Source organism: Drosophila teissieri, chromosome 4 (genome assembly GCF_016746235.2).
Source record: "Drosophila teissieri strain GT53w chromosome 4, Prin_Dtei_1.1, whole genome shotgun sequence".
NCBI classification, from domain to species: Eukaryota; Metazoa; Arthropoda; class Insecta; order Diptera; family Drosophilidae; genus Drosophila; species Drosophila teissieri.
Window position 1 is genome coordinate 2,738 of NC_053033.1, and position 72,089 is coordinate 74,826.

At 44.3% G+C, this 72,089-nt stretch overlaps 4 protein-coding genes and 2 pseudogenes across 4 annotated transcripts in view; 5 read left to right on the forward strand and 1 right to left on the reverse strand.

The window, feature by feature from the left end:
* The first annotated feature begins 6,692 nt into the window (after positions 1–6,692).
* Positions 6,693–7,944, forward strand: LOC122622935 (annotated as a pseudogene).
* A 1,697-nt stretch (positions 7,945–9,641) lies between these two features.
* Positions 9,642–10,530, forward strand: LOC122622882 (annotated as a pseudogene).
* Positions 10,531–17,674: 7,144 nt separating this feature from the next.
* Positions 17,675–19,847, forward strand: LOC122622883. Its single transcript, XM_043801525.1, has 2 exons — positions 17,675–17,776; positions 17,877–19,847. Exons 1-2 carry the CDS (start codon positions 17,675–17,677, stop codon positions 19,845–19,847), a joined length of 2,073 nt encoding a protein of 690 aa, XP_043657460.1.
* An 11-nt stretch (positions 19,848–19,858) lies between these two features.
* On the forward strand, positions 19,859–21,807 carry LOC122622884. Its single transcript, XM_043801526.1, has 3 exons — positions 19,859–19,988; positions 20,199–21,209; positions 21,302–21,807. The coding sequence occupies exons 1-3, from the start codon at positions 19,859–19,861 to the stop codon at positions 21,805–21,807; spliced, it is 1,647 nt and encodes a 548-aa protein (XP_043657461.1).
* A 36-nt stretch (positions 21,808–21,843) lies between these two features.
* Positions 21,844–22,485, forward strand: LOC122622885. The gene has a single exon (XM_043801527.1). It carries the CDS (start codon positions 21,844–21,846, stop codon positions 22,483–22,485), a length of 642 nt encoding a protein of 213 aa, XP_043657462.1.
* Positions 22,486–71,977: 49,492 nt separating this feature from the next.
* The window catches only part of LOC122622858 (40S ribosomal protein S3a-like), an 849-nt gene continuing 737 nt past the window's right edge, over positions 71,978–72,089 (reverse strand). Inside the window, exon 1 of the mRNA XM_043801459.1 lies at positions 71,978–72,089. This exon is cut by the window's right edge and continues 737 nt beyond it. Coding sequence (XP_043657394.1) covers positions 71,999–72,089 — 91 coding nt within the window. The 3' untranslated portion in view covers positions 71,978–71,998.

A 72,089-nucleotide genomic window follows, 5' to 3' on the forward strand; every position in this document is an offset into this window, starting at 1 on the left:
GGTCACGTCCTTATGAATAGTCCTTCGTGCGCACGGATACGGTTTGTTCGGAACGGCCTCTCCAATAGAATCGGGATTGCTCTCCTAACGAAATTTTCCCGGAGTTCTTTATTTCAGGACACATTTTTGGCAGAAATTCATAAATTTCAGTTACCTTACTTGCAACTTTCAAGCTCATCAATATAGCTACGATTTGCCTATCATGCCATTGGCTTATCATGCTCTACATTGAACAATAATCCCTGAGCGAACCGGGATTAACTCAAAACACCCAGCAGGTTTCCCAAAATAGGCGCCACCAAAACCATCGTGCTACCTATCGATAAAGCCCCTTCATCATCAAATCCAACTGCAACAGGGGTGCATATTTTTAAATTTATTTAATTAATATGTATTTTTTGATAATAATAATTGCGTATATAAATTGGCAAGGTTCTTTTTAGATAGATACCTATAACTATTGCTTTTAGCGGTATCAGCGCACTAACAACGAAAATGGACTTAGTTTCCAGAAGGCAAATGCGTGTAAAATATTGAAAAAACTAGGAAGCCGTCGATCGAAAATGATGCATGTCGTCTAAATAGACAAATGGAATAATAGGTATCTTGGGTATACAGGCTGTCGGCTTGGTTTGGTGTCCAGGTTATTTGCGTATACGTCACATACACACTTTATTGTTTATGTTTTTACTTTTAGAGGGAAATGCATAAAATTTTAAGATTTTTACGCTCTCAACTTCACGCGAGCAGAGAAAAATTAGTTTTTGTCGACACCAAAAATGAGCATATCTTATGTACAACCACTACGCATTATGCTATCGACTAATCGTAACTGCCTCGAAATATTTTTTTTTTTAATTCTTTTTCTATTCCTCTCATAACTTAGGGCTTCTACGAGAGCCTTCCATCTAACTCTGTTTTGTGCTGTCTGTTTAGCATTTTCCCATGTGATTTTTATTTGGGTAAGTTCTTGTTGAGCGGTTCTTCTCCATGTTGCTCTTGGCCTTCCTACCCTCCAGCTTCCTTAGGGGTTCCAGTCCAGTGCCATCCTCACTATGCTACTAGGGTGTCTCCTGAGAGCGTGTCCTATCCACATCCATTTCTTCTTTCTTATTTGGGTGTGTCGAGCCCCAGATGGGTTCCCATTTATGTTGATGTTTCCTTGGTTGGAGTGGTTGAAGCGCATAGAGTTTGTTTTTGCTACGTTTATCTCGAGTCCTACGCTGCTGGCTATCCTGACGAGGTTGTCACTTTTCCTCTGTATGTAGTCCTCAAGGTGTCTCCACGTAATTCCGAGCTTGGACGAGCATACTTCGCTCATTAACTCGTCGACCACGATGTTGAAGAGTAGAGGTGATAGCGGGCATCCTTGCCTAATTCCGGTGTTCGTCTGGAAAGGTGAACTTGTTTTCCCGTTGTTCAAAGGTTGGCATCGTCATACATAGATTTGATGATAGCGATGAGGTTAGCAGGTACTCCTTTCCTTGCAAGTGATCGCCATATAGCTGCCCTTTCAACTGAGTCGAATTCCTTCTTGAAGTCGATGAACAGGAGGTAAACCGGGGCTCTCCATTCCACAGCTTGCTCGGTAATTATGCGTAGTGTTTTTGCCTGGTCTACGCAGCTCCTTTGTGGTCCGAAGCCTGCCTCGTCGTCTCGTTCGTCTCGGATTGTTGGCTCAGTTTCCTCAGTCAGGCTGACTCTCGGCACGGGTCGAATGACACCTTAGTCCGGCCCGGGACACCATTTGCCAGCATCCTCTGGCAGGAACATAGCCTTGCCAGGGGACCTGTTTCCAGCCGCCCTCGCGTGGAGAGTATACTCGCACTTCCGGGTGTATGGACAATTACGGCGCGTTCTTCTAGCAAGCTTGAAACTACGCGTTAGTCCCCTTGTCCATCACCCGGCTTACGGCCAACACGATTAATTAATTCACGTCAATTCTAAAAAACTTCCTAATATCAAAACTTCTGCTTGGCTTAAATCTGATACGAACGAAATTCTGATAATATCCCACATCCCAAGAGAAATAATCATAACACCAGTTTTAGAAATAATACCATACCAAAAAGTAATACCGAAACAATACATGCCATTTTTTTTTACACATTTATCAAACTTACACGGCAAGTTCTTAAAGCTAGGTTATAAGTATATTTATAACTGGTATACTATAGACTATACTAAACCAGAATTGTATCAATAGAGAAACTATAATAGAAGGCGATTACATGATAAAAGCATTTAATTGCATTTAATTAATATTAATGTTATACTCAAACTATCTATGTAAAAAATAATGTAACAAATACATTCAGACAAAAGTAATAATAGAACAACACATCAGACGAATAATGTCTTTCAAATAAACACTTACAACATTAATCATAATAGTTATAATCTTAGTAGTATACATTATTGTATTTATAAATATAATATTATACCCCAAAAGTTAATTGTTAAATTAAAAAATCAAACCCTAAATAACGAAAATATTATAAAAACCTGAAACAGACAATACAGTACCCTCAGTAAATACCCCTGTACTGTACCCTAACCCACAACTCCCCAACCACACACACTGTTGAAAAAACTCACACAGACACTTTAATGTTTAAGTACAAAATGTAATCAAAGATCGATAGCCCTTAGATTAACCTTGGTTGTTATTTACGAACAGCGTCATGTTCCAAAGTCTAGACTCTGTGTCGAGCCAACGTCCCCTAAACATTCGATCACTTGGCGAGCCAACTAAAATAACCAAAACTTCCGCCCACGCAATCGTCTCAGGATTCTCCAATCGGGAGTTCCGCTCTCCATGGGATTAGACGATTATAACTTTATTTTCTTAAACTTCGTTCTAAGCTATCCCAATCTGCCTATATACATAAACGCAAACATGAGTATGTTCAGTACTGAGTACGCTATCAATTGCGATAGCCCTGCTAAGCCAACTGCAACTTCGAAGTCCATTATCCAACTACGTGATAATCCAAGGACTCTAGTTCTTCCTTTATTGGAATAAATTAAAACGTTTAATATTACGTACAAAACCAGGTGTGTTCTTTTTTTGTTAAACTTTCGGTCTGAATTCGTAAATATATATATCACTTTTCACTGAATTTAGGAATCGGAAGGAAAGAATAAACGCCGTCGGAAAAAGGAATAGGATAGATCCGGCTCGAGGGACCATAAAATGGAGTGGGCGGATGAGGTCGACAATGTGGATCCGCTGGTCGCTGCTGGCGGAGTTGTTCGAATTCCAAAAAGAATAAGACGTCAAGTCGTTGATGCACTAAACTTCACTTTATTTCGTCGCGGCTTGGATTGATACTAACTTAAACCTAATACAAAGAGTGCCGCGGAGTGTTGAATTTGGCGACTGGAAGAAGAGTAGAAGAGAGGTAGAAAAGTGCGGAGCGAAATCTCGTGAGCTCACACTGCCGGTCGGAAGTTCGCACCCTTCTTGCGTGAACAGTGCGTATGCGTTGAACTTTTTCCGTCCGACCAACTAAAGTTTCGCGACTCAATTTAGTGGTAGCGGCACAATGAGGTCAATTTGGACTCGTATCAAAGAAAAGTAAAGCTAATAGATCTATAAATTTAAGTGCCAGGACTTGAGGTATATGGTGACGGTTGTTGGTAGCAACTGCGGTGGTCACGTCCTTATGAATAGCCCTTCGTGCGCACGGATACGGTTTGTTCGGAACGGCCTCACCAATAGAATCGGAATACCTTACTTGCAACTTTCAAGCTCATCAATATAGCTAGGATTTGCCTATCATGCCATTGGCTTATTATGCTCTTCAATGAATAATAATCTCTGAGCGAACCGGGATTAACTCAAAACGCCCAGCAGGTTTCCCAAAGGAGGCGCCACCAAAACCATCGTGCTACCTATCGATAAAGCCCCTTCATCATCAAATCCAACTGCAACAAGGGTACATATTTTAAAATTTATTTAATTAATATGTATTTTTTGATAATAATAATAGCGAATATAAATTGGCTATAATAAAATTGGTTCTTTTTAGATAGATACCTATAACTATTGTTTTTAGCGGTATCAGCGACGCGAACAACGAAAATGGACTTAGTTTCCAGACGGCAAATGCGTGTAAAATATTTAAAACTAGGGTGCCGTCGATTGAAAGACAGATAATGATGCATGTCGTCTAAAGAGTTTAAAAGGTTGCTTTAATGGCTATCGACTTATGATATTGACAAATGGAATAGTAGGTATCTTGGGTATACAGGCTGTCGGCTTGGCTTGGTGTCCAGGTTATTTGCGTATACGTCACATACACACTTTATTGTTTATGTTTTTAATTTTAGAGGGAAATGCATAAAATTTGAAGATTTTTACGCTCTCAACTTAACGCGAGCAGAGAAAAAATTGTTTTTGTCGACACAAAAAATGAGCATATCTTATGTATAGCCATTACGCATTTTGCTATCGATTAATCGTAACTGCCTCGAAATATACACTTGAAGAATCTCCCCAAAGAGCGTGTAGTCGGATATAAAACTCTTTGCCGGAATCACCCTGGGGCCGATTCTGCTGGATTCTCGAATATACCCAAAAATGTCAGTTATTTAAATGTTGTGGGCATAGCCAACGACTTACCTTTTAGCAAGACAGCTTGAAACCAGATTAAACATTTTTAAATTCCTACCATGTACATTGCACTCTTTCATACACATTAAGAATCTCATTGAAATTTCTTTAATAATATTCAAAATCGACTATCCCCTACAAGACTACGGTTGTGTGATGAATTGCATATAAAGAAACAACAAACCCCTTACACATTTCCCATATTCCTTGTAGCATGTACATACATTGGCAGAATCCGGTCTATCGAGTATTTAATCACGGATAGAAGAATCTGCAAGTTACATACCAAGTCTAACCGCCTTCTTGTCTAAGACTTGGAAGACATTTTTAAACAAAAACGGAATTATAAATGCATATTCTCGCTTAGATATTGCACCAGCTACGTTCAACAGCTTGGCCTCGTAGAAAGAGACCAAATGACAGATGAAGACAGACTCTCAACTTTTTCCGCCCTACGCAACTGGTATCACAGCAAATACAGGAAGTTAGGCAAATTCTTATCTCATTCATCCTCTCCACACAGTTTAATGCCAAAAGTATACAAAACCGAGTCCGCATATACCTTGATGATACCACAGACAGGCTCTCCGCTATTTTCATTATACGCAACTGACTTCAGCAAAATCTCAGGAAATTAGGAAAATTCTGAGCCATCCCTCATCTTTGCCAAAAAAATACCAAACCGAATCCAGATATACCTTGATGCTACCACAGATACCAAACATTAAACCCTAATTGCAAAAATTGACCCACAGGCAAAAGAGACATTTCTCCGCCTTCGCATCGCGCACACACAATCCTCAAATCATTAAATACTGCAAGCTATGCTGGAACAATATGACAGTGGATCATCTGCTGGACACCTGCAGCTTATTACAGAGTATTAGATTATTTATACCATATACACATCACACAACAGATTGTTTAGGAACCCCATAAACAAAAATATTTACAAAATCGGTAAATTGATTATAAAAAGTAAAAACCCAAAAGTATCGAATCGAAGGGCCAGTAAGCAATCATTAAATTCACGAGGTTTTGTATTGTATACTACATTTAATTTGTTAAATAAATAAATATATAACTAAAATGTTTATTAACACAAAATGTTAAAAAAAAGGGAGAACCCTGTAAATAAAAATATATTATTACTTAGATTAAGAGATTATAATTAAGTACAGCCAATACAGTCTAAGGCCTAAGAACCAGCGCAATTCCAATTTGTTACTTTGATTACAAAATGTTTTTCCTTCTTCGATAGGAATTCGATAGGATCCATAGGAATTTAAAATCCAAAATAAAGTTAATAATAATAATAACACAATTTTCTAACAATTCGTGCGCGGACCTTTATATTTATATGTAATAAACCAACCCTCTTCAACTGAATAAATCGAAAAAAATTAAATTGTCTACTGCAATACTCCATTCGCTGTAAGTGCAATCTTGTAAGGTACAAAAGTAAATTCTTAAGCAATATGGCAGTATTTATTTCCTTTACGTACTTACCACAGTTCCACAATTCATTGCTACTCAAAAACATCGAAAAATTAACGACTGATTCGACTAAACAACCGACCACCTCGAGCCCAAATTTTCTTAAAATAAAATGGGTGGTGCCTTTCTGTCTTTTATTAGTTATATGAAATTTTAGAAAATTTGTTTTCTTCTTTCAAGTTCCTTTTTTTTTGTAAATAAAGGTAAAATGATAAAATACCCATGCAATTTACTTAGGTATCAACCAAAAATGAATGTTTTTGTTTTAAAAAAATATATTTAAGTTTATCAGTTTCAGTTTTAACAGTATCAGTTTTTTTTGTGTTTTTCTATGGTAGATTTTGTGTTCTTACCGGAAAAGACAAACTCTTTTTCTTGTTGTGATATGGCTCTGTGAGGGGTTCGGATATTAGGTGGAACTATTGATAGTCATAAAAGTTATCGGGCTTGAACATAAATTAATAAACGTTGATGATGCTCGTAAACATCGATTTATAGAGCTAGCCTTGTTGATATTTTAGTAAATGGATCTGTATGATGTCATTGATACGAGGGCGCGATCAAGCCAGATTGATGGATGATCTTCGGGCATAAAAATGTTGCAAACCCAGCTGGCAGTAAAAATGGCTGTCAAAAAACCAGTGAGTAATAGCATTTTTTGATACAAATCTTATTTTTATAAATACACTCTATACAACTCATGACTCCAGTGGTGAATCTAAGGGCCAAACGCCCCGCAGAGCCAGAAGTTACATCTTCAGCTCCAATGACTACGGTTGACAGAGGGGCAGATGGCCAGATCGACTCGGCTATTGATCCTGATCAAGAATATATATACTTTATATGGTCGGAGACGCTTCCTTCTCCCTGTTACATACTTTTCAACGAATCTAGTATACCCTTTTACTTTACGAGTAACGGGTATAACTAGACTTAAATAACTGGCAAAGCCATTCCGCCCATACCGAAAAGCGTTAACAAGGGCGATTGGGACGCTACTGATAAATACGACCCGCAATGGCCAAATGAATATGAAAAACTCAAGGAGAAAACTAATGGCAGTGACAAAAACCGAGGTTTCGTTTGTGGAAGAGCGGCCGGAACTGATCGCGAAGAGAAAGAATTAGATCGGAAACGTGGACACGTCGGTCGTCGAGAAGTTCACAGAGACGAAGTCTCAGCCCCTATTCTGAAGTTTACCGGGTTTGGCCAGCGATGATGACGTATACTTGCCATCTGCGAGCTTTGTATCTAAACAGGGAGGTGCAACAATTGCTCCCCCTCCGTCCCTCCAAGAAATTCAATACTGTATTCTGCCAGTTCGGTAGCCGCCAAAATTATGGCTAAATATGGGTTTAAGGATGGTCAGGGCCTCGGAAAATCGGAGCAGGGTCATAGCTATTCAAGTGGAGAAAACCTCCAAGCGCGGTGGACGGATCACACACGAAAAACACGTTTTTCTGCCACCTATGGCATTGTCGCCACCTGCGGTTGGCTCCCAAATAGGGCCAAGTCCCGGTCACAAGGCCATGCCTCCAACCCAGGTGGCATTCACGGCGGATGAGAGTGGCGAGACCGGGTCCAGCATCACGGAGATTATGAAATCACCAAGCAAGGTGGTTCTTCTACGTAACATGGTAGGACCCGGGGACGTAGACGAAGAATTGGAGCCTGAGGTAAAAGACGAATGCAACCCAAATGAATGAATGAACAGCGTCATTATTCACGAATCGTTTGGAACTGTGCCAGAAGATGCGGTTAAAATGCAATGCCTGGGAATACGTAGAAACGCTGGGGGGACCCTGAAGTCAGCGACTACGGGGGGGTAGGAGAGTTAGGTAACGGACCCTTAAGTCAGCAATGGGGAAGGTACGGTTGTTGTTTTTATCGGACCCTTAAGTCAGCAGAGAGAATTGTTGTTGGACCCTTAAGTCAGCAGAGAGAATTGTTGTTGGACCCTTAGGTCAGCAGAGAGAATTGTTGTTGGACCCTTAAGTCAGTAGAGAGAATTGTTGTTGGACCCTTAGGTCAGCAGAGAGAATTGTTGTTGGACCCTTTAGTCAGCAGAGAGAATTGTTTTTGGACCCTTAAGTCAGCAGAAAGAATTGTTGTTGGACCCTTAAGTCAGCAGAAAGAGATGTTGTTGGACGCTTAAGTCAGCAGAGAGAATTGTTGTTGGACCCTTAAGTCAGTAGAGAGAATTGTTGTTGGACCCTTAAGTCAGCAGGGAGAATTGTTTTTGGACCCTTAAATCAGCAGAGAGAATTGTTGTTGGACCCTTAAGTCAGCAGAGAGAATTGTTGTTGGACCCTTAGGTCAGCAGAGAGAATTGTTGTTGGACCCAGAGATAATGGTTTTTGGACCCTTAAGTCAGCAGAGAGAATTGTTGTTGGACCCTTAAGTCAGCAGAAAGAATTGTTGTCGGACCCTTAAGTCAGCAGAGAGAATCGTTGTTGGACCCTTAAGTCAGCAGAGGCAATAAGAATGAACACTTACTATCCTGGTTTATTATATTTACCACTGGGAGATTCTGCTGTAGAGTTGGCTGTTTGCTGTTGGTTGATGACTTCCATCCGATCGCTGCCGAACGCTGACTGAGTTCCCAGAAGCCAGCCGCCCGCTTTATATAGGGATTGGCTGGGTCTATCGATTTTTCTTGTGCTATCGATTTACCCGATTTAGTGTGGCCCGTGGCTCGTTTGGGCGCGCGCGCGCGCCTTGTTTGAATTCGAACTAGGGCTGGTTATTATGTATGATGTATTATGTTTTATTATTTATTCCTTTTATTATTTTATTGTTTATTATTTATTCCTTGTGCGCGGTCCGCGTCACAAGCTGCACTCTGCCTTGGCCTCTGTGTCCTGCGTTCTTCGCAGCATTTTTGGTTCTGTTGGCACCGATTCTAGCAGTGGCTGCCTTGATAACGCATTTGCTAAAACGTTCAGTTGGCCTTTCCTGTGTGCAACCTCGAAGTCATATTACTGTAGCTCTAACGCCCATCTGGCAATCCTTCCCGACGGGCTTTCTATGTTGTTCAACCTCTTCAGTGCCATATGATCCGTCACTACCTAAAAGTAATAGCGCTCCAGGTACGGGTTTAGCTTCCGAATTGCCCACACAATTGCCAAGCACTCCTTCTCTGTTGTTAAGTGGTTCTTCTCGGCTCCGTTCAGGGTCAAGCTGGAGTATGAAATAACCTTCGCGCCAATCCCGTAGTCGTCCGTTTGCAGGATGAACATTTTTCCAAATTCGGGACACGCCAAGATGCGTGCGAAGTCAGGCGCGAAACGTCGATACCAAGAAGCGGCTCCAAGGTATTGTCTCAGGTCGCGGACCGATGACGGTGGCTCCAATGACTACGGTTGACAGAGGGGCAGATGGCCAGATCGACTCGGCTATTGATCCTGATCAAGAATATATATACTTTATATGGTCGGAGACGCTTCCTTCTCCCTGTTACATACTTTTCAACGAATCTAGTATACCCTTTTACTTTACGAGTAACGGGTATAACTAGACTTAAATAACTGGCAAAGCCATTCCGCCCATACCGAAAAGCGTTAACAAGGGCGATTGGGACGCTACTGATAAATACGACCCGCAATGGTCAAATGAATATGAAAAACTCAAGGAGAAAACTAATGGCAGTGACAAAAACCGAGGTTTCGTTTGTGGAAGAGCGGCCGGAACTGATCGCGAAGAGAAAGAATTAGATCGGAAACGTGGACACGTCGGTCGTCGAGAAGTTCACAGAGACGAAGTCTCAGCCCCTATTCTGAAGTTTACCGGGTTTGGCCAGCGATGATGACGTATACTTGCCATCTGCGAGCTTTGTATCTAAACAGGGAGGTGCAACAATTGCTCCCCCTCCGTCCCTCCAAGAAATTCAATACTGTATTCTGCCAGTTCGGTAGCCGCCAAAATTATGGCTAAATATGGGTTTAAGGATGGTCAGGGCCTCGGAAAATCGGAGCAGGGTCATAGCTATTCAAGTGGAGAAAACCTCCAAGCGCGGTGGACGGATCACACACGAAAAACACGTTTTTCTGCCACCTATGGCATTGTCGCCACCTGCGGTTGGCTCCCAAATAGGGCCAAGTCCCGGTCACAAGGCCATGCCTCCAACCCAGGTGGCATTCACGGCGGATGAGAGTGGCGAGACCGGGTCCAGCATCACGGAGATTATGAAATCACCAAGCAAGGTGGTTCTTCTACGTAACATGGTAGGACCCGGGGACGTAGACGAAGAATTGGAGCCTGAGGTAAAAGACGAATGCAACCCAAATGAATGAATGAACAGCGTCATTATTCACGAATCGTTTGGAACTGTGCCAGAAGATGCGGTTAAAATGCAATGCCTGGGAATACGTAGAAACGCTGGGGGGACCCTGAAGTCAGCGACTACGGGGGGGTAGGAGAGTTAGGTAACGGACCCTTAAGTCAGCAATGGGGAAGGTACGGTTGTTGTTTTTATCGGACCCTTAAGTCAGCAGAGAGAATTGTTGTTGGACCCTTAAGTCAGCAGAGAGAATTGTTGTTGGACCCTTAGGTCAGCAGAGAGAATTGTTGTTGGACCCTTTAGTCAGCAGAGAGAATTGTTTTTGGACCCTTAAGTCAGCAGAAAGAATTGTTGGTGGACCCTTAAGTCAGCAGAAAGAGATGTTGTTGGACGCTTAAGTCAGCAGAGAGAATTGTTGTTGGACCCTTAAGTCAGTAGAGAGAATTGTTGTTGGACCCTTAAGTCAGCAGAGAGAATTGTTGTTGGACCCTTAAGTCGGCAGAAAGAATTGTTGTTGGACCCTTAAGTCAGCAGGAAGAGATGTTGTTGGACGCTTAAGTCAGCAGAGAGAATTGTTGTTGGACCCTTAAGTCAGTAGAGAGAATTGTTGTTGGACCCTTAAGTCAGCAGGGAGAATTGTTTTTGGACCCTTAAATCAGCAGAGAGAATTGTTGTTGGACCCTTAAGTCAGCAGAGAGAATTGTTGTTGGACCCTTAGGTCAGCAGAGAGAATTGTTGTTGGACCCAGAGATAATGGTTTTTGGACCCTTAAGTCAGCAGAGAGAATTGTTGTTGGACCCTTAAGTCAGCAGAAAGAATTGTTGTCGGACCCTTAAGTCAGCAGAGAGAATCGTTGTTGGACCCTTAAGTCAGCAGAGGCAATAAGAATGAACACTTACTATCCTGGTTTATTATATTTACCACTGGGAGATTCTGCTGTAGAGCTGGCTGTTTGCTGTTGGTTGATGACTTCCATCCGATCGCTGCCGAACGCTGACTGAGTTCCCAGAAGCCAGCCGCCCGCTTTATATAGGGATTGGCTGGGTCTATCGATTTTTCTTGTGCTATCGATTTACCCGATTTAGTGTGGCCCGTGGCTCGTTTGGGCGCGCGCGCGCGCCTTGTTTGAATTCGAACTAGGGCTGGTTATTATGTATGATGTATTATGTTTTATTATTTATTCCTTTTATTATTTTATTGTTTATTATTTATTCCTTGTGCGCGGTCCGCGTCACAAGCTGCACTCTGCCTTGGCCTCTGTGTCCTGCGTTCTTCGCAGCATTTTTGGTTCTGTTGGCACCGATTCTAGCAGTGGCTGCCTTGATAACGCATTTGCTAAAACGTTCAGTTGGCCTTTCCTGTGTGCAACCTCGAAGTCATATTACTGTAGCTCTAACGCCCATCTGGCAATCCTTCCCGACGGGCTTTCTATGTTGTTCAACCTCTTCAGTGCCATATGATCCGTCACTACCTAAAAGTAATAGCGCTCCAGGTACGGGTTTAGCTTCCGAATTGCCCACACAATTGCCAAGCACTCCTTCTCTGTTGTTAAGTAGTTCTTCTCGGCTCCGTTCAGGGTCAAGCTGGAGTATGAAATAACCTTTTCCCATCTTTCGTATCCTGTGTGAGGATCGCGCCAATCCCGTAGTCGTCCGTTTGCAGGATGAACATTTTTCCAAATTCGGGACACGCCAAGATGCGTGCGAAGTCAGGCGCGAAACGTCGATACCAAGAAGCGGCTCCAAGGTATTGTCTCAGGTCGCGGACCGATGACGGTGGCTCCAGCTGGGCTATGGATGCTACTCTGGGCCCGTGCCTAGTTCCTGCTTAAAGAATTGGCTTTTTCTGGGTTTATTCTTAAATTCGCGTATTTCCTGTGGCGGTACACTTTCTTTTGTGTTCCTCTAGGGTGCGGCCAATCACGATGATGTCATATTGATACTTAAAGGCATGTGGCGACATTTCCGGTCCAATCACCTGATCCAGTGCCCGTTGAAATGGGGCCGACGCGGAGAGTAATCCAAATGGCATCACTCTCCATTGGAACAGCCCCTTTCCCGTGAAGCCCCGGCTTGATTCTGCCAACGGTATTTGCCAATTCCCATCCTTGAGGTCCAGACTGCTTATGAAGCGCCCCTCCCTTAGTTGGTCGAGGATGTAATTTATCCGTAGCATCGGGTAGGCATCCTTTATGGATTTCGCGTTTATCTGCCTGAAGTCCACGCATAGTATCTATTTTCCCGTTTTCTTCTTTACCATGACTATGGGCGAGCTGTACAGGCTCCTTGAATTTTCTATCAGTCAAATTTCCAGAAGTTCGTACACCTTTGCATTTATCTCCCCTTGAATCTTTGGATTCTTTTGGTAGTATCTCTGCTTAATCGGTTTATCATCCTTCATGGTTATCGTGTGCTCGGCTATACTGATGTTTCGGTCATAGAGTAAAATGGAATTTATCCATGTCATCCTTTTCGCCGTCCTTTTGGACTACTGCGACCGACAACATCTCCTCGAGCTACCCATTGTGTCTGCCTCTGGCCGGTATCCGGATTTCATGACCGGCGCACCTCTCGGCCCCAACTTGAGTGAGAAAATTCAACCCCTGCACCAACGCATCCACTATTCCTGGTAGAATCAGTGGGCGTATGTAGAGTCGCCTGTTGCCGAACTCAACTCCTATCTTGAGCTTTGCGTTGATTTCGCCGCACCTTCATCTGCCAACCTAACCTGCCGTTGTATCATTGTAATTGTTCCACGGGCAGCCAGCTTGTCCGCCAGCTCTTCGCTTATAAAGCTTGCTGTCGCCCCGTTGTCGACCGTGGCCTTGTACGTGGCCCCACCGATCGCTACCGCTGCGGACAACTGCTGCTCCTCCTCGATTAACTTGCCAGATAGTTTGGAGAGGTGGCACCTTGCGACCCCGGCTCGCCTCTCTGCGGTTGGGATCGCTGGCCATTTCCCGTTCTCTGGCAGCATTCCGTACTTCGGATTCCTACTCTTCCGCACATCCAGCAGAACTGCAGCCTCTGGTTTCGGCAGCCTCTGGTTTCGGCAGCCTCTTGCCCAATGGTCATGTCCACCGCACCTGCGACAACATGGGTTGGGTTCTGACCCGAGTTGCCCCCAGATATCGTTCCATTGTGTTTCTGGGTGGAGACTGGCGGCCTTCATAGGGTTGTGTTTTGTCGCCTGCACTGGACCGGATAGATTGCGCTCACTGTTCCTGGGGCTGTGTACCTAGATCGCCTGCGTCCTCACACCTTCTACACGTGACGTGTGTTGCGGCCGCGGCTTTGTTGCGGCTGAATGTATGCTCTTCCTCGAAGGCTTCCTATTCCGTGTGCAGCTCCTCGTACTTGTCTGCCAGGATCATGAGGGCCTCTAGCGTGCAGTTCTCTTTGATGATCTCTAGCGTTTTCTTTTTCCCGTACCCCAGGGGTCTTATTAGGGTCTGCATCTCGACCATGTAGTCCTTAAATGCTTCCCTAAATGGACTTGGCCTTCTCTCCCTGCTCGTGTCTCACCATTGACCTTCTCGCTGCATCTCCTCCATGCTCAAAGCCCCGAGGGCTTGTCAGCATTATGCTTTGACCTAGTCTGTCTGGATATGCTGCCTCCGATTCTGTCCAGATTGCTGCGAGCTTTGGGTCGTTTTCCGTCTCTGCGTAGTACTCCGCCAGGGCCTTTCGCATGACCTTTGTTTTTCCGGACAGCGATATGCTGGGATAATTACGTTTTTGGGCGCCAGATGTAACGAACGTCTCCGCTCTCCCGTCGTAGAACTGGACCCTCGCCTGGTACTGCCGTGGCCGCACGTGGTTGGTGGCGAGAAGAAAGGCTGTGGGCTTAGGGAAACGTCACCATTCTCAGAGTAGGTTGAACAAGTGCTGGGCTCTCAAGGCGTACGCCTCGCTAGCCGCAACCCCCTGTCCCTTGCTCTGTCCCACCAGACGCTTGTTCAGTTCCTTCCCTTGCTGACTTCGTTTCTTCACGTTGTTCACTTGTATACTCGTTCTCCTTGACTGTCCTGCTTCCAGCGTTCGGCCTGCTTATATAGGCCTCCTTTAACAAGAGGGATACTCTTGTCTCCGGATCCAAATTCCAGCTGATACCGTTATTCTCCTTACCCTAGCACGTCGACGCATTCTGTTGTCTTGGTGTCCTGCTCGTGCCGTGTCCTTCTCTCCTTCCAACCGTTCTCCAAACTCTCTTTCTACCGTTTCTGTTACTCCAAACTCTTTATACAGGTTCAGTTTCTCCAAACTCTCTTTCTCCTCGACTTCGTAACTTCGTTGCGTAACTGGCAACGGCAGGCAGCCCTCAAGCAATCTTTATTAGCAATTGTGCGGAGTTTTATCTCCTCACACCCCTTTTTCCAAATACAGCACTACATCGGGAGATATTCCCAATCCATAATCAAGACAAGTGCCTTCACCACCATATAGCGTAAAGTCGTAAACTAACCCAGAGTTTCCAGAACGCGTAAACGGAATAAATTAGGCTAAAGAGTACATTTTTAATGATATGAGAGAAGATATACCTTTCAACGTAATTTGTCAACGCTTTGATGTTCTGCCTGGGGTAGTTTATCAAATTATTCTTTGACAATCTGTAGTAGAGGACGTATCTTGTACAGCTTATCATAAAGTTTCCAGAACGCGTAAACGGAATAAATTAGGCTAAAGTGTACATTTTTAATGATATAAGAGAAGATATACCTTTCAACGTAATTTGTTAGTCAACGCTTTGATGTTCTTGCCTGGGGTAGTTTATCAAATTATTCTTTGTCAATCTGTAGTACAGGACGTATCTCGTACAGCTTATCATAGTTTGAACCTTTTTGGGGTGTTTGAGCACAGTTAAAAATAAATTTAGCTTTATAATATTTAATGAACAACTTCTTATTTAACTTATATTTTATAAAATTATTCTACAAATTTGAATACCTCTTTCGAGTTACACCACACAATTTTTCGTTACGCACATCCATTCGGTTTGAAATAACTTTGCTAAACGATTAGCAAAAGTGCAAATTCTTGGTTCCATTCCAAGAATACACACAAAAGTACCGTAATAGCTAGGTATGAGCCGACCAAAACAAAGACAACGCCCTCAGTTAATTGTTAAACAGCTGAAATTGAAAAGAAGCAACGCTGGGGTAGAAAGGGCTAAGGAAGTTGACTAGTGCAGTGACCACTCGTTATTCAAAGGATGACAACATCTTTATTGAAGGCCAGCACTAAAAACCGGTCTACAGACCTCCAAGATTTGTTGTTATACCCGTTACTCGTAGATTAAAAGGGTACACTAGATTCGTTGAAAAGTATGTAACAGGCAGAAGGAAGTGTTTCCGACCATATAAAGTATATATATTCTTGATCAGGATCAGTAGCCGAGTCGATGTGGCCATGTCCGTCTGTCCGTCCGTCCGATGAGATTAAACATACGGACTCCAGAGACATAGACGCAGCGCAAGTTTTTTGATTCATGTTGTCACGCCCACTGTAACGCCCACAAACCGCATAAAACTTCCACGCCCACACTTTTGAAAAATGTTTTGATATTTTTCATTTTTGTATTAGTCTTGTAAATTTCTATCGATTTGCCAATGTTTACTCCAGCTCCCGTGTGCCAGTTCCACGCGTCCTTAAATGGAGAAGGGAATCCACGCACTCTCTTTTGAAAAAGGGAGTATTCTTCCATTAGGGACCGCTGGCCACACCTTTTCTTTTTTTTACTTACCTTTTTCTTTCTACAAGAACACGAAGACACGATTTTGGAGCAACCTTTTTTATACACATATATAACCATTGAATAAAGACTATCTTTTGGAGAAACCACAACCCTCGCCTCTGCGTTTTCAATTCAAGTCAGAACAATCCAGTTCTCAGCCGCAACAACCCCCAGCAGAGCCGCTACTACATTTTGTGGTCCTTCGTCAGCCGGATCTTCGAGGGATAGTCCACAGCTAAGTACTGCACGCCATTTTGTCCAATTGTAAGCCTTTTGCCGACCGCCATATCGCTTTTTCAATTTTCCCTTTGGCCGGCAGAAGTTTTTACATCGTTCCCTGCATGTATGTACATATGTGTGATAGTTCTAATTCTACATTTGGTTCCAAAATTCCAAGTGTCATCAATTTCCTACATTCTTTTATTCTTGGCAAGTGATCGTTTTTTTTTGCATAAACCTACATAAACCTACATACATACATTACACATTTGGTTCCAAAATTCCAAGTGTCAACGATTTTCTACATTCTTCTATTCTTTGCAAGTGATCGGTTTTTTTTTTGCATAACCCTACAAACATACATACATTAGACATTTGGTTCCGAAATTTCAAGTGTCATCGATTGTCTACATTAATTTATTTTTTTTTGCAACTGATCGATTTGCAATTAATAGTTCCCAATTGTCCATATTAACATATAAACATACATAAACATACATACATACATTAGACATTTGGTTTCTAAAATTCCAAGTGTCATCGATTGTCTACATTAATTTATTTTTTTTTGCAACTGATCGATTTGCAATTAATAGTTCCCAATTGTCCATATAAACATAAACATACATAAACATACAACTCATACACATTTACATATTCCTACATTTACTTCGGCCACAGTAACAGTGTCTTTACACTGCGTTACATTTCTACATTTCGCATTTCTGGTGGACGGTACTGCTACATTCTAAATTTTTTCGGACGGTACTCAAATCACCGTATTGTTTCGGTTTTCCGTCAGTGCACATCAGTACCATCCCGCATTTCCTACATTCCGCATTTCTGGTGGACGGTACTACTACATTCTGAATTTTTACGGACGGTACTCAAATCACCGTATTGTTTCGGTTTTCCGTCAGTTCACATCAGTACCATTCCGCTTTTCTCCATTCCGCATTTCTGGTGGACGGTACTTCTACATTCTGGATTTTTTTCGGACGGTACTCAGGTCTGCATATTTGTTTTACGGTTTCCGCAAAGTAAACTTTGCGTCAGATCAAACGACCGTTTCGGATACTTGCATCTCGACGTTAGTTAACTGTATTTGGATCGTTTTAGTGGCTTGAGTACAGAGATTAGCACGTGTCTACTATTCCATTCTCACAGCAAATCCTTGAACCTTGTATATAAACAATAAATAATAAAATAATTACAAGCATCATTTTCCAGCCAATTTATTCGGAAGAATCAAGTCACCAGTTTACACGGTTGTCCTCTATTCCTTTTTCTGGTATTAATTTTGCGCTTATTCTCAAACAACTATAATGATGTCTGAAGCAGGCCAGAAGCGGGATCCTAGCCCAAGGGACGCAGGGGCCGGACCCGCTGGGAATTTGAGATCAAAAACTAGAACCTCCTTAGACGCTGCGGTGCTTGATTTTATAGCCACCAGCGACCGGCTTAGCAAATTTGAAAGCCAGATGTGCGGCATCCTCGTCCTCAGCCGAGCCTAATGCTTTTACACTAAAGATCCGCCTAGACGAAATCCAGTCCCTCTGGGACAAGGTTGAGCGGGAATACGAAGCAGTCTCCCGTCTAGCCCTTCACGAAGGAAGTGGCGAAAGCGTTCGGCAGCTTCAGAGCAAATATGAGAATTGCTACTTGGTTTATGAGAGGTGTGCTTCCCAATTAAACGAACATATTGCCCGTCTGTCCGCCCCCAGTTCTCAGGGGAGTTCAAATCCGTCCGTTGAGATGTTCTCGAAGGGTTGCAGGCTTCCGCCATGTGACACGGAAATCTTCACTGGAGATTATCTGCGGTGGCCCACCTTCCGGGACCTATTCACAGCGATCTACATCGATAATTCCAGGCTGACTCCAGTGGAAAAATTATTCCACTTAAACGCCAAAACTAGCGGCGAAGTTCACGCTATTGTTAGCAAGTCCCCCCTTACAAATTCTGGGTTCCAATCCGCATGGTCTGCACTTCAAGAGCGTTTTGAAAACAAGCGACTCTTAGTAAATAGCCAGTTGAAGGTTCTGTTCAATCTCCCGAAGATAAGCACCGAATCAGGAACGGCCTTGAAGGATCTTCAGAGCACGATTCAAGGGTGTTTGTTTGCCATGGAACACTCCAATGTCTCCACAGAATATTGGGATTGCATTCTGATTTTCTTCTGCTCTTCCAAGTTGCCAACAGTCACTCTCTTATTATGGGAGCAGTCGTTGAACAACAAGTCCGAAATTCCTACCTGGGACGAGATGAATTCGTTCCTCGAAGAGAGATATCGCACGCTAGAAGCGATTGAAGAGGTTCGACTTCATACTTCCAACTCACAACATACTAAGGAGCCCAGGAACCCACAGCCAAAAAGGGTAAACTCCTTTGAAACGCAAGTCGGCCCACGTGTACGCTCCTGTGATCTCTGCTCCAGAGAGTCACATCCAGTTCGGCAGTGTCCTCGTTTCCTCCAGATGACTCAACCACAAAGAGTATCATACATCAAGCAGAAGCGATTATGCCTTAATTGCTTCGCCAAAGGACACAATCTTCGAGAGTGCACAAGTAGACACAATTGTTTTACGTGCAAGGGCCGCCACAACACGCTGCTTCATAAGGAAAGTCCTGCTACTTCCACCAGCGCAGCGCAGGCTCATAATCCAGATCAGCCCATTGCGAACACTTCTGTTCATTTCGCCTCCAATCGGCAGGGCATCCTTTTAGGAACGGCCATTGTCCAAGTCTGTCACCAGGGAGAAAACTTTCCCGCACGGGCTTTGATAGACTCAGGCTCAGAAGGCACCTTCATCTCCGAGAAGCTTGCAACACGAATCAAGCTTCCTTGTCAGGCCGTGAGAACTAGAATCACGGGGCTGAACCAAACCAGCACAGGTGTCTCACAAAGGATGTGTCATTTCCAGATGGGCACGGCGGCGAAGCCGATGCTCAAGCTAGACACGACTGCGTTGGTGTTGCCCAATCTGGCCGGGAATCTGCCGACGAGTTCGATCGATCGCAGCATTCTCGGAAGACTTCCCAATATTCCGTTGGCTGATCCACTTTTTTTCCAGCCCTCCCAGATCGACCTTCTAATAGGGGCGGATATTCTTCCGTCTGTCCTCCTCTCAGGCTTGAAGCCAAACTTATGTGGGTCACTGCTAGGGCAAGAGACCATTTTCGGGTGGATTTTAACCGGCCCAGTTTCTACAGCCACTAGTAGGGTTTCGTCCTTCACAACAAAGATATCCATAGAATCGGAACCTACCATGGAGACACTTCTCACAAAATTTTGGGAGGTGGAGGATCTTCCATGTAAAGTGGTAAAGGAGTCGAACAACCTGTGCGAAGAAAACTTCGCTCGAACGACTATCAGGTCTCTCTCCCTACCCTTCAAGGATGCTGAGCACATCAACTTGGGGCATTCCAGATCATTCGCTCTCGCACAATTCCTAAGGAATGAGACTCGCCTGAAAAGGGATCCTATTCTCAAGAGTACATAGATCTTGGCCACATGAAGCCTGTGCCTCCGAATACGGACACGGTGAATTTTTATCTTCCCCACCACGCGGTTTTCAAGCCCGAAAGTACTACCACAAAGGTCCGTGTGGTATTCAACGCATCCAGTCCTGCATCCAGGGCCAGTACTTCAGTCCGATCTCACCCTCCAGATCCTAAAGTGGCGAACATTCCAATTTGTCTTTAATGCCGATATCACCAAGATGTATAGGCAGATTCTCCTAAACCCTGCACACACCGCTTTTCAGAGAATTCTCTTTCGAGATGATCGTGGGGCATCAGAGACTATGAGCTTCAGACTGTCACGTTTGGAGTTAATTGTGCCCCGTTTCTAGCTTTACGAACGTTGCGGCAGCTGTCCGAGGATGTCCACGCCCTATATCCACGGGCGTCTCGAATAATTTCAGATTATATGTATGTGGACGATGTGCTTGCAGGAGCCCACACGAAGGTCGAGGCTACTTTAGCCATTCAGGAGTTGAGGACAACTCTGAGCTCCGCAGGATTTCCTCTCCGCAAGTGTACAGCAAATGAGCGAACTCTCCTAAAGGCACTTCCTTCAGACCACCTGCTCTCAGGTGACTTCCTCGACATCGAAGAGGTGAGCACCACGAAAACGTTGGGAATACGGTGGAACGCCAAGGCGGATGAGTTCTATTTTGTCCCGACTGAGCTTGTTGTCAATGCGAATTATTCCAAGCGCAACGTCCTATCGCAAATCGCAAAACTGTTCGATCCCGCTGGATGGTTGTCCCCATTTGTAGTCCAGGCCAAGATCCTAATGCAGGATATATGGTTAGCCGGCATTGGATGGGACGAGTTTCTCCCTGCAGAGCTACGGCAACGCTGGCATGATTTCCTTCGCAGCCATAGTTCCCTCCACAAGGTTCGCGTCCAGCGTTGGGTACAATTCCGACCGGGAGCACAAGTTCAGATCCACGGCTTCTGTGATGCATCTCAGAAGGCCTATGGGGCAGCGATTTATGTTCGCATCCAATACGACGGAGGCATTTCGTCGAGTCTGCTCACGTCAAAGACTAAAGTCGCACCTGTCAAAACCGTTTCACTCCCGCGCTTAGAATTGTGTGGTGCAGTTCTTCTTTCTGACCTGTGGGCTGCAATTCTTCCTCACATCCCGTTTGGTCGAATAGAGACGTTTTTCTGGACTGATTCCACCATTGTGTTGGCATGGTTGAACAAGCCACCATGTCAATGGACCACCTTCGTAGCGAATCGAGTGACTAAGATTGCTCTAAATACAGATGCCAGCCAATGGTCACATGTGCGTTCCGAGCACAATCCAGCAGATCTAGCCAGTCGTTGTGTCACGGCTGAAGAGCTGGCAAGTAGTGGCTGATTCAGCCGCAAGTCTCCTGGCCCACGTCGCACGAAGCGACGGACCTTGAACTCGAAAGACGATCCGTCCGGTGCCATTTAGCGTGTCCAGCATGGGATCTCCTAGAGCGTTTTTCAAACTTCAATCGCATGCTGCGAGTCATGGCTTTTGTGCAGCGGTTCATCAACCGCTGCAGACGCATTCCTACGCCTTCTTCTACAGACTTAAGCAGTAAAGAACTCGCCCATATACAACTCATGCTTATTAGGCAAACTCAACGGGCCGACTACCCAGAGGAATACAACATCCTGCAATCCAAAGGACAGCTTCCCTCGTCCAGTTGTATCCTCAACCTTAATCCGTTCCTGGATGCTGACGGCATCATGAGGTCATGCGGTCGTTTGACTGCATCTGACTCGTTATCCTACGACGAACGTCATCCTATCCTTTTGGCGTACCATTCCAAACTAGCAGAGCTTCTGGTCACATTTACTCACCGTATCTCCATACACGGGAGAAACCAGCTTATGGTTCGTCTCATCCGGACGAGATACTGGATGCCGAAGCTGTGGAACCTGATCAAACGTGTGACCACGACCTGCAAGTAGTGTGTCATTCACCGGAAAAAGGTGCAGTCCCAGCTAATGGGTAAACTACCTCAGTCCAGAGCGACCTATTCGCGACCCTTTACACACACAGGACTCGACTTCGCGGGACCGTTTGATGTCAAAAGCTATTCAGGTCGTGCCTGTCGAATCACGAAGGACTATGTCTGCGTCTTCGTGTGCTTCAGTACGAAGGCCATCCATTTGGAAGCCACTTCGGACTTGACCACGGAGAAATTCCTCGGAGCCTTCTCAAGGTTCGCGGCCAGAAGAGGGTGCCCTCTCCATCTTTACTCGGACAAAAGTCTTTCTGTGGGCGCGGAGAAGGCCCTCACAGAAGATTTTATCGCTGCGGTTAAGGAAAAGGTTACCTCGTCATTTAGTCACCAGAGCCTATCCTGGCATTTCAACCCTCCAGGCGCCCCCCATATGGGAGGCCTGTGGGAAGCAGGAGTCAAGAGTTTCAAGACTCACTTCTACAAGACGACAGGTAACTTTAAGTATACCCTTGAAGAGTTATCCACTCTACTGTGTCGGATAGAGGCATGCCTCAACTCCAGACCAATTTCTCAGAGTAGGTTGAACAAGGGCTGGGCTCTCAAGGCGTACGCCTCGCTAGCCGCAACCCCCTGTCCCTTGCTCTGTCCCACCAGACGCTTGTTCAGTTCCTTCCCTTGCTGACTTCGTTTCTTCACGTTGTTCACTTGTATACTCGTTCTCCTTGACTGTCCTGCTTCCAGCGTTCGGCCTGCTTATATAGGCCTCCTTTAACAAGAGGGATACTCTTGTCTCCGGATCCAAATTCCAGCTGATACCGTTATTCTCCTTACCCTAGCACGTCGACGCATTCTGTTGTCTTGGTGTCCTGCTCGTGCCGTGTCCTTCTCTCCTTCCAACCGTTCTCCAAACTCTCTTTCTACCGTTTCTGTTACTCCAAACTCTTTATACAGGTTCAGTTTCTCCAAACTCTCTTTCTCCTCGACTTCGTAACTTCGTTGCGTAACTGGCAACGGCAGGCAGCCCTCAAGCAATCTTTATTAGCAATTGTGCGGAGTTTTATCTCCTCACACCCCTTTTTCCAAATACAGCACTACATCGGGAGATATTCCCAATCCATAATCAAGACAAGTGCCTTCACCACCATATAGCGTAAAGTCGTAAACTAACCCAGAGTTTCCAGAACGCGTAAACGGAATAAATTAGGCTAAAGAGTACATTTTTAATGATATGAGAGAAGATATACCTTTCAACGTAATTTGTCAACGCTTTGATGTTCTGCCTGGGGTAGTTTATCAAATTATTCTTTGACAATCTGTAGTAGAGGACGTATCTTGTACAGCTTATCATAAAGTTTCCAGAACGCGTAAACGGAATAAATTAGGCTAAAGTGTACATTTTTAATGATATAAGAGAAGATATACCTTTCAACGTAATTTGTTAGTCAACGCTTTGATGTTCTTGCCTGGGGTAGTTTATCAAATTATTCTTTGTCAATCTGTAGTACAGGACGTATCTCGTACAGCTTATCATAGTTTGAACCTTTTTGGGGTGTTTGAGCACAGTTAAAAATAAATTTAGCTTTATAATATTTAATGAACAACTTCTTATTTAACTTATATTTTATAAAATTATTCTACAAATTTGAATACCTCTTTCGAGTTACACCACACAATTTTTCGTTACGCACATCCATTCGGTTTGAAATAACTTTGCTAAACGATTAGCAAAAGTGCAAATTCTTGGTTCCATTCCAAGAATACACACAAAAGTACCGTAATAGCTAGGTATGAGCCGACCAAAACAAAGACAACGCCCTCAGTTAATTGTTAAACAGCTGAAATTGAAAAGAAGCAACGCTGGGGTAGAAAGGGCTAAGGAAGTTGACTAGTGCAGTGACCACTCGTTATTCAAAGGATGACAACATCTTTATTGAAGGCCAGCACTAAAAACCGGTCTACAGACCTCCAAGATTTGTTGTTATACCCGTTACTCGTAGATTAAAAGGGTACACTAGATTCGTTGAAAAGTATGTAACAGGCAGAAGGAAGTGTTTCCGACCATATAAAGTATATATATTCTTGATCAGGATCAGTAGCCGAGTCGATGTGGCCATGTCCGTCTGTCCGTCCGTCCGATGAGATTAAACATACGGACTCCAGAGACATAGACGCAGCGCAAGTTTTTTGATTCATGTTGTCACGCCCACTGTAACGCCCACAAACCGCATAAAACTTCCACGCCCACACTTTTGAAAAATGTTTTGATATTTTTCATTTTTGTATTAGTCTTGTAAATTTCTATCGATTTGCCAATGTTTACTCCAGCTCCCGTGTGCCAGTTCCACGCGTCCTTAAATGGAGAAGGGAATCCACGCACTCTCTTTTGAAAAAGGGAGTATTCTTCCATTAGGGACCGCTGGCCACACCTTTTCTTTTTTTTACTTACCTTTTTCTTTCTACAAGAACACGAAGACACGATTTTGGAGCAACCTTTTTTATACACATATATAACCATTGAATAAAGACTATCTTTTGGAGAAACCACAACCCTCGCCTCTGCGTTTTCAATTCAAGTCAGAACAATCCAGTTCTCAGCCGCAACAACCCCCAGCAGAGTCGCTACTACAGCCAAAAAACTTTTTGCCACGCCCACTCTAACGCCCACAAACAGCCCAAAACTGCCACGCCCACACTTTTGAAAAATGTTTTGATATTTTTTCATTTTTGTATTAGACTTGTAAATTTCTATCGATTTGCCACAAAACTTTTTGCCACGCCCACTCTAACGCCCTCAAACCGACAAAAACTGTCAGTGTTGAAGATTCTCCTTCGCACTTCCACTAGCTGAGTAACGAGTATCAGATAGTCGGGGAACTCGACTATAGCGTTCTCTCTTGTTTTTAATATAACTTTGTTTTATATGTGGGATCTTCTCAGAAATTATGAAATTTTTTTTTTGTTGTGACGTTTATTTATTAATTTAAAATCTGTCCAAGTGGACAATTATTAAATGGTTTTATAATTAAATGGTTCGGAATTAGCTTAGTTGCCTATTGGTGGGGGAGGCCAAGCGTGTGATTCTTTTTCAGGCGTCTTAGGGATTGGCTATTGTCTAGGAGGTTGATGACGAGGTGGTTGGGGTGGTTGTCCAGTATTTTTGTGTAGCATTCGCTGAGACAGACCTGGAATTCCAAGTTTTTGAAGTTTTCGTGGTACGGATGTGCGTTGAAAACTGTTCTCAGGAACCGCTGGATCCTGATGCGGATTAGTATGCTTGCCGTGCCCCACAGATGTATCCCATAGGTCCACATTGGCTTCAGGATGGCTTTGTAGATAAGATGTTTGAGTTTTTTCCTCAGTTTGGACCTTCTCCCTATGAACCAGTGGATTTGCTTGAGTCGTAGGTCGGGTGAGAGAGTCATGTGAGCCTGCGGTCCAGGGTCAGCCACAGGTGTGCTAATCGATGGGATGGTTTCCCGTAGAGTGTGACGGTTGTGTGGGAGGATTTCTTAGCGTTGACTACGATGTTCTATCGTTTCAGCCATGGATCGAAAGCAGCCAGTTGTCTTTGGATGATGGCTGATGCTTACTAGGGATCTGTGGCAGAGGAAGACGGTCATTGTCATCTGTGGCTATTGTGAGGTTTCGGAAGAGGTGATGGGAAGTTTTGCTGTATAAAGTGTGTACAGGATGGGTCCAAGAACGCTGCCTTGAAGAGCTTCGGCTCTTATGGGCCTATGCGTGCTGGCTGATTATCCGCATCTCACTTGGAATTCTCTTTCCTTCGTGTACGACTTGAGAAAGGCGAAGTGAGAATTGGGAAGTTGGGACTTGATTTTAAAACGGAATCCAGGGAGCCAACTCTACAAAAAAAAATACAGATTCAAGTATTTTGGAGAGTATTGTCAGCAAACTAATCGCATTTTAGGAGGCTAGATTGGCTTCACGTTTTCCAGCCTTGAGGAGGACAAATACTTCAGCGCCCTTTTACTCTTTAACGAAGTACCCTAACCGAAAGCAGCTGTTGAAGATGTAAGGCAGCCTCTGAGAACACAGTTGGGGGCCACAGTTTTAGTTCTGATGCATCGACCGTCACCGTCAACATGCAACCGTCACCGGACCTGGTGACTTGTCATCTTTTATGGATCGATATTTTGCACAATCAGATGAAAGCATCCAGAACGTAAACTTGGGGGCATCTGTGTGTTTCCCAGTGAGTTATCTAGGCAGGGTTCTTTTGTGGACGCTCTGATGAGCAAGTTTATTGCGCTGTGATAGGATTGGAGTATATCTGATCTCTTATCTTTATCTTATCGTTATCTTTAAGTGTCCTATGCCCTTGGAAGGCAAGGCCCAGCAGATCTGTCCGCTTTGAAGGGTCCGAAGGCCAGTGTGTGGGCTCTAAACGACGCAGGGTGATCAGCTTGGCAATGTAAGCAGCACGCTTTCTCCTCATTCTTCTTGGTGCATCTGGGCTCGTAAGACCACCACATTTCACACAGAGAAATCCAAGGAAGCAATAGCGCTGGGTATGTCCGAACCTCAGTGGCGGCTCTATGGTGACGGTCGGTATTCTGTAGACCTCGGGGTTGTTGCTCGCTGGTTTGAGATTTACAAGAAGATTCAGAAGATTCGCGTTTGTTGTTGTTTCACTCCGTTGCAACCAACTGCAATCAGTTGGTTAGCAGGTTACTTGTCAAAGTATAAGCTTTTCGAATTGATTCTACTGTGCAATTTTTAGTTTTAGGACACTTCGCTCTCACTTGCAACGACCTTCTTTTAACACCAAAAATCTATAGTTTTACGGAGCACACCAAAAACACGTTCGTATACTGTCTTGACAGTTGAACTGTATTCTGGAAAAATTCGAACCTAACGATCATCGTTAGGTCAAAAAAACCCGCGTTAGACTTCTTGCAAGGTTTTTAGAATGTGAAGATCATTTGCTAGTGTACTTAGCTTTTTGTTGAGTTATTCCTTTTCTGACGAATAACATGTTTAGGTCTCTTTGGATATATTCGTTACGGATATACCAAGGTGCTCCCGTGAGTGTTCTCAGTATCTTCTATTGAGCCCTTTGAATGATTTCAATATAACAGCACTTCCTTGCCTTTGGGAGCCATACGTCCAGATTGGTTTTTAGTACGGCATTATAGAGTAAGAGTAAGAGTTGCGACATAGAAATGATCGAGAATTAAAAATAAATGCTACTTGCCTTTAACTTAAGATAAGTTTTTTATGATTTGATGTGCTTGCGCCAGGTGAGCCTTCGGTCGAGGTGCGCTACAAGATAGGAAAGTTAATTTGCTTTCGGGAGTATGTTGTTGTTTAAGGTAATCGAGGGGCGGTCTTGCTAATTGAGTGTGATTGTTACATGGTGACACTCCAGCACTTATAGCGGGGCTGCCGGATATATCAGATATATCATCGCACTGCAAAGACTCTGTTATAGGTATACGATTGCTGAACCTTGTCGGTGTATTGGGGAAGCACTGTTTTAATGTGTGTGCAATAAACCATTTAGCCAGATTTTCTTAAAAGTCTAAAACACCTCTAAGAAAATTGACGTGCAATATTCCCGTTTTTCGAAAGCAGTTCGTATTTCTGATGTTATTCGATTGACTTGCTCAATGGTTCTATGTTTCCTCTTGAAATCCGAACTGATGGTCTGGAATAAGGTAACTTATCTTCAATTTATTCGAACCATTTTGGAAAGAGGCAAGACGAAAGGCTTATAGGTCTGTACGATATAGAAACAGAATCTTTTCTGCCTTTGGTATCATTACTATGATCGACTTCTTCCATCTCTTTGGAAGTGCCCTAGTTTAAAGAGCAGGGAAATAGTGCATATAGCACAGTAAGGGAGGTCAATAATCATCTTAGAAGTTATTAGAACACAGCATGGGGATTTCATCTGATTAAGTTGTGTCGGGTCTCGCAGCCGCCCGCAGCTCCTAATTTTTTGTCTTCACTTATGTTTATGTGCATAAACAATATATAGTGCACATCATACAAAGCTGTTTAATGCTTTAACATTTATTAATTAGATGTTGCTGCTGAGATCGTTGTTGAACAACAATTTGTGTCACCAAAATTCAGACATTGAAAAAGGCATTGAACAAAAAAAAAATCAGGTGGGAAGCAACAGAGCATCTGATTTGCGTCGGTCAGCCCTTTTTGCCAGAAATCTGACCCCAGCTAATTGGTTTCAAGAAGCAAAAAGACTGACTCTTTGTTTAAATTGCCCTAAGAGAGGAACTCAACTGATGCAGTGCATCTACAGCAATTGCCGTGCATGCGGATCTAAGCACCACACTCTCCTTCATCTGGGAAACCTGGCCTCGTCTGCGCTTCTTGAACAGGATTTCAGTAGATATGTTGTGCTTCTAGCCACTGCCGCCGTATTAGTGAAGAACCGTTCAGGCATCTAAGCCTTTCAGTCGCACAGATCTCACGGACTCCATAGCTGCTACTGGAACTTCGTCGAAGAGCTTTTCTTGGAAAATCACACTAAAGGATTAGTACAGCCATCTAGCTCACGTGCCTTGCTTTCACCAATGTGGCCTTCTTCCAGTATATGGTCAGCTGGAGAGGTCTTTGTTTGATTCAGGACCCGAAACCCAATCAGCGTACCGAGGCATTATACAGCAACAGGATAGACGAAGCGGGCATTAAATAAGCTGACTCTGCTCCCCCGTAAGGATGCTGTTGAAAGCCACGCATCTAAGCTCTTCTCTGTCACGTGCTCTCTCCCTCTCTGATACTCTCGCACCTACACCTTTAACATAGGGTTCTGCTGTTCGCTCTGCATTAGTTAAACGCGCGGCGATGCCAAACTTTGCTAATTCATAATCGTTCGAAATAACTGCATAAAAATCGTCTTTTCATTGCTCGAAAATAACTTATAAAAAAGCTTGTTAGCTTAACATTTTGCAAATGTGGTAGATCTGTCTTTGTCGTTTCTAATCCATCCATTTGCTATATTTCCAAAAGGTATGATAGTTTCTACTGATGTGGTTAAACTGGGCTAAGCTTTAAATCGTGACTTTTTACTGCTTGACGATGATAAGTAGTTGCTCTATAGATTCGGTAGAGATTCGACACTAATGATGAAAATAATGAAAATTTTTGGTGATTGCGAAATCGATGAAATCAGACATTTTTATTGGGATGGCCATTTTTATGGCCTCAAGCTATCTGTTTGCATTTATTATAGTGTTATACAACTGTTAAGGGGTGATGAGGCGTGATCCCCAGTGGGTGTGTTTGGAGTTGTAGTGATTTGGAAGTTGCATCTAACAGTAAGATGTGTTTCCGACAGAATATGATTGTCAATATGATTGTCATAAAGGAATTGAGTTATTTCTTGTTATTTCTTATTCTTAAATGTTTTTGCCGTGAAACGCCTTTAGCTTTTCACAATGATAATCGTAGGGCATCCATTAATTACTTGAAAAGTTGTGAAATAAGCATCTCCATGAGGATATTTTGGTTCTGCATAAGGCATGAACGACATGAATTCAATGATATGCTGCTGGAGAGTACGCATTATGGTTTCAATACTGCTTTGTTTTTGCGTCGATTAATTTGGGCAGCATGTAGAGCTGTTGTTGTAGAGCTAGTTTCTGTAAGTCCCGATTCCAGGACATTTGCGAAAGTCAAATTTTGGTAGAATCTGGAATCGCTTTTATTTGTCGAGCAATGAGCAATGCCACAAACTAAAATCTCCCATCGTGACTCCGCTGGTTCCTTTGGTGTTTCCGAACTCTAAATAAAATCTGGTGCTAACTCGAATTCTTTCTAAAAGTCTTCTCACAGTACTAGTTGTTTTAGTAATAATTTAAACGCGCGGTTTTTGATATTTTCTTATTCCGGATGTGCTCTTCCGGCTGCATTGTGAAGTGATTCGATAAACACTTGTTTTTGCGCGCGAGTCCCACGGCCGCATTTGCGAGTATATAGACGCGATGTAGAAAAAGTACAGAAACGAGGAAATGTGTAAATATTAGTAAAATCTAATTATAAGTGAACTACGTATTGTGCTCTCCAAACAGGTGATCCATACTCAAGAATCGGACGGACTCACGAAATATTATATATAAGGTTTTGGTCATTTAATTATCATAAAATTCCTTGGATTACCTTCTTATAATATATGGTCTGAAAATTTTAGCTTAGGGTGCAGAAGAATTTTACAATCATCAACCCGTGTTATTCTGTCCAAAATTCACACACTCAGAGTGTAAGTCGCATGTTTCGGGTTGACACAACAGAAGTTATTTACACATTAAGCCATTTAAGTTTAGTACGTTACCATATTTGGTGACGTGACCATATTTGAAAGCTAACTAGATTGATTGCAAGTCCAAATGGCAAGAAATATCTTTATACTGGAGGCATAATTTTACATCGTCTACGTAAATAAGTACACGCGAATATTTTATTACTAAGGAATATTAGTAATTATTAGTATTAATATTAGTAATTTTAGTAATATTTTATCAATAAGGTAAAAAGCAGTGGATCACGGTGCCTCCCTTTTGGGTCACCGGATGGGACTCGGAGAATACAAGAAAATTTTTGAAGAGGACCCGTTGCGTCCTGCCATTCAGATAACTTAAAATCCAATTTAGAAGATCAACAGGGAAATCTAATAAATCCAGTTATCTTACTAGAAGCGAATAATTAACAGAGTCAAATGCTTTACTAAAGTCAGTGTAGATGTCTTCTGTTTAAAGATTATTTTTGAAGCCCATAAAACCATGCTGACATGGTGATATAATTGACCTATAAAGGTGGTGCAAATGAGGAGTAATACCATTTTCAAAAAGCTTACGGATAGCCGAAAATTTAGAGATTCCTCTGTAATTGCCTCCATCCAATTTGTTACCTTTTTTATGGAGAGGGATTACAAAGGACTCCTTATATAAATTGGGGAACTGCGAAGGATCCAGAGTAACGTACGCAATTTCAGTATGTGTTGCACAAGACTTCCGCACAGAATCTAAGCACACAGCCGGGAATTTCATTGATGACTGGCGAATAGACAGGCTTAACACGCTGATCGTAAAGCAGTGAGCTTTCGTTAAGAGTTGGACAACATTTTAAATTCGATTTTGGTACCGCGTGAGAGTAAAGCTGTTCGGAATGAGGTTGTTTGAAAAACTTTGCAATACGATCGGCCATTGCATTATCCGGTGTTACCGTATTGTTTTAAAAAAATGGCGAGTGCTCCTTATGTAAGACCTTTTCTTTGAAGCTTCAGCCCATATCGGGGCTGCGTAATGTACTGTTGCCCAGCAGACAGACTGAAGGAGTAGTCAACGTCCCTGCCTTGGGCCCCTGCAGTTGAGCATTATTCACGCTAGCGTCTTAGCCGCGCTCGCCGCCTTTCTGGCGAGATTCGAGCTGGCTGTGCCATGATTTGCTCCACTGTCTAAGTGCTAATTGCTCACTTTTCCCTAGGCTTCTTCCGCAGTGGTACTTGGTCAGCTTGGGTGTGCTGCTTCGGGTTACTAAAGAGGTTAGGAGCGTCCGTTTGTGCGAAACTGTCCCTTTTTTGGGCTAGGGGTTGTCTGCTGCGACTTGTCCACATGTTTTAACTCTTTTGCCCCCGCATTTGGGGCACCCTGGGAGGGCGTGGCCTGGTTCGTCCTCTATGTACATCTCCCTACCGGCGTCTTCCTGGAGGGCCTTCATCTTAGCGAACATCGCTTTCATATGCATGTTTATGGGTCTCACCTGCTTGACGTTGGTCACGATTATGAGCTGGTCTAGAACCAGTACAATTTCCTTACAGCTTATCGGCACAAGGGAGCTGCCTATCAGCTTTCGTCCTCTTTGAAGGTGTTTTGCGGCTCTAGCCGGAGGGGCTGCTTGGGATCCTTGCCCGCTTCGGCATGTCCTGTCCATCTCCCGTCTCATCAAGGTTCGACCCGCCAATCTGTGGTAGCGCAGGAGTCCTTGGCAGGATTGACGAACGCCAGATTTTCCTGCTATTTTGGAAAGCGCGTTGTCCAATTCTCTATCGGTTTTGCCCGTTGCGATTACTGTCGAGGCGGCCAAGCTTGGTAAAAAACGTGATTTGGGGCCCCCAGAATCCGTGCCCCAGCCGTGGAATTTACCACGGGTGGATTTCCAACTAAGCTGTTGTCACCTGTAGTAGTACTGTTTATAAAAGACATTCCTCACTTGAAAGCATTTTATACCTTTTGTCAGGTTTATTTTGCAGTTTATTCCTTCTGCCAGGTTTGGATTTTGGCCGGCCACTATAGCGCAGACGCATTTTAGTGTGTGGATGTGAGGGGCGGGAAGGGTTTTCAGCGGTGGGTGTTATACCGCTCCTGCTCGGTCGCCAGAGCCCCGTTTTCCGGTGTAGACGGCGGGATTGACTGTCGGTCCACTTCAAGACCTTTGACACCTATAAATTCTAGCCCCAGCTTGCTGGTGCTATTTTTACTGGGATCTCATGAGTAGCTGCCAAGGATTATCGTCAGCAGCCCAAGAAAGTATGCTTTACTAAAGTCAGTGTAGATGACATCTGTTTGAAGATTATATATGAAGCCCTGTATTACCAGGGAATTTAGCTCCAAAAGATTAGCGGTATTTGATCTGCTGACATGGTGATATACTTGACCTATAAAGGTGGTGCAAATAAGGAGTGATAACATTTTCAAAAAGCTTACGGATAGCCGACAATTTAGAGATTCCTCTGTAATTGCCTGCATCCTATTTGTTACCTTTTTTATGGAGAAGGATCACAAAGGACTCCATTCATATATCGGGGAACTGCGAAGGTTCCAGTGATAAGGTGCACAATATCAGTATGGGTTGCACAAGACTTCCGCTCATAATCTAAGCACACAGCCGGGTATTCCGTCGGTGCCTGGCGTATAGAGAGGCCTAACACGGTGAATATCGTAAAGCAGTGAGCTTTCGTTTAGAGTGGGACAACATTTTAAATTCGACTTTGGTACCGCGTAAAGCTGTTCGGAATGAAGTTGTTTGAAAAACTTCGCTAAAAGATCAGCCATTGCATTTTTCGGTGTTACCGTATTGATTTAAAAAAAATAGCGAGTGTTAACGAAATTATAAAACTGTTTTGGATCCTGCGCGAACTGGAAAATATAACCGAGGTTTTTAATATTTAGAAAGGAGAGACTTAGAATCGGTATTTTAAATGTTCTAAAAAGTGTAAAGGAGGGTGCGGGCATGGATGCGCTTAACTACCATCCTGTAGGCTCCGCCCCACGGGTCGCTTTCCGCTGCGTCACAGAGTTTCAAAAAGCATTCGCGCTTGCTGCCTCTCATCGCCATCTTGAATGCCCTTCTTACGACCTTATTCACCTCGTGGCATGCTTCCAGTCGTGAGGTGTCACAAGCTGTTTGGACGAGTGTCCTATAGCGTAGGCATGTGCTGCGCTGGGCGGCACTCACGTCGCTCCGGGGGTGTGGTGTCTTCGATACGTTTTCCTCATCTGCAGGAGGGCTACGTTCAGCGTATTGAATGTTTCGAGGATTGATCTGCCTCTAGGAGTTGCAGCTGAGGTCATCCATTACGCAGCTGAGTGCATCAAGGGATAGGCTTCGGGCCAGGTAGCAGCTATAGATCCAGAGCCTGCCTACCTTTTCACGGACAAATCCGTTGGCCGCCTTGACTTCAACTATCTGGGTTGCGACCTCCCCGCATACCCATATAGTTGCCTTGCCTGTTTGGTCTGAATACCACTTGCCACAGGGGCCAACATTGTACGGCTCGCTGAGGAGAGGCACCTCCGTCTTTAAATCGCGCACGGTCTGAGTGAGCAGCTCCTGCTCCATTCTACAATGATTCAAGTTATGTTGAATCAGTTTCATTAAGACGGTTTCTGGCGAGTACCTCTGCACCTCCGAACCTTCACCTTCCTCGCATCTATCCCCAGGTGAGTGGAAATAGCCGCGGAAAGCTTGTAAGGAACTGAATTCTTTGTTTCTGCTCGCTACGGATTGCAACGGCTAGCTCAGAGAGTTTGTTTGTTCGTCCCACCAAATTTATGATTTGTGTGATTGCTCGACCAAAAAGAAGACAGAGTTTCTGATTAGAACAACCTTTATTTAGTAACGCTTAAGAAAGGGAATCCGGCGATCCTCGCCTTCGGATGCGCGTCGTCGCTCCTTCGTCGTCTTTCTTCGCTGGTCCTGCGTCGCTCTCGACGGCGTATCCGTGCCGGCTCGCCTGGGGCTTAGGATGTTATGGGGACAGGCTGTACCGTCCGTGAGATAAGCTAGCGCTCCAAAGACTCCACCGTCCCTTCTTGCGTATGCCATGCACTCGTCGCCTTTGCCCAAAGGACCACCAGCGGGCTCGTACGGGGCTTAGGATGTTATGAGGCAGGGTGTATCGTCCGGAAGATAAGATAGCGCTCCTTCCCGAACCACCTTTGCGACCAAAGACTCCACCGTCCCTTTCTGACCACGCTAGGTCCTGGTGTTTGCTTGTCCTTCGTATAGCTCTGTATAGCTCTCCGCGCACTTTTCCTGATTGACTGTGACTGTAAGGCACTCCGCGTACTTTACCTGATCGACTGTCTGTCTGTATGGCACTTCGCGTACTCTCCTGATCGACTGTCCCACACTTCCTGAATCTTCCCCGACCGTCTAGTCGCACGCCCGTGTCCGGACTGAGCGACTCGCGCCCGTACTCTGCGCTTGCACGTATGACCTACGCGTGTTCAACTGACTGACCGTCCCGAGCTGCGCCTGCGCAGGGATCCCGCTATTTCTCTTTTTGCGCACGGCTCGCTCCGGTACAAGGTCCAACTCATGTCCCGTTAGTTCACGGTGCGTCCTCTTTGTGCTCGTCCGAACTCCACACCGTTACCGTTCGACCTCTGTGCCCTTGGCTGGCTCGAGTCCAAGGTTCAGCGCGGTACCGTTATTTCACGGTCTCTCCGCTTTGCCGGGGTCCAACGTCTATTATTTACAGTTTGTCCTGACCCCCTTGAGTCCTCTTGCATTCCAGCCGTCTTCAATGTTGCTAGGCCGATCTCCTGCACCCGGATTTGTGGGGAGTTTTAAGACTCCCCACATCTCCCCCTTTCTTCGGAAGTTTTTAAAAGATGTTGTTTCCGGCGGTCCTCCGCTGTGGTGTCTCCTCGCATAGGCAGCTTCCTCGCTCCTCCTCACGTCGATCCTGCGCCCTTCGTTCTCAGCCTGGCAGACTCAGAATATTAGACCTCGTCGTTCAGCGTCTTGACTTGGCATCTCCAACATCCTTGCGCCTTTCTGATCGCAGTCTTGGCGTCACAGCCTATTTGATCCCGTCTTTTAGCATCTCGACGTGGCATCTTGATCCTCGAACAACATCGTCCTGATTCCTCTCGTCGACCTGCGCCTCCTTGATCTCACCCCGGCAGCCTCAGCCTAGTAGACCCTGTCGTTCAGCATCTCGACTCGGCATCTTGATCCTTGCGCCCTTCTCCAGCTTCCTTCATCTGTTGCCGTCCGTAGTGCCCATAGTGTGACTGCGTGTTGAAAATCAATGTAAATTCCAGTATTTTTTGTTCCCTATCGATCTCACTATCGATTGACCGCTATTATCGTATCGATTTTCTCCAGTGTTTTGATGCCCACAGCTGATTTGGTTTGTTTTCATCGAAAGCAGCTTTAAAGTGGCATCCTTGCATCCTGATGTTGGGGACCACCGCTTTGCATCCCTGCCTTGTTCACGCTGTCAGTACCCACTCGTCGTCGGCTTTCGTCTACTGGGACTCTTAGCCCTGGCTCTCCTGGTTGAACTCCTTCTCCTGCGCGTGTGTTCTTGTCGTCCTGGAGTCCTCCAGGACTCCGCTCCACGCCTCCAGTATGGTGACCGTTTAGGCCTGGTCTGTGGTCTGCTGGATGAATTCGGACAGCGCCTTCCGCATATCCTCGACCAACCGCTCCGGCTTGATCCCTAGGGCAATCGCTATTACAGGAAAGTCATCCGTCTTCAGGTTGTATAGCCACGGTTTCCACATCTTCTCCTCTGTTCTTTTAACCAGCACAATCACGGTTGGGCGCCAGATGTAACGAACTGAAATCTTGGTTTCTGCTCGCTACGGATTGTAACGGCTATGATTTGTGTGATTGCCCGACCAAAAGAAGACATAGTTTCTGATTAGAACAAACTTTATTTAGTGACGCTTAAGAAAGAGAATCCGATCCTCGCCTTTGGATGCGCGTCGTCGCTCCTTCGTCATCCTTCTTCGCTGGTCCGGCGTCGCTCTCGACGGCGTATCCATGCCGGCTCGACTGGGGCTTAGGATGTTATGGGGACAGGCTGTACCGTCCGTGAGATAAGCTAGCGCTCCAAAGACTCCACCGTCCCTTCTTGCGTATGCCATGCACTCGTCGCCTTTGCCCAAAGGATCACCAGCGGGCTCGTACGGGGCTTAGGATGTTATGAGGCAGGGTGTATCGTCCGTAAGATAAGATAGCGCTCCTCCCCGAACCACCTTTGCGACCAAAGACTCCACCGTCCCTTTCTGACCACGCTAGGTCCTGGTGTTTGCTTGTCCTTCGTTTGCGGAGATCCTCTTCGGATGCCTGCTTCGACGCTCACTTGACGTTCACTTGTTGTACCCTAGTTCCGGGTCTCGTTCTGTGTACTGCAACTGTTTCACTATTCGCGCTCTACCTCCGAGTAACTTTCACTGACCGCTTGACTGTATAGCTCTCCGCGCACTTTTCCTGATTGACTGTGACTGTAAGGCACTCCGCGTACTTTTCCTAAACGACTGTCTGTCTGTATGGCACTCCGCGTACTCTCCTGATCGACTGTCCCACACTTCCTGAATCTAATCCGACCGTCTAGTCGCACGCCCGTGTCCGGACTGAGCGACTCGCCCGTACTCTGCGCTTGCACGTATGACCTACGCGTGTTCAACTGACTGGCCGTCCCGAGCTGCGCCTGCGCCGCCCTTTTATAGGCCGCGGGGATCTCGCTATTTCCCTTTTTGCACACGGCTCGCTCGGGTATAAGGTTAGTTCACCGTGCGTCCTCTTTGTGCTCGTCCGAAGTTCACACCGTTACCGTTCGACCTCTGTGCCCTTGGCTGGCTCGAGTCCAAGGTCCATTTCACGGGTCCAAGGTCTCTCCGCTTTGTCGGGGTCCAAGGTCAATTATTTACAGTTTGACCTGACCGCCCTTGACTCCTCTTCCATTCCAGCCGTCTTCTAAGTTGCTAGGCCGATCTCCTGCACCCGGATTTGTGGGGAGTTTTAAGACTCCTTACAAGCTCCTGCGACTTGACCAGCGGTTTAAGGCCATGCATTTCGAAGACCAACACCTTGGAGTCCTCTGTTATAGCGCGGACCTCGGCAGTGCTACCGAGCGCCTGGGCAATACTCTCCCCCTTATTGTGTCAGCACTCTTTGCACTACCCTTGGCGACCTCCAGGATAAGGTTACCGTTTAAAGTGCACTTAACTTTGCTAACGCAGAGTTAGCATGGTGACCATATCCGCTATAAGATTTTCCTTGCGCTTGGATGATCACGGGGGCTTGCTCAGCAGCGGCCACGGACGCTTTCCGGGGTTTTCCTGGAGGAACGCACACCCTCGGGGGCTTGCTGTTCCTTTTCGGCAGTGCTCCCCACAGTGTGCGAGCATTTTGGGCACGCGGTTGCGGCCTTCTCTGGCTCTCTCTTTCCGTCGTTGACGGCATTCAGGACCCCGTCCAGGATCCTTCCCAACTTCGATAGATAATCGAGGCAAGATGGTTGAATAGTTGCCTTACATTTCTTTGGCGACGTGCTTTTTTCGCTGTTTGGGCTAGTCTCGCCTAGTGCACTTGGGGTTACGGGTGTCCCCGTACTGCTGGTACTGTGGCTCCGATGAGCATCCTGGATTGTGGATAAGTGATCGCATAAGCCGGTTGCTATTTCTAAAGGCCATTGGTCCTGATAGATCAATTAAGTCTTTGTGGCTAGTCGCTGTGTCATCATTTGCGGCCAAGACAGCCACCGCCACTTAGGCACACCTATGTGTGTGTGTATGTTTTTAAAATGTGCTTGAATCTTAAGCGTTTTCTTCTATAGTCCCCCATGAGGTCAACGTGGTGAATACTGCCTCTGACTCGTTGCGCTGTTCTTCTAGCCCTCAGGCATTCAGACCGTTGCTGACTTAGGATGGCACTCCACCAATATGCTGGTGGTTTGCGCTGTGCCTTTTTCATCCTTGTCATGGTTGCATTGCACATTGTGTCAAGCATATTCATGAGGTCAGCCGCCTTACACTCTGCATCGCCAGTCAGGATTACCAGAGATCAATTTGGTATGCCAGCATGTCCTCATCGATCTTCCTTCTCTGCTGTCCAAAACGTGCACTCCCGTGAGAGGCTGAAGGAGATCAGAGCGTGATCGCTCAGCGTTACCACGTGGACCATCCAGCGTTAGACGGAGCATAGCAACAGTACTTATGCACGTCTTTTATATTCGCATATGCAATTCGTCGCATCGGTGGGCTCTGCCGATGTCGCTATGTGTTACGTCGGGTGGCTCTGCCGCTGTGGGCTCTGCCGATGTTGTTATGTGTTGCGTCGGGTGGCTCTGCCGCTGTGGGCTCTGCCGATGTTGTTGGCCCCGTGTTGCGGGGCTTGGCCGCTTATGTTGCGGGTGGGTGTGTGTGTGTGGGGGTTTTTAGGTGCCCTTCATAGGTCTTTCTTATTTCTCTTTCCGATCCCTAAATCTACCAATTATCCTACCAACTAAACCTACAAATTATCCTACCAATTATCCTACCAATTAACCTATGTAACGAACTGATTTGCTTGGTCTGCTCGCTACGAAATACGTGCGGCTAGCTCAGTAGATTTGTGCGCTCGTCCCACCAAATTTATAGAATAACGTGATCACCCGGTTACCAGTAATAAAACTCGCAGTTTCGTTCTTGGATCTTTATTTGTGCTTGAACTTACAAAGAAAGTCTGATTATCCGGCCTTTGTGCTGGATGGATTGTCCACCGGCCTCGTTCCGCTGTCTCGCCGCTCCTGTCGTACTGAGTGTGGCGACCCTTCGTTGTTGGGCGCTCGTCGCTTGGGCTGAGAGTTGTTGTCTTCACAGACTCACGGCAGCTAACGGCTGTGATCCCCAAGGCAAACGCCTGTGGAACAGCAACACGTCAACCCCACGTCTGGTTCGGACTGGTGGCGCCAGTATCACGTCTGTTTGGATCGCACGGACACACCTAGGCGATCGCCTGGTTCAAGTTCGCTGTCTCCTACAGAGTTCTCCGGGTCTACACCACAATCCCTGCCGCTTATCCTGTGCCCTTCTTGGTTTGGCTTCGCCTGTTGGGCACTTCTGGGCTACTCGTGCTGCGTCGTTTGGACCTCAGCTACCTGCGTCTCGTCCCGAACGTCTTGACGTAGCGATCTTGCTCCTTGGTGACTATCACGGTTGTAGCTCCTCTGCTGACTTCGTTCTAACGTTGTTGACTCATACACTTGTTCTCCTCGACTGTCTGTCTCGCTTCCAGCGTTCGGCCTGTTTATATAGGCCTCCTCCTCCAGTACGCGAAGGCCCCTCCCCGGGGCGCGGAGGATCCCTGCCGCTACCCTCTCGACTAGGGTGGCGGGTATCCCCTCCTCCGGGGTGACCCAACCGTCCGCAGCCGGCACCAGCTGCTCCAGGTCTGGTTCCTCGTAGGCCTCTTCTTTTTCGGTGGGGTGGTGGGCTGGTTCCCACCGGGGGTCCACTGATCGACGGTGCGCAGCGGGGTGTCTACCTCGACTCTTTCCAGGGGGGGTTGACTGGTGCGAGGGGGCGTCTGTAGGATTACCGCCAGCCCTCGTCCAGGGGTCGGGGGCAGGGTGGTATTGGGGGTTGACCGCTCCGGGGACCGCGGGCCATTGTCGTCGGTGATTATGATGGTAGTGTGTGACTATTTTCGGCGAGAGGAATTTTATAACCCGATAGGGTCCGTCGTATTTTGCGGCTAGCTTCGCGGCGAATCCTTCGGCCGGGTTTGAAAGGACGTGTTGGCGTACGAGAAACGAAGAGCCCATTGCTGGTCTCCATTCCCGTCCCCTGAGATTATAGTGCCGGGCTTGTTCGGCGGTGGCACGTTCGGCGTTGTCGCGGGCGACTTGAAAAATGCTGAGGAGCTGCCTACCTCGTCGTAGAGCGCGTTAGGCAAGCGTGGCTCTCGTCCTCGAACAAGGAAGGCGGAGCTGAACCCGGTTGTGTCCGATACATTACAGTTGACCGCGAGAAAGACTTCTGGTAACAACTGATCCCACGTGTTATGGGGCGTTTTCCCAAGATACTGCGCTATCATGGTCTTCACTGTTCAATTAGCCCGTTCCGTGGGATTCTGCCGAGGCGTGTAGGGCGCGGTGTGCTGTAATTCCATTCCCATAGACTTGCAGAAAGCCTGGAATCCGCGGCTCGTGAACTGCGCACCGTTGTCGCACACTAAGGTCTTCGGAACACTGAATTGGCTGAGGATCCGTTCCCGAAATGCTCGTTCCAGATAGGGGACAGTGGCCCGGCGCATGGGGATGAGTTCGACCCATTTGCTGAAGCAGTCAAGGAATACTAGGAGGACGGTGTTTCCTTGTTTCGAACGGGGGAGGGGTCCCAAAAAATCGGCGCAGAGTATTTGGAAAGGCTCGTCTACCTGTCGGGTGAACAATATCCCGGCTGGCTTCTCTTGGCTTACCTTATACCTTTGGCAGCTGCGACACCGTCGCTACCTCTCGGAATACTTTTGGGCCACCCGCGTACATGTCTTGCGTACGCCCAGGTGTCCAGCCGTGGGGTGGTCATGGCTTTCTTCCAATACTCGTCCCCGATGGTTGGTGCCCAGGCACAACTTCCACGGGATGTAATCCTCTTCCTCCGGGCGGAGTCCTATGCGTCGGTACAGGTGTCCGTTTTCTTCCCGAAAGTCTGGATACTTCGTCGGTTCCTGGTGGATTTTCCGCAGCATCTTGTTAATCCACTTACAGGAGTTGTGCCTGTCGTACAGTGGCCAGCAGTTGGCGTGACAGCGCGTCGGCGACCAGATTCTGCGTCCCGCGTCGGTACTTGACGTCATATTGGAACTGCTGCCCACCGAGCGATCCGGCACGTGGGGTTGTTAATAGAATTTAGCCACTTGAGCGAGTGGTGGTCAGTGATTACCTCGAAACGGGATCCTTCGAGGTAACAGCGCATTTTCGGAGGTATTTAGCCGGCGGCTGGCGTATGCGATGACACGTTCCTGTCCTTCTATGGTTTGGGTAAGTACGCCACCAATGCCGTAGTCCCTGGCATCCGTCTGCAATGTAACGGTCTCTTCGAAGTCGGGACATGCGACTACCGGTTGGCGGGGGCCACTGGTATCTGCCAATATCCATTCTTCAGATCCAACGTCGAGATGAAACGGGCATGTCGTAGGCGCTCCAGGATGTGGTGGATCCTGGGCAACGGATACGCATCGGGAACCGAGTTTTCGTTAAGCTGTCTGTAGTCGACGCACATCCGGACATCTCCGTTCTTCTCAGCGGCGATGACGATCGGCGCGCTATGCGGACTCTTGGACGGTTCGATCCTCCCGTCGCGGAGTAGTTTGTCAATCTGGCGATCGATGACGGCCCTCATGGCGGGGTTCCTCGGATGATACCTATATTTGAAGGGCCTATCATTCCTCATGATGATGGAATGCTTCGCGATGTGAGACCCGCCGGCCAGGTTGTCGAATCGAGATAATTAACTTATGGGGGAGTCGCTTGGTCGCGGCTCCTCCTCCGAGTCGCATCCGGCGTCCGCGGTTCCGCAGGAGAGACTGCTTATGGGCTTCGGCGATTTCGGGTCCTGGAATCGGACTCTCTTCTCGGCCCTGCGAAAATGGTTCCGCCGAACGGCGGCTGCGTCCGAAGCGGGCATTACGTCGGCCCAGCTCGAGGTGGTGTGTTCGTCAACCCGTGGTATTCGTGTGGAGGTGCCTCCGTGGCTGAGACGCGGGGGTGGGTTTGCGTCCCGACCATGATGCGGATGTGATGAGGTCGCCGGCTGCGGCCTGGAGGCCGAGTCTGAGCCGTGCCGTGGTTGCGCCTGTGAGTCGGCTTTCTGACAGGGTTCCGTGTGTACTCGTGAGGCGGCTTCTTGTCCGTGGGGTTCGGGATGCGCTTGTGCGTCACCTTCCCGTCCGTTCGGTCCTAGATCCCTAGTGGGTGGCTGAAGTGTGAGCTCTACCCCAGCGCATTGGAGGGTCGCTGCTTCGTAACACAGGAAATCCATGCCAAGCTGAAAATCGTCCAACTCGTCGGCAGTGATGAGAGCGGAGATGCTGACCTGAGCTTCGCCCAGCTGGACTGTTGCTCTGAGTGTCTGCGTTACTTCTCGGCCTGTCCCGTTATCTAGTTTTCCCTGACCTGGATTTCCACTCGGGTCACAGCGGGCGACGTCGTTAGTAGTAGTCCGAGGTCGTGGCGGCTGTACCGCGGCGGACGGTGCATGTCCTTGATTTCCCCGATTCCGTGGGATATGGTTGCCCGAAGAACTCCCTGTCTACGCTCGGCCAGTGGAGTAGCTTCGGATGGCTTGACCTCCGCGGCTGCGCACAACTTCAAAATTTACCACGAGTTGAGTCAGCTCGGCCAAAATCCGAAAGTCCTGTCGTCGTGTAAACATCTGATATTCCGGCAGCATATTTTTATATATGCGTTCTGGCTCTTGTTCTGCTGAAAGTCCAGCGCGTCGCATTTATTGCCGGAGGTCGACTAGGTACTCCCTGAATGGCTCCTGTTTCCTCTGGTACGGCGTCCGGATTTCGTCGTTGACGTTGGTAGTATCGGGGTGGCAGAAAAAATTCTAGGAATTCCCGACGGAGTTCGGTCTAAGACTTTCCTTGTAATCCGCTGGTGCGGAACCAGTTTTTGGCTCGGCCGGTCAGTAACACCCCGAAAGCGTGCGACAAGTTGTTCCGGTCAATCCGGTATGTGTCTGCCCGCTCTTCTACGTGTTCCACGAAGGTGAGTGGGTCGGAGGTGCCTTCGAAGGACCGGCCCCATCTTATCACCTTGTCTACCACTACGGAACCTGCGTTCGCGTCGACCAAGGGAGAATTGGCGAGCGACGCTCCCTCGGATTTCCCTCGTGTCCCCGGGGACGCGCTGCGTGGTACTGCCAAGGTGTGGCTGGTACTCGGCGAGCTGGTTGCGGCGTCGGTGTCCGGCGACAGCGACGGTTTAGTTTCCCCTGATGGCGAGTTACCGTACTGGGCTTCCATTTCACCGAGGCGCGTCTGGTTGGAGTCGGAGAGCCCAGATTATCGTACGAACGCGTAAAGTCGGGCACGTTGTTCCTCGACTGTTCCGTTTGTGTCTAAAACCAGTTCAAGGAGGATAGCTTCGAGCTCGTGTTTCTTGCGATACGATATCCACGTGACCCCCATGTCACTATCCACGTGGTCTCCCCTTTCACTGAGAAATGGGTCGCAGCGCGTTTTGGTCGTGATCGATTTCAATTGCACCCGCGTTTGGTGGTTGACGGCAAAATGTTCGCGGGCAAGGTCGGCTGGGCTCGTGGTCATTGAATGTTCTCTTTCTTGGTGGTTGGTTGATAACCAGTTTATCTGTTGGTCGACGATACGGCTCGTCTGGTAGCTGATTAAACACTGTCCAGGTGGGTTGTCCGGCTGGGGGTTTTATTGAATTGATCTGGCTCGGCGGGGAGCTGGTGAACGACTGTCCCGATATTGATCGGTGACGAACTTAAATGCGGGCGCGGCCGGTCCCCGGCTTCCTTTCCCAGGAAAGAAACGGCGTGTGTGAGAGGGATGGGAGAACTATGCTGGTTGATAGCGGCAATGCCGACTGCGGCGTCGTGCTGCCTTCGTATTCTATACTATGTCTTGCCCTTGTTTCGTGTCGCGGCGAAATCAATTTCCCGATGATTGCCGGAGATGGGGTTCCACTCAGGAAAACGGCTGCGATACGCGGGGCCTTTCCCGAATGGGGTGCAAAGGGGAAGGAGTCTCGTCCGGAAAACGCCTGCGATGCGCGGGGCCGCTCCCGAATGGGGCTCAAAGGGGAAAAGCTAGTCTCGTCCGGAAAACGGCAGCGGTACGAGGGGCCCAGAAGGGGTCCTCACAACCGAGCAAACCCGTCGTCTCCCAGCCGGGTGGTGGGCAGCCGGAACGCAGCCGCCAACGACTGATCGATGCTGCTCACCGGCATGCATGGGTTGATCATGGCGCCGGCGTCGAAGGTCCTCGAGTCCGTGTCCAGCACGACGATGGCGGTCGGCAGGACGTAGACAGCTTTTCTTCCCGAAAGTCTGGATACTTCGTCGGTTCCTGGTGGATTTTCCGCAGCATCTTGTTAATCCACTTACAGGAGTTGTGCCTGTCGTACAGTGGCCAGCAGTTGGAGTGACAGCGCGTCGGCGACCAGATTCTGCGTCCCGCGTCGGTACTTGACGTCATATTGGAACTGCTGCCCACCGAGCGATCCGGCACGTGGGGTTGTTAATAGAATTTAGCCACTTGAGCGAGTGGTGGTCAGTGATTACCTCGAAACGGGATCCTTCGAGGTAACAGCGCATTTTCGGCGGTATTTAGTCGGCGGCTGGCGTATGCGATGACACATTCCTGTCCTTCTATGGTTTGGGTAAGTACGCCACCAATGCCGTAGTCCCTGGCATCCGTCTGCAATGTAAAGGTCTCTTCGAAGTCGGGACATGCGACTACCGGTTGGCGGGGGCCACTGGTATCTGCCAATATCCATTCTTCAGATCCAACGTCGAGATGAAACGGGCATGTCGTAGGCGCTCCAGGATGTGGTGGATCCTGGGCAACGGATACGCATCGGGAACCGAGTTTTCGTTAAGCTGTCTGTAGTCGACGCACATCCGGACATCTCCGTTCTTCTCAGCGGCGATGACGATCGGCGCGCTATGCGGACTCTTGGACGGTTCGATCCTCCCGTCGCGGAGTAGTTTGTCAATCTGGCGATCGATGACGGCCCTCATGGCGGGGTTCCTCGGATGATACCTATATTTGAAGGGCCTATCATTCCTCATGATGATGGAATGCTTCGCGATGTGAGACCCGCCGGCCAGGTTGTCGAATCGAGATAATTAACTTATGGGGGAGTCGCTTGGTCGCGGCTCCTCCTCCGAGTCGCATCCGGCGTCCGCGGTTCCGCAGGAGAGACTGCTTATGGGCTTCGGCGATTTCGGGTCCTGGAATCGGACTCTCTTCTCGGCCCTGCGAAAATGGTTCCGCCGAACGGCGGCTGCGTCCGAAGCGGGCATTACGTCGGCCCAGCTCGAGGTGGTGTGTTCGTCAACCCGTGGTATTCGTGTGGAGGTGCCTCCGTGGCTGAGACGCGGGGGTGGGTTTGCGTCCCGACCATGATGCGGATGTGATGAGGTCGCCGGCTGCGGCCTGGAGGCCGAGTCTGAGCCGTGCCGTGGTTGCGCCTGTGAGTCGGCTTTCTGACATGGTTCCGTGTGTACTCGTGATGCGGCTTCTTGTCCGTGGGGTTCGGGATGCGCTTGTGCGTCACCTTCCCGTCCGTTCGGTCCTAGATCCCTAGTGGGTGGCTGAAGTGTGAGCTCTACCCCAGCGCATTGGAGGGTCGCTGCTTCGTAACACAGGAAATCCATGCCAAGCTGAAAATCGTCCAACTCGTCGGCAGTGATGAGAGCGGAGATGCTGACCTGAGCTTCGCCCAGCTGGACTGTTGCTCTGAGTGTCTGCGTTACTTCTCGGCCTGTCCCGTTATCTAGTTTTCCCTGACCTGGATTTCCACTCGGGTCACAGCGGGCGACGTCGTTAGTAGTAGTCCGAGGTCGTGGCGGCTGTACCGCGGCGGACGGTGCATGTCCTTGATTTCCCCGATTCCGTGGGATATGGTTGCCCGAAGAACTCCCTGTCTACGCTCGGCCAGTGGAGTAGCTTCGGATGGCTTGACCTCCGCGGCTGCGCACAACTTCAAAATTTACCACGAGTTGAGTCAGCTCGGCCAAAATCCGGAAGTCCTGTCGTCGTGTAAACATCTGATATTCCGGCAGCATATTTTTATATATGCGTTCTGGCTCTTGTTCTGCTGAAAGTCCAGCGCGTCGCATTTATTGCCGGAGGTCGACTAGGTACTCCCTGAATGGCTCCTGTTTCCTCTGGTACGGCGTCCGGATTTCGTCGTTGACGTTGGTAGTATCGGGGTGGCAGAAAAAATTCTAGGAATTCCCGACGGAGTTCGGTCTAAGACTTTCCTTGTAATCCGCTGGTGCGGAACCAGTTTTTGGCTCGGCCGGTCAGTAACACCCCGAAAGCGTGCGACAAGTTGTTCCGGTCAATCCGGTATGTGTCTGCCCGCTCTTCTACGTGTTCCACGAAGGTGAGTGGGTCGGAGGTGCCTTCGAAGGACCGGCCCCATCTTATCACCTTGTCTACCACTACGGAACCTGCGTTCGCGTCGACCAAGGGAGAATTGGCGAGCGACGCTCCCTCGGATTTCCCTCGTGTCCCCGGGGACGCGCTGCGTGGTACTGCCAAGGTGTGGCTGGTACTCGGCGAGCTGGTTGCGGCGTCGGTGTCCGGCGACAGCGACGGTTTAGTTTGCCCTGATGGCGAGTTACCGTACTGGGCTTCCATTTCACCGAGGCGCGTCTGGGTGGAGTCGGAGAGCCCAGATTGTCGTACGAACGCGTAAAGTCGGGCACGTTGTTCCTCGACTGTTCCGTATCCAAGGAGGATAGCTTCGAGCTCGTGTTTCTTGCGATACGATATCCACGTGACCCCCATGTCACTATCCACGTGGTCTCCCCTTTCACTGAGAAATGGGTCGCAGCGCGTTTTGGTCGTGATCGATTTCAATTGCACCCGCGTTTGGTGGTTGACGGCAAAATGTTCGCGGGCAAGGTCGGCTGGGCTCGTGGTCATTGAATGTTCTCTTTCTTGGTGGTTGGTTGTTAACCAGTTTATCTGTTGGTCGACGATACGGCTCGTCTGGTAGCTGATTAAACACTGTCCAGGTGGGTTGTCCGGCTGGGGGTTTTATTGAATTGATCTGGCTCGGCGGGGAGCTGGTTGAGAACTGTCCAGGGGGGTTGCCGAGCTGGAGGTCTATATGCTTGGCGTTGCTCGGCGGGGAGCTGGTGAGCGACTGTCCAGGGTGGTTGCCCAGCTGGAGGTCTATATGCTTGGTGTTGCTCGGCGGGGAGCTGGTGAACGACTGTCCCGATATTGATCGGTGACGAACTTAAATGCGGGCGCGGCCGGTCCCCGGCTTCCTTTCCCAGGAAAGAAACGGCGTGTGTGAGAGGGATGGGAGAACTATGCTGGTTGATAGCGGCAATGCCGACTGCGGCGTCGTGCTGCCTTCGTATTCTATACTATGTCTTGCCCTTGTTTCGTGTCGCGGCGAAATCAATTTCCCGATGATTGCCGGAGATGGGGTTCCACTCAGGAAAACGGCTGCGATACGCGGGGCCTTTCCCGAATGGGGTGCAAAGGGGAAGGAGTCTCGTCCGGAAAACGGCTGCGATGCGCGGGGCCGCTCCCGAATGGGGCTCAAAGGGGAAAAACAAGTCTCGTCCGGAAAACGGCAGCGGTACGCGGGGCCGCTCCCGAACGTGGCTCAAGGGGGAGAAGGAAAGTCTCTCTACAAATTATCCTACAAATTGTAGTGAGGGGCCCAGAAGGGGTCCTCACAACCGAGCAAACCCGTCGTCTCCCAGCCGGGTGGTGGGCAGCCGCAACGCAGCCGCCAACGACTGATCGATGCTGCTCACCGGCATGCATGGGTTGATCATGGCGCCGGCGTCGAAGGTCCTCGAGTCCGTGTTCAGCACGACGATGGCGGTCGGCAGGACGTAGACAGCTTTCTGCTGCGGACCCGTTGCCACCGACGACCGAATAAGTACTGCTCGAAGGCGCTTTTCAGCGCTCAGTTTGTGGAACCTCTTGCACCTCCGAAGAGGATGGATTCCCGGGCAGACTCGGCAGCGGTAGGATTGAATACCTCGAGTTCGTCTGCGCTCCAAGGACAGGGTGGCACGAGGACGAGAAGAAATTCTAGGAAATTCGTCTGTCACGAAAAGAAGCAAAACGGGGCTTAGTATGTGCAGACTACACCTTGGACGCCGGAATGGGGAAGAGCTCTAATCCCTAGGACCGAAGGACTCTATATCCTCCGCGGGTAGGAGAATGACCTTATGGACCTTGTGCCGCAAGACGTACAGATCTCAACGACTCGAGTGCGGGCATCGGCTGCGCCGAGCCGCCATTCGTTTGATGGAATATTGTCCTTCTTGACGACTACCAAATTGTCGACTTGAAGATTCCTGGTCGGAAATTGTCAATCATTTCCTTTGTGGAGTTCTTTAAGATACTCCGCTTTCCACCGTGCACTAAACTGCTGATGTTGAGCCTTGAGAGGTTGCCATCGATTTAATATCGACTTGGCTTCGCCCTTTATCTCGGGCTCAGCTATGAAGAGCAACGGCCCTCCAATTAGGAAAAGGCCTGGTATGAGGGCCAGCAAATCTATAGGATCTTCGGACATCGGGGAGAGGGGTTGGAATTGAGGCAAGACTGTACCTTAGCGAGAAGCGTCGCCAGCTCCTCAAACGTGTACTTGCGGGCGGACGTAGATTTATAGAAAAGGGTTTTAACATTTTTTACTCCCGCTTTCCACAGAACACTCCACTTTAATTTCGAAAGGGCCGGGATAGTCAATGCGTATGCATGTATATGGAATTGCCGCCCAGCGCAGAATAGCGCAGGAGCTTGCAAATATATATGTATATTTTTTTGTTTAAGTATTTCGTGTGAACTAATTAATTCATATCAATTTAATATAATTTGTGTATTTTATTGTGTATATTTCTATTTTACTTTAAAATTTATGCTTTGTTTAGTGAATGTGGATTTATATTGTAGATTTGTGGACTTATATTATATTATTATATATGTATATATATATATATAATAAACTTTTTTGGTGATTGATTTAATGAAAAAAAATATATTTGAATAAGTTTCACCAGAGGTCAGTTAAGAACTAATTTACAAATGTATTCCTTCGGCCCAGCAAACCTTTTACAGAGGATTAACATAAGCCTTTTAAGTTCTACTTAGCTTTATATGTTAAGCTTAACAGATCATTAAGCTCGTTACCGTCAAGCGGTTCGTATCTTGGGGGGAATGTTATTTATGAGGCTTTTGGACAGTGAAGCTTTCCAAAAGATCGGCTTTAGCTTTCTTATATGAAGAGTGAATATGTCGTATGAAGAAATGAATATGGCACTCCCGCACCTTTTAGATATTAGCTTGTCCTCAAGCGATTATTTCTGGATATAAGTGTGGTACTGGATTTGCAATTTCAGCTATTTCTGTTTTTGATTCTGTTTCTTTTTCGATATTTTTGTTAGTGGTTTTACTTGGTTTTAGGTAAGAGATAATAATTTTGTGTGGCGCTGTTTTACATTTCATATAAAAGTAAAATATGTAAATTAAAACTAAAACAGATATGAAGATTATTAGTATGTTTCTGTAAATTGTGTTACTCTTATTGTTTAACAAAATCATTTCTTTAATTCCTATGTGTGACATTGGTTCGATTTTTGTTACATTGTGTTCAGTAAATATTACATTTGTGTATTGTTGAATACTATTAGATATTGTAATTTGTTTAAATTCTGCTGTGCAGTTGGATATTTTTATAATTTTATTATTTTCAATATAAATCTCTTGACCGTTACAATTGTGATACAGTTTTTCTCTGGTCATATTCCAGGTTATAAGTATATTTGGTTTAATGTATTGAATATAGGATTGTTTACGATATTTTTGAAAAGTACAAGTTGGTGTTTCGTGTTTTATTATGTTAGCTATGCAATGGTCTTTGACAATATTCTTTGTTAGTGTATTTAGAACATAGTTGTTATGTGAGTAGAATTTGCCTTCAATATTTTCCTTAAAAATTTGGCCATTATTGTCGGGGTAAGGTGCAATTACGAAAGTTGGTCGTTCAATTGAATTCATAGAAATGTGGGACATTAGGAATATTTCATTAGTAGGTACGTTATACCAAGCGGAAGTTTTTATGTTTATCTAATTTTTAAAATAATGTTGCCAATATTGTCATGTTTTAGTAGTTTAGGATTAAATATTCCTAGTCGTGTTAGTTGTGAACCCATTTCAATGTCTTCGATATATTCGGTAAAATGTTCAATATTAAATATTAATAGATTCATTTTTTGTTCCTTTTTCAAAGAATGGGACTGGTTGTTAATTATTTTTATGCCATTATTGAGACTGACAATAACGTGGTTTAGAGTGCTGACCTGTACTGTGTCTTGTGATAGAGTCGAAATTTGTTGTTCAATATGTTGTCTGTCGTCTTCGTCTAGTGTGCCAAAAAGATATCTTAATGTGGAACCTACAAAGTTAGGGAAGGGATTCTTTGATTTTGCGCGCGTTAAGGGTGCTTGTCTAAATTTTGTGTCGATTTCGAAATCCTGTCGTTTTTTGTTAAGATTTTTGATTTTAATTTCTTTAATCATCTGGGTATCATAAGTAGGTGTGTCTGCGTAAAGAAGGATGTTAGCTGGTTTGTTGTAATTGTTTGCTTGTTGGCTTGTTTTAATAGGTGAAGCAAATTTTGAATAAACGTCTATACAAGATAAATACTGTTCGTTGTCAATAGCATAAAAGTCAATAACATAAATTTCGCGTGGGTTATTTGTCTCTGGAGTTATTTCGAAAACTAGTTTTTTTGGTCTATGTTCTGTCTTTGTTACAGACTGTCTTGGTTACAGACTTCACAATCATTGATAATGTTTTGAATTAGTTTATTATAATCGGGAAAATAGTGAGTTTCTTTAAATAATCGTATCATTTTTTCAATACCAGGGTGTAACAATTTAGAATGTTGAGCAATAATGAATTCTTTAAATTCAGGATAAGATTTTATGTCTTTTAACATTATGATACTTTTCAGAATTTTTACGTTACTATGTGGGTTAATGGTTTCTCGATATGCTTTTTGAAAAACTAAAAAGTCTTTATCGTTTTCCAGGAAAATAACACTGTTATTATTTAAAAAGTTTTTAATAAGGATATCTTTTGCCTTTGTCAGGGTCATGTCAGTGTATTTGATGGTCAGTTTTATTTTGGAAAAGTATTTCGTTGTCTCTACTTGGTCTACGGTATCTTTTATAAATTCAATTTGTCTTGCAAAATAGTTTATGCATTTTTCTGTAATTTCAATGTAGGTTTCGTTGCTTTCTGATGAACTGTGTATTGTTGCTGCTGTTGAAATATTTTTTTCTTCGCCTACCATGTTTTCTTCAATTTTGACGCGAGATAAAGCGTCTGCTACATGATTAAGTTTACCTTCTAAATATTTGATTTTGAAATTATATTCACTAAGTCTAATTCGCCAACGTTGTAGTTTTATGTTAGGCTCTTTAATATTATTTAGCCAAACAAGGGCTTTGTGATCGCTCAAATTCTCAAAGGGGACTCCATATAGATATGGGCGGAAATATTTGGTTGCCCAAACGATTGCTAGTAGTCCTTTTTCAATAGTGTTATAATTTTGTTCATGATCATTTAATGTTCTACTTGCAAAGCTTACTGGCTTATTGTCTTGTGATAACACGGCTCCTATGGCGAAATTGCTAGCGTCAGTAGTGACTTGAAATGTTTTTGTAAAATCAGGGCAAATCAAAATTGGGTCGTTCATTATGAGTGTTTTCAATTTTTCAAATGATTTATTGTATTCTTCATTTCTTGTGTCTATTTTAGCTCCTTTTTTTAGAAATATTGTCAGAGGTTTTGCAATCTTTGCAAAGTCTGGAATGAACTTACGGTAGTATCCGCATAAGCCTAAGAAAGATTTGATTTCTTTTGGTGTCTTTGGGAGAGGAAATTTTTCGATTGCCTTAACTTTCTCTTTATTAGGTCGTATGCCTTTTGGACTTATAATATGACCTAAGAAATTTGTTTGCTTTTTTAAAAATTCGCATTTGTCCAATTGGAGTTTAAGATTGGTCTCTTTAAGTTTCTCAAAAACCTTCCTCAGTGAGTCTAGGTTGTCGTTCAGAGATGTTGAATAGATGATCACATCATCTAAATAAACAAGGCAATGCTTATTTATGAGGTCTTTTAGGACGTAATTCATGCACCGTAGGATGGTTGCAGGAGCATTTTTTAAACCAAATGGCATGCGAGTGTACTCATAGTGACCATGTTTGGTCGAAAACGCCGTTTTTGGTATAGACTTAGGGTCCATTTCGATTTGATGAAAGCCTTTTGCTAAGTCAATTGTAGTAAAATACTGTCATTTTCCTAATTTGCCTAGTATTTCGTCCATGTTAGGAATCGGAAATTTATCATTTATTGTTATTTCATTTAGATTTCGATAGTCCACGACCAACCTGAATTTCGGTTTGCCAGAGGCATCCATCTTTTTGGGGACAATCCATAATGGACTGCAATAAGGGGAGTCGCTTTCGCGTATAATGCCTTGTTTTAACATTTCCTCAATTTGCTTATTTACTTCTGCTTCGTAGGAAAACCGGTACGAGTATGGTCTTTTGTAAACTGGGTTTTCGTGAGAGGTTTTTATATCGTGACGTATTATACTTGTGAATGTAAGGTTTTCATTTTTGGAATATTGAATGTCATTGAACTCTTTTAATAAATTTGTAAGTCTGTATTTTTCCTCACTATTTAAATGTTCTAGTCTGTATGTGTGTTCTGAGTCTATGTTGTTGTCCATGGCATAGTTTATTTCTGATGTAAAGTTGTTTTCTTGTAAGAGTGCATTAAAGTTTTCCGAAGAGTTCTCATCACATGGATCTAGTTCTTTGTGAATGAATGTTCTTTCGTTAATTATTGTTTCTCTTTCCGAGAGTAGTCTATTAAACCGTTATTCTCCATTAGTATTTTTCTTCCTAACAGAATATCATAATAAGGTGAAAATGAATGAATATAGAATTTTTGCGTTTGTTGAAAAAGACCGTTGGCTGGAAGGTCTACATATTTATTTAATTTAGAATAGCCTGTCATACTTCGGACAGTTATTTGCTTATCTTTAACTTGAAGATTGAAAAAGTTTGAGCTCATCAAGTTTATCGAAGAGCCAGTATCAACTATGCATCTATATCTGTGGTTATTAAACATGATCTCTATGTATTGGTGGGATCCCAGGCTGGTATTGGAAAATGTTCAGCTTGTTGATATTGCTGATCTGTAAACAATTCTGTCTGAGTATTCTGTAATTGATCTTCGTGGAACTGTTCGTCGTTATTAATGTAGTGTTCAGTTTCGTTATCGTAATCTAATTCGTGCTGGTGAAAATTTTCATTTGTCTGCATACGCGATGGTTCGCTGCTTTCTCTAAAACGCTCATTTGACACTCTTGGTTGTTGGGGGGGCTGATAGTAGTTTCGGGTGTCGTTTTGACGGTCCTGAAGTAAGTCTGTTCTGAATCCGTTGTATAAATTTCTGTACTGATTAAGTTGCTGTTGTCTGGTCGGAGGAATTTGTCTAAAAGGGGTTTGATTGTTTACGTTAGTGTTTTGGGTCTGTGTGGGATTTGATGGAATAAAGGGGCGAATGAATCGTTGGTTGGGGTGAGTGTTTTTGATTTAGTTAATGTTTTTATGTTTATAGGTGTTAGGTGAATTTGAGTTAAGTTTTGGCTGACTATCGAATGATTTTGAAATTGGGTCTTCGTATAGACCTTCTTGTTGGGCGGTTTGCCTTAATTTTTGAACGGTTGAAATGTCATACCTCGCTAAGGTCATGAACAACCTATCGGGGAGTGAGCGTTGAATTGTGTTTTTTATAGTGATTGCCATTGCTTGTGTATAAACCACCATATTATTTCGGTCATTCTCTAAAGCTAACTTATTTATAATTACAGTGGACTTATCTTCTAATTGTTCACAGAATAGACGTAAGTTACCCTTAAAAGGTGTGCGATACAATCTTCCAAGTAGTTCCTCCAGGGGCGTCTGAGTCTTGAATTCCGTGATTAGGGCGTCTCTTAAAGTTGTCCATTCGTTGTGCATTCCAAATTAGGTAACCTTTTCCGCATCTCCGACAATTTGAAGTTCGATGGCTCCAAATATAACCGCCTTCTGTCGAGCGTCGTTTGAAGGGTATAAGTTCAACAGGTATTCGATACGTCTGATGAACGAGCTGAGATTTGATGGGTCTCCAGAGAATTTCGGTACTTGGCGTATTTGCCGAAGTAATTGAGACATATTTTCCGCTGGTAACTCCATTTTAGTTTTATTTATAAGTTAGTTTCTGTTCTTGTTCACAGACTGCTGCAGTATGTCGAGACTTATGCCTTAAGTGAACTGCTTGTTTTAACTTTTTATTGTTTTATACAATATTAGCGGTCGCACTTAGGATTTTAGTGTGCTACTGTTTTTGTTCACAGACTGCTACAGTATGTCGAGACTTATGTCTTAGTGAACTGCACTGTGCGCCTTTTAATTGCATTACACCTTAGTGGAGGTCTCACTTCACGAAGCGGTCCACAAAATTAGGTCTTTAAGTTAACTCCGATAGCACAGGTTCTTGTGCGGATACCGATTTTAGTCACTTTAAACGAACCGAAATCACTTTGTTGCTGCCAATTCGCGGGTACAATCAGAAAAGGTTACTTGGTCGTACAAGTTTCCTCTCTTCACTAGATTGTCAAAGGATAACGAGTTTACTAGGACTTTATTCAGTATCCTACCGACTGCGCCAATAAACTTTTTTGGTGATAGATTTAAAGAAAAAAAATATATTTTCCTTTTTATGATCTTTATTTGAATAAGTTTCACCAGAGGTCAGTTAAGAACTAATTTACAAATGTATTCCTTCGGCCCAGCAAACCTTTTACAGAGGATTAACATAAGCCTTTTAACTTCTACTTAGCTTTATATGTCAAGCTTAACAGATCATTAAGCTCGTTACCGTTAAGCGGTTCGTATCTTGGGGGGAATGTTATTTATGAGGCTTTTGAACAATGAAGCTTTCCAAAAGATCGGCTTTAGCTTTCTTATATGAAGAGTGAATATGTCGTATGAAGAAATGAATATGTCACTATATATAGTATATATACATACTAGGGGTCTCGTAGTGTAGTGGATAGCGCAACTACCGGTCAAACACGAGGTCGTGGGTTCAAACCCCACCCATGACGGGAGCATGGCCACACAATCTTTCCTCTCGAAAAGTACTTTTCTAGTTTTTAGAAAGTATTATTCCATTCAAAATGCCTAATGCAACAATCTTCGGCAAGTTCCTCTTGCCAAACCGCCTTCACCCCCTCTCCACGCTATATGGAGTAAAGCGGGGTCCCACTACATAGTTACCAAGTGCACCCTGTGTTCTGCGAACAGCAACAACACCCAGCAGGGCCTGACGCGTTACCAGACTGTTCGCTTTTCTACGACTAGCAACATACATCACCGTAGACGCCACTCCCCGATGACGTTAGGTGGCAGCCCCACCACTGGGATAAGCCGGCCAATCACCAGATCGGTCGAAAAACCTAAAACCGATTACCGAAACAAATACGAGAAAATTAGGCTCTCGTAGAAGCCCTAAGTTCCCGAGAGGAATAAAAGGGAATTAAAAAAAAAAATATATATATATATATAACTATATATACGCTTGAAACCGGACTTATCCGCAAGGCGCGCCGGTGGTAGATACGTAATGAAGGGACTATGAAATTGAAGGGTCGGATAATTTCAATTAATACGACCTGTGGTCGTCGTCGCTTCACTGTTGTTGTCGCAAAAAAGAATTCGCCGAGTCGCGTATGCACTTTACTTTATTATATTTCGTTGGCCGAATTAATACTAATTTTAAATCTAACAAAAAAGTGCCGCGGGACCGCGGAGATGTGAATTTTCCGGCTGGAAGAAGGGAGAGCGAGAAAGGAGCGGAGCGAAAGCTCGTGCGCAAGCCGCTCACACTTCCGGTCAGAAGTTTTCGCCCTTCTGGCGTGAACAAATTCCTTTAGGCTCTCTCTGTAGGTCGGGCAAGCAAAGCTGCCTGTCGGGTGATTATTGTCCGGCTCGCTACTGCAGATAAGGCATTTTGGTGGTGCAACACACCCCTTTGCCTTGTGACCTCGCTCTCCGCATCGCAAACAGCAGTCATCCCGATCGATCGCCTTGCAAGTCGCTGCGCGATACTTCCTGCGTGATGCGACACCCTGACCATTAAACAGTTACTGTTTAGCTATTGAGCTTTTTCAATAGCTGTTGCGAATAATAAATAGCCGAAGAAAGTTTGTTTATTTTCCGATACTGTTTATTTTGCGAATTGTTTACGGCAGTTAGTGCCGCCTTATTACTCCAGACGCGGTCCTCAATTCTGCAACTAGACGCCGTCTCTGCCAGGAATCAACTGCATGACTCTCGCCAAAGGCCACCTCATTGGGGGTAGATTCTCGTCCTTAACAAGAACGACGTTGTCCACGGCTACGCCAGGCTTTGGGGTGCGCCACTTGGAGCGCTGCTGGAGCAACGTCAAGTACTCTTCCTTCCATCGCGACCAAAAGATTTACTGAAGAAAGGAGATGCGCTGCCAAGAGTCAAGCCGATTATAGTTTAGGCCCGTTATATCTGGCTCGTCAAACGACGCAAGCGGACCATCATTGAGAAAATGCGCCGGAGTGAGGACGTCCAGATCGGTAGGGTTCTCTGAAATGGGAACTAAAGGTCTGGAGTTAATAACTGCCGAGATGTGGCACACCAGCGTCCTCAGCTCGTCAAAGGTCAGAACCGCCGTACCCACACCGCGGTAGAAATGATGTTTGGCCGTTTTCACCGCCGTTTCCCAAAGTCCACCGAAATGGGGCGACCGTGGAGGGATGAACCGCCAGTCAATCGTCTCCGAAAGGCAAAAATTCTGAACGGAGCCTTGATGCTCGCTGCTGAGAAATAACCTTCGAAGTTCCAGAAGTTCATTCTTGGCGCCGACAAAGTTGGTGGCGTTGTCTGACCAAATTGGCTTCGGCTTCCGCCGGGTGCATATGAACCTCTTGAGTCCGCACAGAAACGCAACTGCCGAGAGATCCTTGATCAGCTCCAGGTGCACTGCCTTGGTTGCAAAGCATATAAATACGCAGACGTAGCATTTAACCGCGGGCTTGTTGCGAGTATCCGACTTGTGAAAGAAGGGTCCACAGAAGTCTATGCCAGCAACCTCAAAAGCGTGAGAACCTTCCAAGCGCTCCTTGGGAAGGTCCGCCATTATGTGCTCTATCAGCCGCGGCTTCATCCGAAAACATCTAATGCATCTGTTCACGGCCTTGGTAACCGTCTTCCTCCCCCCAATAGGCCAATATTGGGATCGAATTGCACCCAGAAGAGCTCGAGGTCCGGCATGAAGATTGCTTTCATGGTAATGCGAAATAATTGCCAGAGTCACCGGATGGGACCTTGGAAGGATTTTCGGGTGGCGGCCATCAAAGTCCAATGACGAATTCCGGAGGCGACCGCCAACTCTAAGAAGTCCAAACTGATCCAGGAACGGCGACAGCGAGGATATGGGACTAGATGAGGAAACTCTTCCCAGCGTTTTTAGGGACAGCATGTCCTCCCATAACTGCGCGCGCTGCACCAACCGCAGCATCATCTGAGTACCCTCTTGAATGTGTGCGACGGTGAGCCCAGGATGACGAATTCCATTACAAAATTTGTAAATGTATGCAAACACTCGTTGCAGTGAGGGGTACGAATTTGCAAATTTGGAGCTAGCAATTACATCCACGTACGGCGACTTTACGATGAACACACTTCGACGAAGCTCAAGCACCGGTTTGTCAGGACAAACAGCTGTTGGCCAATCTCTTTCAGGCTCCGTAAGATAGGTGGGTCCATGCGCCCAGAGTGACGATTCGCTAAGCTCAGACGGCAGGGATCCTCTGGATAAGATGTCAGCCGGATTTAACGCTGTTGGAACATAACGCCAAGCCGTGACATCTGTCAGCTCCTGAATGGCAGCAACCCTTTTTGCCACAAATATGTTGAACCTGGCGGGCTCATCTCGGATCCAGGAAAGTGCCACCGTCGAGTCGCACCAACAATAGTAGCGTCCTTTAAATACTTTCAAGCCAACTATTTCCCTCATGATTTTAGCCAGAAGATCCGCACCACAAAGCTCCAGCTTTGGTACTGTTATGGTCTTCAACGGAGCTATGCGCGACTTCGAACAAAGCAAATGGCTAAAACTTTGATTCCCTTTAGAAACCACATAAACGCAGGCTCCATAGGCATCAATGCTTGCATCACAAAAACCATGCACCTCAAGACCAGACTTTGCGCTAAACACGAACCGAGGGAAACTAACATGACTTATTATTTCAAAACTGCGACATATATCAAGCCATTTCGTGTTTTGAGTTTCCGGAAGGCTTTCATCCCAGGACAGCTTTTCCTTGCAGAGCTTCTGCAAAAAGATTTTACACCTTGTGATTACAGAACCGACCAGGCCGAGAGGATCGTAAAATTTAGCAATCGCAGACAAAACAGAGCGCCTGCAGGGTCTCAATGGCGACTGAAAGGCAGAGAACGAAAACAATAGCTGGTCGGAGCCGGGATCCCAAGCGAGACCAAAAGTTTTGGTGAAATCGCTACCATCTTCAAACTTCATGAACGACTCCTTGTTCTCGGCGGGCACACCCTCCAGCACAAGCGAAATGTTAGAGCACCATTTCCCTAGCTTGAGCTTGCCCTTCGCAAGAATGTCAGCCGTCTGCTGCATTAGGCTGATAGCATCCTTTACCGTGCCGGAGCCGGAGATAAGATCATCCACGTAAAAATCGCGCCGAAGGATTTCTGATCCAATGGGAAAAGATTCCTGCTCATCGATTGACAACTGCTGCATAGCCCTTACGGACAAGAAGGAGGCTGGTTTGGTGCCGTACGTAACTGTGTCGAGTTTGTATACTTGAAGGTCATCTATTGGGGAGTCCCTCCATACAATGCACTGCAAATAGCTATCTTCTTGCGAGACTCTTACACATCGGTAAATTTTACATATGTCTCCTGTAACGGCAACTGGGTGTGAGCGAAATCGAATTAGGATGTGAAATAGCTTGGGCTGGATGACCGGGCCAGCCATTAACACATCGTTAAGCGAGTAACCAGTGGAAGTGGCAGCTGATCCGTCAAAGACAACGCGAAGCTTGGTGGTAGTGCTATCCTCCCTCATGACGCAGTGATGTGGTAAAAAATATCGGCACGAGCTGACCTCAGAGGCAGGCAAAGGCGACATATGTCCCAGATCACGATATTCCTTCATGAACGCCGCATATTTAACCCTCAAGCCAGGGTGCTTTGTAAGCTTCCTCTCCAGCGACAAGAATCTCCGCAAAGCCTGAGGATAGGAAACTCCTAAGGAATCCAAATGGAGTTTTAGCAACAACCGTACCGAGTAATCGCCAGCTGGCAATCGGGTGTAATTTTGAAAAAAGTGGGCCTCGCAATCTAGCTCCTCCTTAGTGGCTTGAACTATTGGGCCTGGACAATTTTCTACCTCCCAAAAGCGCTGCAGAAGTGAATCAAGTTCAACATCAATGCTGTTTTCCTTGCTGGCTGAAGAAGGAACGCGTGAAGCAATTAAGGCGCTACCACAAGGGCACGAGTTACCGAATCTGCTATACAGGGTATACACAATTCGGCACCACCCGCCAAGCCACCAAGAAGTTCATTGCCCACACGAACCTAAGTCTGTGTACCACTTTGTCGCAATACTGACACCACTTTGTTGCAATGCTGACACCGCATTTAGACAGGTTGCCAATTGCGACAGTTCTCATAAAAAGAACTGCCGCTTCAGCTAGAATCTCCGCATCAGCACTTTCGTAGATACATGTCGCTAAGGGAATCTTGTATACACTTAACTTAGCTTAAGTTTAACAAATAAAGTTGAGTTCAGTTCGATTTGAGAACGTCAAATGAGAAGTCGTATATAATTCATTTAAAAGGAAAACCCACATTTATTAAGTCAAGATCAAAAGGACTGGAGACGAGGAAGTACACCAAACCAGCAGGACCAAGGAAAGCCTTTCAGGAGTTCACTCAATAACACATCAGGTGCGAGGCAAGCACTGGTAACTGGTGCAGTCGTTTTTCCGAACAATCTACAAACCCAAGGATGGACACCGCTCTAATCATAGTATTGTGAGTAACAACAAAATGTCAAAGTGAAAAGTTAGTTTGAAAATATTTGTGAAAGTGAGTGGAAGCTGTTGTATAAAATAAATATAATAATAAAAATAAAACAAAAAAAAAAAAAGTAAGACTAAAAATGGGACAATGTTCGTCTCTTATATGTATGACTTAAATAACTAAAATAATTATCAACACACATAAATAATTTATATGAAAGTTACACTTTTCAAAATGGTTAAAATACACCATATATTAAAAATAAATTTAAACAAGAAACAACAAAACAAGTACAAGTTTTGCAAAATATTTTTCTCAAACTCCAAAGTGAGGCCATACGCCCACACATCGCGGAAGTTCGTTACAACCGAGCAACAGGTTCGATGCGGTCTTCCGACCTCAACAACGTGTTCGGTGTGATGTGCAAACAGCGATAGGGCATACGGTTGGGTTCCAACCAACTGTATGGCTAAGTGACAGCCGCGGGTTGCGTGGTGCTCGGGACACGAATCGTTCGCTGTTGAACAGGTCACTAAGGCAAGTCGAGCAAATGCTTCGACACGCTGGACGCAACACGAAGTGGTTCGAATAGGTCTCTGTGGTACGATACAACCATCGCGGCGGTCCGACGGTGGCATGCATAAGTTCGTTCGAACTTATACGTGTGCCAGCCACGCTATATTATACAACAAAGTACAGTGGACACAAAAAAAATTGTCTCACACATTAAAAAAAAAAAAAAACGCATATACAGAATGAAATAAGCGTCAAGCTCGAACTACCTAACGCTGGACGCAAATCAATTCGTGATTGAACAGGTCACTGAAGCAAGTCAACCAAGAGTCGACGCGCTGGACGCAACACGAATTGAATTGAATAGGTCACTGAAGCGTAATTCAACGGAAGTTCAGAGTCAGCCAGAGACAAAAAAATAATTTTCTTTTCAAAAAAAAAAAAAAATAAATAAATAATAATAAAATAAAATAAAATAAATAAATAAATAATCACATACATTTACCTTACCTTTCTGGTACTGAAACCTTAAATTCAACTGCGTTATTAAATTTTGTACAACAGCCGAAATTATACTTACCTAGCAGTCAAAACAAAATATATAAGAAACAATAACATTGTTAACTAATTACAGATATTGAAACACGTTATAATCAAGGAAGACTTCCTTCGACAGCTATAACACCACACACACGTAGTTTAAGTAATCTATCTACACACTACACACATTTAAATTAAGAAATCCACACACACATATAATTCTAAGAAAAGACATATCCATAAGATTAATTACACAGTAAAGACAACTTCCATTTTCCTCGGCAGCCTTAAACAAAAAACTGTCGGTAATAATAAATAGAACCAAGAGACCAATTCTAACAAAAGAAATAATAATAAGAAAATTCTTCGCTAGTTAGATGTCTGCTATTGGGAAAGTTAAAAGGCTTATCCCAAACACTAGGAGTAAGATCAGAGCTAGTACCAGCCTTACAGATATTAGGGAAGATCCCCAGGATTAAATACTAGAAACTGTTAGAAGACTACCTTCAACACCATCAATGAATTCGGCATCCAGCTCACCTCCACCTAATCAAGCCGCCATTCCGGCTAACCAGGTAGACTTAGTCTCGTCCCTCAGAATTCCGGATGTGATCCGTTTTCTACAGCCCTATGATGGTAATCCAAAAAAACTTAGTGATTTCATCAATAATGTTGAAGAAATTCTACTATTAATTAGAGGAACGGATAAGACACCGTACGGACAAATGCTTCTTAGGGCAATTAGGCAGAAAATTGAAGGCAAAGCCGATGATGCGGTCCACACATCGGGAGCTGGCCTCAACTGGGACGAAATTAAAGACGCATTAATCTTGAGCTGTTCCGACAAGCGAGATGAACAGACCCTTACGTCCGAACTACATAACCTCGCTTACTCCCAACTGCCAATCCAATCATTATTCGAAAAAATTTGTGAAATCAGAACGACTCTCTTCAAACTGACAGATACTAAAGAACACGAACCAATACATATAAAAAACAAGAAACAATTTTTCGCTGATACTTGCTTGAACACCTTTTTAACGGGCATTAGAGGTCCACTTGGACTAGCTGTAAGATCCATGAGACCTACCAGTCTCCAGGAAGCCTTTGAATGGGTCATTAAGGAAAGAGAGATTTATTTCCAAGAAAACAAGAGGAAGCAAGAAACCAGGCAGCTAGAGTTTAGAGGGCAATCTAATTCCCGTAGTGGATACCAAAGAGGATATCAGGGCAATCGGAACTTCAGTTATGAATCAAAAGATTACGGAAAGAAGAGGCACTACCGACAATACACCTCGAACGAAAAAGACAACTTTCAATACAGAAAGAATAACGTTCCGGCTATAATGCCAAAAGACTATCAGACCAGTCGTAATTACGCACAAGAAAGACCGGGAAATTCAAGCCCCAATAGGACTAGAGGTTCAGTCCACAACTTGGAGCAGACTTCAACCGAATCCGGTCACAATGCTCGATTACATAATATAGATGAGGACTCGAATTTTCCACAAAGAGCCTCGAGAAACAAACAGGATACTTAGTTAAAGAAAAGCCCGGGTCCCCCTTACCATATATTGTAATCCATTTAAAATCTGGATACCCTCTATAATTCTTAATAGACACAGGGGCGACCATGTCATTCATTAACCCAAAATTGGTCTGCCATTCAGACCAAATTAACCTAGAAGACCCAATCCTTATTAAAACCGCACTTAACGTGAACGTAAGGTTCACCAAAAAACACTAGTACCCGTTTTCAAAGAACTTGCGGATAACACACGTTATCCACTAATTATATTCAAATTCCATCCATTTTTTTGATGGACTAATTGGAATGGATATTCTACAAAAAGTAAAGGCAGTAGTCGATATTCCAGAATCAATACTAAAAACTCAATATTTCAATATTAAAATATATACAGAAAACAATTCTACATCTGAACTCCATATTCTTGAAGAAACCTCTAAAAATATAGTTAAGCTTCCCGTTAGCCTTGATAACGGCACTTTTTGGTGCGATACAACGAAAATTTCGGAAGACATCTTTATATCAGGAGGATTATATCAAGCAAAAGATAACTCTAGTTTCATGGAAGTGATCAATTTATCACAAGACAAGCAAAAACTGTGTCTTGACTCAAAATTAAAAGTTAAAAAATACACAGAGAATGATTTTATCGAAATTAACGCCATTTCCGAAATCAATAACGAACTTCCTAAAAACAGAATTGACATTTTAGACCAACTACGGACAGACCATCTAAACACCGAAGAGTTTACAGCACTAAGAAGTCTATGCAAGAAATTCCCGAAACTCTTTCATCAAGAGGGGGATAACCTTACCTTCACTAACCTTGTGAAACATAGAATTAGAACCACAGACGAAATTCCATTATATTCGAAACCATTTCGATACAGTCCTTTAGAAAGGCAGGAAATTCAAAGTCAAATCGCGAAACTGCTAGAACAAGACATTATTAGACACAGCCATTCTCCTTGGGGCGCACCAGTCTTCCTGGTATCTAAGAAATCTGACGACCCAAACAATAAAAAATGGAGATTGGTAATCGACTATAGAAAACTAAACGAGAAGACCATCAAAGATAAATACCCGATGCCGAACATAAACGACGTCCTGGACAGAATAGGTAGGGCTAAATATTTTACAGCCCTAGATTTAGCTAGTGGGTACCATCAAGTAGAAATGGATCGCAAAGATATTAACAAAACAGCCTTCTCAGCAGTAGAAGGACATTTCGAATTCGTAAGGATGCCGTTCGGTCTTACCAATGCACCAGCGACTTTCCAAAGAGTAATGGATAATATCCTAGCAGACCTTAACGGTAATTGCTGTCTAATATATCTGGACGATATTATAGTATTCTCAGCTTCACTTCAAGAACATGTCAATGACTTGAAATTAGTATTCGATAAATTAAACAGAGCGAATCTAAAGCTCCAACCGGAAAAGTCCGAATTTTTCAGGAAAGAAATAGAATATTTGGGTCATGTGGTGACCAACTCTGGCATAAAACATAATCCAAAAAAATTAATTGCCATCAAAGCATTCCCCATGCCGAAAACCAAAAAACAAATTAAGTCTTTCCTGGGACTACTTGGTTATTATAGAAAGTTCATAAAAGATTTCGCTGCTATTACCAAACCACTGACACAACAACTGATAGGCAAGGCCACAGTCAAAATAGATGAGGAATACAGAAAAACGCTTCTTTGCAACGATCCGATCCTGCAATACCCGGATTTCAACAAGCCCTTTATACTCACTACAGACGCTAGTAATTTCGCCATTGGGGCAGTCTTGTCTCAAGGTGCACTTAATCACGACAAACCCGTGTCTTTCGCTAGCAGAACTTTATCAGATACGGAAATAAATTATTCTACAGTGGAAAAAGAAATGCTAGCCATAATTTGGGCTACTAAACATTTTCGTCCCTACTTGCAGTCCCTACGGGCAGTCATTCAAAATCGTCACAGATCATAGACCACTGACGTGGCTTATGAATTTTAAGGAACCAAATTCAAAACTGGTCCGTTGGAAATTACAGTTACAACAATTTAACTATGAGGTAGTGTACAAAAAGGGTTCCCAAAACGTAGTAGCCGACGCTCTTAGCCGTATTACTGGCGATGTTAACATTAACTACGTCGCCTCTCCCACGGACAATGACGCCTCTAACGTAATTACTACTTCCACTAAACCACTAAATGAGTTTAACATACAAACCGTATTCAAAATCGCAACACAAACCGATAAATCAACCTCAATGCCTTTCAAAAACAAAATAAGGAGAACTATATCAGAAACACACTACGATAAGAATAAAATGACAAACATTTTAAAACAAATCCTGAAACCCAATAAAACTTGTGCTATTTTTGCACCCGATGAAATCTTTAAAACTATTGAAGAAACTCTAAAAGAATTTTTCCTACGCACCAAATTATACAAAGTTATTAGATGTACTTCACTATTAAAAGATATTACCGACCCGCACGAACAAGAATTAGAAATACAAAAATATCATCTGGCTAACAACCACAGGGGAATAAATGAAACATTAGCTCATCTAAAAAGATCCATATACTTCCCATTACTAAAAACAAAAATTTCTCACATGATTAATAATTGCGATATCTGTCAAACACTCAAGTATGCATATTATACACATAGACATTTACACGATTAATGGAAAAACCATTTTAACCATTATCGATAAATTCTCAAAATTCGCTTCAGGCTACACAATTTCGACTAGAGATAGTCTAAACATAGTCAAAGCTATGAGAAATTTCCTTTCGACATTCGGAATCCCCAAAAAACTAGTTTGCGACCAAGGTTCAGAGTTCGCGAACAACAGGACAGAATCGCAAAGATAGACCTGGGAGTGGCAAGAGTAATTAACTCATACAAACACTTATTACATAAGATTAATATAAAAAACCTTGTAGAAAACACAGAAAAATTTGAAACAGCATTAAATTACTTAAAACAAGTAAGTTCTTCTGAAGAGATCATTGAAGGCCTGAAAGCAAAGATAGACCAACTAAAAGTTAAAATAAATGTACTATTACCCAAAAGAAGGGAAAAGAGAGGGTTAGTAAACGGTCTTGGCAGCATAATAAAAGTTGTCACAGGAAACATGGACGCAAAAGACGCCCAATCTATTAGCGATAGGTTTAACGTTGTAAAGGAAAATGAGAAGCAACTAACTGATCAAATCAATAAACAAGCAATATTCAATAAAGAAGCCATCATTAGATTTGAAAATATTACAAAATATATAAATCAAGAACAGGATATAATTAACAATTTCATTAAGAATCATAATAACAATATTTATAAAACACTAAATGATGAGCAAGATGAAATACACCTAATTCAATATATTACCAGAATAAATATCAATATAGATATCTTACACAATCATATTAATAATATAGCAGAAAGTATTCTGTTAACTAAATTAAACATAATACCTAAATTCATTCTGTCAGAAGACGAAATCCAATCAATAAACGAATTTATAACGAACCAAAATGTAACTTTAGAATCAGACGAACACTTATACAGATTGTTAACCTTAGAAACTTATATTAATAATTTTTATATAACATTCCACGTTAAAATACCTATATTTTATAAACAAATGTATAATTCGCACACATTATCCCATTACCTATACATCAAACAAATTTTTAATTGTACCCAACTATATTTTATACGATCAAAACGATCAAATTTTGTATTTTGAAGAAAAATGTCCTAAAATCCACCAGACATATATCTGCGAGAGTGCTCGGACTCAAACCGATCTAGCAAACATCCATTGCCTCAAGGGGATATTGCACAATCAAACACCTACATGCGACATCAAAGACGTTGGCAGGCAAGAAATCATCAAAGAAATTGAACCACGCCACATCTTCATCTTCAACACCATAAATACCAATGTCACAGCTTCATGCCAGAGGACCTTCGTAATCAACGGGTCAGCAATCTTGACCTTCGACAACTGCACGGTCAAAGTTAACGGCTTGACTTACGACGATTCTGTAATAGAGTTCGAACAAAAAACCGAGCTCTCCATAAAATCTTTCAAACATTTGAGCATTAACAACACGTTTGAAGATATAAATCTACATAAACTCCACCTTCAGGCGTTGTCGAGCCAAGACGACACAATAGTCATGAAAACTTCAGCATCAAATCACCTCTACACACTGTACGTATTATTTGTGTTACTGACCATATGAACGGCATGTATCCTGGCTTTCAAGAAATCCAAAAAAACTTAGTGATTTCATCAATAATGTTGAAGAAATTCTACTATTAATTAGAGGAACGGATAAGACACCGTACGGACAAATGCTTCTTAGGGCAATTAGGCAGAAAATTGAAGGCAAAGCCGATGATGCGGTCCACACATCGGGAGCTGGCCTCAACTGGGACGAAATTAAAGACGCATTAATCTTGAGCTGTTCCGACAAGCGAGATGAACAGACCCTTACGTCCGAACTACATAACCTCGCTTACTCCCAACTGCCAATCCAATCATTATTCGAAAAAATTTGTGAAATCAGAACGACTCTCTTCAAACTGACAGATACTAAAGAACACGAACCAATACTTATAAAAAACAAGAAACAATTTTTCGCTGATACTTGCTTGAACACCTTTTTAACGGGCATTAGAGGTCCACTTGGACTAGCTGTAAGATCCATGAGACCTACCAGTCTCCAGGAAGCCTTTGGGTCATTAAGAAAAGAGAGATTTATTTCCAAGAAAACAAGAGAAAGCACGAAACCAGGCAGCTAGAGTTTAGAGGGCAATCTAATTCCCGTAGTGGATACCAAAGAGGATATCAGGGCAATCGGAACTTCAGTTATGAATCAAAAGATTACGGAAAGAAGAGGCACTACCGACAATACACCTCGAACGAAAAAGACAACTTTCAATACAGAAAGAATAACGTTCCGGCTATAATGCCAAAAGACTATCAGACCAGTCGTAATTACGAACAAGAAAGACCGGGAAATTCAAGCCCCAATAGGACTAGAGGTTCAGTCCACAACTTGGAGCAGACTTCAACCGAATCCGGTCACAATGCTCGATTACATAATATAGATGAGGACTCGAATTTTCCACAAAGAGCCTCGAGAAACAAGCAGGATACTTAGTTAAAGAAAAGCCCGGGTCCCCCTTACCATATATTGTAATCCATTTAAAATCTGGATACCCTCTATAATTCTTAATAGACACATGGGCGACCATGTCATTCATTAACCCAAAATTGGTCTGCCATTCAGACCAAATTAACCTAGAAGACCCAATCCTTATTAAAACCGCACTTAACGTGAACGTAAGGTTCACCAAAAAACACTAGTACCCGTTTTCAAAGAACACACGTTATCCACTAATTATATTCAAATTCCATCCATTTTTTTGATGGACTAATTGGAATGAATATTATACAAAAAGTAAAGGCAGTAGTCGATATTCCAGAACAGAATTGACATTTTAGACCAACTACGGACAGACCATCTAAACACCGAAGAGTTTACAGCACTAAGAAGTCTATGCAAGAAATTCCCGAAACTCTTTCATCAAGAGGGGGATAACCTTACCTTCACTAACCTTGTGAAACATAGAATTAGAACCACAGACGAAATTCCATTATATTCGAAACCATTTCGATACAGTCCTTTAGAAAGGCAGGAAATTCAAAGTCAAATCGCGAAACTGCTAGAACAAGACATTATTAGACACAGCCATTCTCCTTGGGGCGCACCAGTCTTCCTGGTATCTAAGAAATCTGACGACCCAAACAATAAAAAATGGAGATTGGTAATCGACTATAGAAAACTAAACGAGAAGACCATCAAAGATAAATACCCGATGCCGAACATAAACGACGTCCTGGACAGAATAGGTAGGGCTAAATATTTTACAGCCCTAGATTTAGCTAGTGGGTACCATCAAGTAGAAATGGATCCCAAAGATATTAACAAAACAGCCTTCTCAGCAGTAGAAGGACATTTCGAATTCGTAAGGATGCCGTTCGGTCTTACCAATGCACCAGCGACTTTCCAAAGAGTAATGGATAATATCCTAGCAGACCTTAACGGTAATTGCTGTCTAATATATCTGGACGATATTATAGTATTCTCAGCTTCACTTCAAGAACATGTCAATGACTTGAAATTAGTATTCGATAAATTGAACAGAGCGAATCTAAAGCTCCATCCGGGAAAGTCCGAATTTTTCAGGAAAGAAATAGAATATTTGGGTCATGTGGTGACCAACTCTGGCATAAAACATAATCCAAAAAAATTAATTGCCATCAAAGCATTCCCCATGCCGAAAACCAAAAAACAAATTAAGTCTTTCCTGGGACTACTTGGTTATTATAGAAAGTTCATAAAAGATTTCGCTGCTATTACCAAACCACTGACACAACAACTGATAGGCAAAGCCACAGTCAAAATATAAGTGAGGAATACAGTAGGGCATTTGAAACTTGTAAAACGCTTCTTTGCAACGATCCGATCCTGCAATACCCGGATTTCAACAAGCCCTTTATACTCACTACAGACGCTAGTAATTTCGCCATTGGGGCAGTCTTGTCTCAAGGTGCACTTAATCACGACAAATCCGTGTCTTTCGCTAGCAGAACTTTATCAGATACGGAAATAAATTATTCTACAGTGGAAAAAGAAATGCTAGCCATAATTTGGGCTACTAAACATTTTCGTCCCTACTTGCAGTCCCTACGGGCAGTCATTCAAAATCGTCACAGATCATAGACCACTGACGTGGCTTATGAATTTTAAGGAACCAAATTCGAAACTGGTCCGTTGGAAATTACAGTTACAACAATTTAACTATGAGGTAGTGTACAAAAAGGGTTCCCAAAACGTAGTAGCCGACGCTCTTAGCCGTATTACTGGCGATGTTAACATTAACTACGTCGCCTCTCCCACGGACAATGACGCCTCTAACGTAATTACTACTTCCACTAAACCACTAAATGAGTTTAACATACAAACCGTATTCAAAATCGCAACACAAACCGATAAATCAACCTCAATGCCTTTCAAAAACAAAATAAGGAGAACTATATCAGAAACACACTACGATAAGAAAAAAATGACAAACATTTTAAAACAAATCCTGAAACCCAATAAAACTTGTGCTATTTTTGCACCCGATGAAATCTTTAAAACTATTGAAGAAACTCTAAAAGAATTTTTCCTACGCACCAAATTATACAAAGTTATTAGATGTACTTCACTATTAAAAGATATTACCGACCCGCACGAACAAGAATTAGAAATACAAAAATATCATCTGGCTAACAACCACAGGTGAATAAATGAAACATTAGCTCATCTAAAAAGATCCATATACTTCCCATTACTAAAAACAAAAATTTCTCACATGATTAATAATTGCGATATCTGTCAAACACTCAAGTACGACAGGCAACCACAACAACTTGAATATGCAGAAACCGAAACCCCTTCGTCTCCAATGCAGATTATACACATAGGCATTTACACGATTAATGGAAAAACCATTTTAACCATTATCGATAAATTTGCTTCAGGCTACAGAATTCCGACTAGAGATAGTCTAAACATAGTTAAAGCTATGAGAAATTTCTTTTCGACATTCGGAATCCCCAAAAAACTAGTTTGCGACCAAGGTTCAGAGTTCGCGAACAAACTTTTTAAAGACTTTTGTGCACAATATAATATAGTAGTACATTTTACTTCATTCCAACAATCCTCGAGTAATTCCCCAGTGGAAAGACTCCATTCATCTCTAACCGAAATTTATAGAATAATATTGAACAAAAGAAAGACAGAAAAACTTAATTGCGACCACGAAGATATTTTCTTCGAAACTCTGACAACGTACAACAATTCAATACACTCAACAACAAAATACACACCATTTGAAGTTCACGGGAGACCCCATTTACTGACCCAGGAGGTCTCCCACAATAACGAACACGATTACCTTCAAAAACTTAATGAGTATCGTAATATTATATACCCGGACATAATGGAAAGAATGGACACCAAGATGAAAGACAGAATAGCAAAGAGCAATAAAAAAAGAGATACACCGAAAACAATCGAAGTGGGTAAAACAATATTTAGGAAAGAGAATAGGAGAAACAAACTTACTCCACGTTTCACTAAACACACTGTAAAACAAGACAAAGGTCTAACTCTCATATCACACAAGGATCAAAAAATCCACAAATCCAAAGTAAAGAAAAAAACAAAATAGTAATTACAGTCATATTTTCCAGATTTTGCTGTGTAACAGCGCAAATTGTCAAAATTCAACAGCTGGAGGAACAGGACAGAATCGCAAAGATAGACCTGGGAGTGGCAAGAGTAATTAACTCATACAAACACTTATTACATAAGATTAATATAAAAAGCCTTGTAGAAAACACAGAAAAATTTGAAACAGCATTAAATAACTTAAAACAAGTAAGTTCTTCTGAAGAGATCATTGAAGGCCTGAAAGCAAAGATAGACCAACTAAAAGTTAAAATAAATGCACTATTACCCAAAAGAAGGGAAAAGAGAGGGTTAGTAAACGGTCTTGGCAGCATAATAAAAGTTGTCACAGGAAACATGGACGCAAAAGACGCCCAATCTATTAGCGATAGGTTTAACGTTGTAAAGGAAAATAAGAAGCAACTAACTGATCAAATCAATAAACAAGCAATATTCAATAAAGAAGCCATCATTAGATTTGAAAATATTACAAAATATATTAATCAAGAACAAGATATAATTAACAATTTCATTAAGAATCATAATAACAATATTTATAAAACACTAAATGATGAGCAAGATGAAATACACCTAATTCAATATATTACCAGAATAAATTTCAATATAGATATCTTACACAATCATATTAATAATATAGCAGAAAGTAGTCTGTTAACTAAATTAAACATAATACCTAAATTCATTCTGTCAGAAGACGAAATCCAATCAATAAACGAATTTAACGAACACTTATACAGATTGTTAACCTTAGAAACTTATATTAATAATTTTTATATAACATTCCACGTTAAAATATTTTATATTTATATTTATATTTTATTTATTTTATAAACAAATGTATAATTCGCACACATTATCCCATTACCTATACATCAAACAAAATTTTTAATTGTACCCAACTATATTTTATACGATCAAAACGATCAAATTTTGTATTTTGAAGAAAAATGTCCTAAAATCCACCAGACATATATTTGCGAGAGTGCTCGGACTCAAACCGATCTAGCAAACATCCATTGCCTCAAGGGGAAATTGCACAATCAAACACCTACATGCGACATCAAAGACGTTGGCAGGCAAGAAATGTATTTTTTTTTTTTTATGTTTGAATGCAATACATTGCAAAATATGCATTTCATATTCAATTTAAACAGCTTCCTGTACTGGGGGCTCATAACCTTCGGGGCGGTCGATTACGGCTCCCTCGGAGGAAACAACGGCTTCCACGGATTTGCCA

Excerpts from the sequence above, each read along its gene's own strand:
- LOC122622883 (XM_043801525.1), top strand. The coding sequence starts at position 17,675 with ATGTCTGAAGCAGGCCAGAAGCGGGATCCTAGCCCAAGGGACGCAGGG. Across the intron at positions 17,777-17,876 it reads GAACCTCCTTAGACGCTGCG|ATCCGCCTAGACGAAATCCA; the intron begins GTGCTTGATTTT and ends TTTACACTAAAG.
- LOC122622884 (XM_043801526.1), top strand. The coding sequence starts at position 19,859 with ATGAAGCCTGTGCCTCCGAATACGGACACGGTGAATTTTTATCTTCCC. Across the intron at positions 19,989-20,198 it reads CAGTCCTGCATCCAGGGCCA|CTTTACGAACGTTGCGGCAG; the intron begins GTACTTCAGTCC and ends CCCCGTTTCTAG. Across the intron at positions 21,210-21,301 it reads CACGGCTGAAGAGCTGGCAA|CGTGTCCAGCATGGGATCTC; the intron begins GTAGTGGCTGAT and ends GGTGCCATTTAG.
- LOC122622885 (XM_043801527.1), top strand. The coding sequence starts at position 21,844 with ATGGGTAAACTACCTCAGTCCAGAGCGACCTATTCGCGACCCTTTACA.